The following is a 54,592-nucleotide window of genomic DNA, read 5'->3' on the forward strand; positions in this document are numbered from 1 at the left end:
GTGTCTATAGTCCCAACTATTTGGGAGGCTGAGGTAAGAGAATCACTTAAGCCCAAGAGTTGGAGGTTGCTGTGAGCTGTGACGCCAAGCCACTCTACCAATGGTGACATAGTAAGACTCTGTCTCAAACAAAGAAAATCAAGAACATAAACTTACAGTAGAATCTAGCAAATTTAGAAATATTACAGAGGTGACAGTTTTATAATCCTCAGACACTTGAATCTTAATAACAGGTGTAAAACTACTTTTATTTCAAGGGATACCACAGTCACTTGAATAATAAGTCATTTGAGTTATTCCTGTTCACACAAAGTTCTTAATCTTCCTAGAGACATAGTTAACATATAGTGTCCTGTAAACTTTTTCTTAAAACATTGTAGCATGGTTTCCAATGGGGTGAGCTTCCTGTGTGTGTTTCTTATTTCTTTCCCTCAGACAAACCACAAACATGCCACAGATAGGTTAAAAACAGGGATACAAACAGGGGCCACTCACACTACCATTTTGCCTTGTGAAGGGTTGGAGCTGGGACCCTATTTATTGTCTAAAAGATCTGGGGGATCAGGGCCAAGTAATTGAAGTTAGAGAGGATTATAAATTGGAGGGGGATTTAAGGTGGAGACAGATGGTAACTTTTGTTCTAATTCAGATTTCTGCTTGTCAGTTTGTTTTTAGGGGAGTTTTTAAGGCTAGCCACAACAGTAAAGTTTGTTTATCTTTCAATTTGATCTTCTCATAAATATAAATAAGACAATTGTTTAAGATGAGAACTCTCTTAAATTTTCTTTAACTTAAGGAGTTTTTTTCTAGTTCAAAGGATCCATCTTTTGGCCACTTAATCACAATAGTATATTTGTTCTAAGCAATTCAATCTAATGCTTTTTTATAAGGCCCAATGCCTTCTCATAGAAAAGGCCATTTCCAAGATTCCTGAAAATTCACTCTCAGAAATAGACTTATGAATAGAATAGACAATGATAAAAGGCTTCCTTCTCAGAGCTTGACATGTTTGGTACATATAGCGTGCTGCTTAGAATCTTATGTGCTCCAGACTCCTGGTCTTTCCAGACCAGCCATATGACATGTTCCTGACAAAACACACTCTCCAGATGGCAGAGACCAAGGAGAGAATTCTCGCTTAGTCACAAAGTCAAGCTCATAGATATAGAACAGTGAAAGAGGGAAACCTCATACAGTTTTTGTTTCAGGAACCTGCAACACAGTTTATCTTAAAAAGCACCAAACCAGCAGAAACCATACAACTGCTAGTATAGAAGGCCAGTGTGAACATCAGGCTTGTGGGGGGACAGCTAGGCCCGAATTCCACCCTATGGTAACCCTCTTTAGACAAAACGACACAGAAAGACAAGCAACAAAACAAAAACAAACGATAACAATAATAACAATAAAAATTATTTCTGAGATGAGATGGAATCAAACAGTGTGAATATTCATACACCACAAAGTATCTAAAAATACACCATACCAGAGTCACTAGTCATCAACAAAATGTTTCTCTTATTAATCTTAAATATGAAAGAACAAAAGATCTTTTATCATCTGCTCAACCACAGCGTACAAAGAGGAGCCCCAACTGGTAAGTAAAATATCTCACCACGTGCTGGCTGGTATCAGGGTTCCAATCTTCCTGCTGTGACTTTTGGAAGAACAGACTGGCTTTAAAATCCTGCCAACTACTATAAACTGTAGGGATTGTGGTGAAACCTGCCCTTTTCCCTTAATCTGTTTCACTGAATGATCAACTCACAATTATGGTGGATTAATAAGAGAAAGGTTTATTTCCAAATGTCATGCACATGGGGGGAACCACAAGAATGATTTCCCAAAATCTCAGTGATGGTCAGTGGCTTTTAAAGATGCCTTTTAGAAGGGAGGGGGGAGAGAAACTGGAAAGTATAGATGTAGTTAAGTGGTTACTAGGGGGGATGTGTAGATGGGTAGAAATAGATTGAATTGCAGATTAATCTGAGAGACAGGGTTCATGCTTCAGACAACCTTCGGGCCAGATCTATTTGTATGCAATAGGGAAGTCAGCAGGTTTTTTGATTCTAAATCAAGTTACTCAGGTTTTACAGAGAGGCCAGTGCTTTCTGACCAAAAATGGCCTTTTACTTTAAAATATTATTTATATCAAGGAATCATATTTTGGGGTGAAATTTCCTTAGCTCCTTTATATTTATGCAGCATATTCATATAAATATATAATTATATAACAGTAAATATGTGTGCTATATAAATATACATATCATAGTGTGAAAGTAGAAAAACTTAAACTGCATGTTTCCTCTGTTCTTGTTTTTGAGACTATACGGGGGTTTTGGCCTATTCCAGCAACTCAACTGCACAAAGATCCAATTATTGAGGCAAGGAGATTGCCAAGGAAGAAAGGGATTTTTTTTTTTAATATGAAAGAATTCTTGTCCTGAGAATAGGACAAACTGCCTCAAATCCATCTCCTTAACTAATGGAAATCATGAACTTTTTTTTTTTTTTTTTTTGTAGAGACAGAGTCTCACGGTACCGCCCTCGGGTACAGTGCCATGGCGTCACACGGCTCACAGCAACCTCTAACTCTTGGGCTTACGCGATTCTCTTGCCTCAGCCTCCTGAGCAGCTGGGACTACAGGTGCCCGCCACAACACCCGGCTATTTTTCTGTTGCAGTTTGGCCAGGGCTGGGTCCGAACCCGCCACCCTCGGCATATGGGGCGCCCTACTCACTGAGCCACAGGCGCCGCCCGGAAATCATGAACTTTTTTTTAAGTACATGCCACAGGCACTGAGGATTGTTGGGGATTATGAGTCTTGGCATCAGGAAGTCTGCCCAGAGGCCCTTAGAATCTCAACTCCTTTGTCTTGCAGAAAAGCCACCATTTCTGGGAAACAACTCAAAGCGTCATGAAATTAGTTAAAGGAGAAGACTATGTAAACCTTTAGGTATCATTAATATCTGTTCGGGGAGCCAGTTACTTTCTCACACCACAGTAATCAGCACAGAAGATTTCTGTGACCTGGCTCGGGGCCTGTAGTACAGTAGCTATGGCGTCAGCCACGTACATTGAGGCTGGTGGGCTCAAACCCGGCCTGGGCCAGTTAAACAACAATGACAACTGCAACAAAAAATAGCCAGACTTTGTGGCAAGCACCTGTAGTCCCAGGTGCTTGGGAGGTTGAGGCAAGAGAATCACTTGAGGCCAAGAGTTAGAGATTGCTGTGAGCTGTGACGCCACGGTACTCTATCAAGGGTGACATAGTGAGACTCTGTCTCAAAAAAAAAAAAAATTTTTTTTTCTGTGACCAAATGTGGGGAATTTCTCCCCACCAACCAACAAGAAACCAATTCTGCAGCAGACACCAGTTGGATGTCCTCTAATTCAATTCCAACACTACTTGGAGGTGGCATCATATCCCACAGGGGGAGGTCTCAGTCCCTAAGGATGCCTCCCTTTAGACAGCAGTCACAAGTCCAGACCTCTGGATCTTCTGACTGGCTTCAGGTTGGAGTTCCCATGATCTCCTTTTTGGGTTTGATTAATTTTCTAGAGTGGCTGGTAGAACTCAGGGAAACAATTACTACTTTATTACAAAACATATTTTAAAAGACACACATAAATAACCAGATTATATGAGGGCAAAATCTAGAAGGGTCCCAAGTGTGGGAGCTTCTGTCCCCAAAGAGGTGGGGTATGCCACACTCACAGCACAGGGATGAGTTCTTGTTCAGCTTCCTGTAAGTTTCTACATGTTCAGCTGTCCAGAAGCTCTCAGACCCTTTTGGGGGGTTTTCATGGAGGAAGAGTTTTCACTGTTTATGGCGTATTTTCAAATTATGAAACCACATACTGTGCTTATCTCCCAAAGACACGCACGCATTTTTTGAGGCCCCAGAGCGCATGCGCTGCACCACTGCGGCGCATGCGCAGAGTTTGGGCGCCAAGTCAGCCTGAGGTGTTCAGTCAGCTGAGGGCGACGCTGAGGTGAGCTCGCACCAGCACAGGGCTGGTGGGACAGAAGCGTTCGCGTGGGCAGTCCAGTCAGGGCCAGGGTGGGAGGTAGCTGGAGGGAGCGTGAGGCTGTGGGGCTGATGTGCGGGCACTCAGGGGACGGGCAGAGACCGCAGACAGCTCTGGGGGAGGGGCACCTAGGCAGGCCTTGTGGAGCCTAGTCGTGGGGAAGTGGCCAAAACACAAGGGCCCGATTGGACGGGCCAGGACGGCGCTATCCCTGTGCGATGAAAGGGGCTGAGAGACGTCCCCACGGAAGAGGGCTGTCTCTTGAGCAGATGGCTGTGAAGGCCTGAGCGCGTGTGGGCCACCTTCCTTCCGGCGTCCCCTCACCTCCAGTGCCCTCCCAGGCTGCGCCCCTCTTCCCTCTCAGCCTCCTCCTAGCCCCTCCTCCCCTCTCTTCACACCTACCCGTTGCTCTGCTCCTCCTTTACCTCAGTTCCACCCTTCTTCAGTGTGTGCCCCTCCCCCACCCCCTGCTCCTGCTTCTGTTTGTTAAGCTGCCGCTTCCACCAGCCCTGTCCTTCCTCATGCTCTTTTACCTTGGTGGTTCCCCCTTTCCTCTCTGTTCCTCTCCACCTCCTGGCTTCGGACCCCTCCATCCTTTCTGCCCCTCCTCTAGCCCCACTCTCTCCCTCTGCTGTAGCATCTTTTCCCTCCACTTACACCTCAGTCCTACTTTGTGTCCAATACCCCATTGCCAGTCCATCCTCCCTCCGACATGTTCCTCCTCCTCTCCTACTTCCCTGGCTCCATTCCTTTTCTCTGAGTTCCTTCTTCCTACCCTGTCCCTCAGTCCTGCCCCTGCATTTGGCTTCTTCCTGCTACCTCAGTCCCACTCTTGGAACTTACTTGGCCCTGCCTCTCCTCCCCAGCCTTCCCTCTCCCTGTACTTTAGTACCCCGTTTCCCCGAAAATAAGACATCCTCCAAAAATAAGACCTACTTACAGGAAAGATAAGACGTCCCCTGAAAATAAGACCTAGCGCGTCTTTGGGAACACACTGTCTTATTTTCGGGGAAGCAGGGTACTTACCTTCCTTTTGTCCCTGTTCCTCAGCCCCAACCATTCTTTATCTTTTTTAGAGACAGAGTCTCACTTTGTTGCCCATGGTAGAGTGCTGTGGCGTCATCAGCTCACAGAAACCTCTAGCTCTTGGGCTTAGGCAATTCTCTTGCCTCACTCTCCTGAGTAGCTGGGACTACAGGCACCCAACCACAAGCCTGGCTATTTTGTTGCAGTTTGGCTGGGCCGGGTTCAAACCTGCCACCCTCGCCACAGGCGCCATCCGCAAACGTCCTTTTATGTATCCCTCTCCTCTACCCAGGCCTAGTCCATTTTATCTAAGAGAAACACCTCCATCTCTTTCAGCCTAGCCCCTCGCTTGTGCTGCTACTTTTCTGCCTCAGTTCTCCCCTCTTCTCTGTATCTCTTCTCCTCTACCTTGGTCCTGCCCCTCCTTTCCTGGTCATGCCCCATTCCTGCTCCTACTTTTTGCTATTCTGTTTTTGCTTCTAATCTACCCTGGCCCTGTCCTTCTTCTCCCAATCCAGCCCTCATTCTGCCTCAACCTCACTCCCTTTCTGTTCCTCCATTCTGCCATTCCTCTCTGCCCTGTCCCCTTTCCTCCCTGCTTTCCCCACCAACTCTGTCCAGTTCTCTCCACTCTGCACCTTCTTTTCTATGTTACCCTTAATCCCTGCTCCCTCCTCCCAGCCTCTGTGGCAACCTCAGCCCTGCCTGCCCAGGGTGTCTTGGTCTCCACCTCCTCCTCACCACCCTCTCAGCTCTACTTATCTGGAACCTCTTCCCCACTCTGATATCAAAGAACCCACCACCACCCAAACCTTTTTTAGAGATTCTTATTTTTAGTTTTTCTTTTCTTTTCTTTCTTTCTTTTTTTTTTTTAGAGACAGAGTCTCAAGTTGTCACCCTCGGTAGAGTGCCATGGCATCACAGCTCACAGCAACTTCAAACTCTTGGGCTTAAGCAAATCTCTTGCCTCAGCTTCCCAAGTAACTGGGACTACAGGCACCCACCGCAATGCCAGCTAATTCTGTTGTTGTTGTCATTGTTTAGCAGACCCCGGGCTGGATTTGAACCTGCCAGCCTTGGTGTATATGGCTGGTGCCCTAACCACTGAGTAATGGGCGCCAAGCCGAGATTCTTATTTTTAAAAAGATGTTTAACTTGTTAGCTGCTTTTGTCACTGTTAACATGACTTCCCTCATGCTTCCCATGAGAATCCCTGGATGGGACATGGCATTGTCCATTAGGATATAAAGTATATCCTTCCAGGAAATTCTCTTGCTGCTCTGTTTTTTGTTTTTGCTTTTTTGTTGTTGTTGTTGTTGTTGTTGTTGCAGTTTGGCTGGGGCCAGGTTTGAACCCGCCACCCTCAGTATATGGGGCTGGCACCCTACTCACTGAGCCACAGGCGCTACCCTCTCTGTTTTGTTTTTAAGAGTTTTTGCATTAAATTACATAATACAACTGTTTTTGTCTTGCTATAAGCATTTTGCTTAATTACAGAGAAAACACTTTTGACTCCCAGGATGGTTTTCAGCTCCTGCCTTATTTAGTCCTTACAGTAGCATGGGAAAGAAGATGTTTCTTCTTTCTCCCTTTTTACAGATGAGCAAAGCTAATTCAGAGAGGTGCTACTAATACCCATGTTTGCATATCATTTGGTGGAAGTGGAGAATGTTTCAGAATTCAGAAACTTTATTTCTCATATGTCAAATTTTTAATAATTAATGTTTAAAGCAGAGATGAAGTTATATTCTTAAGAAATTTTGGTCAGTGGAGAAATCAAAAGTGCAATTATGAATTATCAAGAAAATAATGACACTAAGAATGATGACATTCTCCAACCTTTTATATATAAAAAAATTAACAGCTTTTAATAGTCAAGAAAGAATGAAAACAAATTATGCATTTGTTCCAAAGTCCCCCAAGTAAACAAACCAACAAGTGATAAACCTCTAATGAAATCAGTAGAAATCAAGAATGGAAGAAAAAATATCCAATGTACTCAGTACTATTATGAAACCAATTTATAATCACTCACACTTTCATATGAAGAATAGATCACAACTGTGGCCCAGGATGAAGGCGGGAGGAGGAGGGATGGGAGGGCAGGGGGAGGTCACATTGAGGGAGGGTGAATAGTGGGATCACACGTATGGTGCATAATGCAGGGGTACATGTCAGATTTATTAGTATAGAGTATAAACACAATAATTAAGTAAACAAGATGAGGTATATATTAACCAGTGTGATGTAAGTGTTCCTAATTTATATGGTATCAGCACATTGTACCCCATAAATGCATTAATGTATATATGATCTATGTGTTTATGACTTAATTTTTAAAAAAGAAAATATAATTAAAGAAAAAGAAAAAAGCTTTTCAGTAACTAAAACTTGATAGGGAGAAATGAAAACCTGTGATTGCAAGTCTTTTAATTTCAAATAAGCCTTTTTCAATTAATTCTTAAACCAATCCTATTAAAGTAAATTTGATAATGAACTTTGTTCTGCATTCTGGCTAATGACTATAGCCACCTCTGGAGACACAAATGGGTTTCTTTTCCTTTTTGTATAATCAAATGAATTAAATTCCATAGCATTGAAAGCAAAAGTAAATAAACATAAAAAATAAATAAATTTGTTAGGTACAAAAAAAGAAAGAAAGAAAGAAAGAAAGAAACCAGGAGTAAGTAAATAGTAAAGACAAACGAAATTAATACGTAAGAAAACAAAAACAATAGCACCAGAACTTCAACCTGGTACTTGGGAAAGGAGGGGAGAAAGTGGCAATAAAGAGACAAATGAAATTAATACATAAGAAAACAGAAACAATAGCACCAGAACTTCAACCTGGTACTTGGGAAAAGAGGGGAGAAGGTGGCATTAAAGACTGAAAACAAATAATAAGCAAAAAATAAGAACAAACTAGGAATAAATCAACATCTGAATAGAAAGGATGAAGAATTAATAGTTTGGTAAAATTATGCTCAATCATGTCAATACGTTTCAATTTAAAGCAAGTGGATGATTTTTCTGGAAAAGAATTTTTTTTTGTAGAGACAGAGTCTTGCTTTATTGCCCTTGGTAGAGTGCCATGGTGTCACACAGCTCACAGCAACCTCCAACTCCTGGGCTTAGGCGATTCTCTTGCCTCAGCCTCCTGAGTAGCTGGGACTACAAGTGCCCACTACAACGCCTGGCTATTTTTTTGTTGCAATTTGGCAGGGGCTGGGTTTGAACCTGCCACCCTTGGTATATGGGGCCAGCGCCCTACCCACTGAGCCACAGGTGCTGCCCTGGAAAAGAATTTTTAAAAATTGGATTCAAGAGGTAGAAAACCCAACTAGACCAGTGGCTACAAAAAAAGTCATGAAACAACTAACTACTTGATATTAGAAATATGTATGGACGGTTTTAGTAGTATTGACAGTTAAAAAATAGAAGTTAAGTAAAAAGATCTTAGGAAGAAAGAAAAAAGATGCCAAAAACTACCGAGGTACTGAGATTATTAAATAAAATTTGCATGATAGGGGATGTAGAAGCAGAAGATAAGGCTGAGATTCAAAAGGTAAAAATTTAAGGGAAGTAGAATTAATTTACAGAACAGAGGGAAGAGAAGGATACTGAGGGTGGTCTCTGAGGAGGCAGAGCCATGAGCTACCTTTCATTTCTTGGACCTTGCAGATGTTTGGCCATTCAAAGTCATATCCTCCCCCCTACCCCAGCAGAAAGGCTTGTGTATTGGTCTAGGGAGACAGGGTGGTAGGATTTCACAGTCATTTCTTCTACTCCCTTCTTAAGATTCTTCCCTGGAGGCTGCAGACCTAGAAATAAAATTCAAGGGCCATTAAATATTCCGAGAAGGAAAGAATAGCAAATTTAATTATTGGTGGTAGCAGAAAGGTTTTAGGAAAAATTTGTACCTTTCACACATCTTATGGCAAACTGGATAGCTAAAGAATTAAAATGAAAAGCTTAAATAATACCAGAAATATGATAGAATATTTAACTGATCTCTGGATGAATAGTGATGAATTGCATTTTTAATTATTAAAAAATTTATAAAGACTAAAGAAAAGGTGTGACAGGGATGGAAATTCTAACAAATAGGGCAAGGAATAAATATCCCTTATTTGGGGGTATTTGCACTAACCCCAACCTGTTTTGAAAGCAGACTGAGAAAACTATGTTCAGGAGTTAAAAACACATAAAGTCTGAGAATGCCTGGAGAAGGCTTACATTAACTCAGGCTGAGTAAATCAAGAAAATGCAGCCCCTCTCTGGCTTCTTCAGAAGGCTTTCATTGATTTCCAACAAAGGTGCATATGCAAAATATAAAAATACCAAAAGATGGGGTTGAAAGAATCCCAAGTCCCCAGGAAGATTGGATATAGAAAGAAGCTGGGAATCGGTAGGGGGTTGCTAACAGACCAGACAGCTGGTGCCATATTTAGAAAGGGGAAAGGAAGAAGCTAGTTCTATACCAGGTTTTCTGATCTAACTACATATCAAAAGTTCAGAGAGCTTAATCCCTCCCATTTGTTGACTTTCTTGAATGCACCAGCCTAGTCAGGCCTGTCCAGTGCCAGCTCTTTTTATCTTCTGTGGTTTTGATGAGCCCCTAGTGATTGTCAGTCTGCAAGCTTTCCCCTGGGTACCCCAGGATTGAGGCAATTCACCCCACTGAGAAGTCAACCTATCTACCTCCCACAATCCTTAATTTATGCAGCAGCTTTACTAGTCAGCAGCAGAAACACCCCAGTGGAAAAAAAGGTAATGGATATGAGCAATTTTTTTTTTTTTGAGACAGTCTCACTATGTCACCCTCAGTAGAGTGCTGTGGTGTCACAGCTCACAGCAACTTCAAATTCTTGGGCTTAAGCAATTCCCTTAGCTCAGCCTCCCAAGTAGCAGGTACTACAGGTGCCAGCCACAATGCCTGGCTATTTTTTGTTGCAGTTGTCATTGTTTAGCAGGTCCGGGCCAGGTTCAAACCCGCCAGCCCCAGCCCCTGTGTATGTGGCTAGCACCTTAACCACTGAGCTAAGGGCATCGAGCCGAGGATATGAGCAATTTTTAATTGCCAGTAAATCTTTAATAAAAAAGTAGCAAGCCCTATTATTAATTAAAATAAATGCAAAATTAAATAATAAGAAATGTTTTTAATCTAATTGGCAACAGTTTGAAGAATGATAATATTATTGGTTGGTAGAACAATTTACATAATTTGCAGGGCTTAGGGAAAAATGAATATATGGGAGCTCTTGTTCAAAAAATTGTGCAAATATCAAGATGATGACAATAAAGCATTAAACTAAGGGGTCTTACTGAGAATGGGGCTCTGCGTGACTGCACTGGTCATAAGCCCATGAAGCTGGCCCTGTTGGCTTGCAAGGTTGACTGACATATAATCTTATATTAATATATGTGTGCTTATTAAGATTGAAAGAGGAAAATGGTGGAAGACTCTGGGAGGAAAATTTAGCAGATCGTGTCAAGAACTTTTTTAAAGTTTATACTTTTTGTCTAAATAATTCCACTTTGAGGAATATATCCTAGAAGGGAAATACCAGTGATATGAACAAATACTTAGGTTCAGTGAGTTTATAATGATGGAAAATAAAAACAAAGGCCTTCAAATGGAAGAACTGTTAAATTATAGAACTACATATCTAAAAGATACAAGTTTTAGCAGGGAGGAGAAAAGAAAAAAATAATTACCCTAAATGATACATTTGTTTATCATTTCTTAGAGTGAGTGTAGCTTTTTTTTTAATTAATATTTTTAATTAAAGGCCATTTTTGTTTTTTGCAGTTTTTGGCTGGGGCTGGGTTTGAACCCACCACCTCCAGCATATGGGGCCGGTGCCCTACTCCTTTGAGCCACAGGTGCCACGCTGTGAGTGTAGCTTTTATGGAAGGAAATTATTTTTTAATTTTTCTGATTATAGGAACAATGAAGGTTTTTTGTAGGACAGTTTGAAATTAGAAAATAGTTTTAAGGGCTTGGTGCCTGTAGCTCAGCGGCTAGGGCACCAGCCACATACACTGGAGCTAGCAGGTTTGAACCCAGCCAGGACCTGCCAAACAACAATGACAACTACAACAAAAAAATAGCCGGGCATTTTGGCTGGTGCCTGGAGCCCAGCTACTTGGGAGGCTGAGGCAAGAGGATTGCTTAAGCCCAAAAGTTTGAGGTTGCTGTGAGCTGTTACGCCAGAGCACTCCACAGAGGGTGACATAGACTATCTCAAAAAAAAAAAAAAAGAAAGAAAGAAAGAAAAGAAAATAGTTTTGAGGAAGGAAGTACAAAATCAGCTGTAAAAGTCACTTACAATCTTACTGTTCATAGATAACTCTCTAGTGTAGTATTTTGATTTACCTTTCACTGTATTTTTCTGTGCTTTGTATGTTTAAGCATACATTGTATGTATAAGTTTGTTTTCTGGCTTTTCCACTTAATATTATGACCTAAATGTGTCCCTTCATCTATAATATAGCTAAAAAAAAATTTGATGAATTTTATATAAAGAAAGGGCCCAAATCACAAGTATGTAGCTCAGTTTTCGTAAAGTGAACATACTGTGTCTGCATCATGAGCTTCCAGATTAAGAAATAGAGCTTTATCAGCTTTTCAGAAGTTCAGCATGCTGCCTATTCATAGTTACTATGACTGTCCTCCCCCAGCAGTAACCACTTTCCTGACTTCTCACACCTTAGATTCATTTTACCTGTTTTTGACCTTTATATAAGTGGAATCATATAAGATGGATATTTTTTGAGGCTGGTTTGTTTCACTCAACGGCGGTCTACATCCACACTCTTATTTCTGTTTAGTGTTCCAGTGTGTATCATTCAACTGTGGCTCTGTCTCCTTCCCAACACTTAATATTGTATTGATTTCTTATTTTGAACATTAAGAGGGTGTGTAGTAATAGCTCATTGTGGTCTTAATGTATATATCTCTGATAACTAGTGAAGTTGAGCCCTGTTTTATGCTTTTTTGCCATTCAGCTATGTTCTTTTGTGTAATATCCATTCAGATATTTTAACCTTCTTGTTCTTATTTTGTCTGCCTTTTCCTTACTGATTTGTATGAGTTCTTTATACATACATAGTCATGTGCTGCATAAAATTTGGCCAATAAATGGACCAATATGTGACCGTGATCCATAAAATTGTAATGCAGCTGTAAGTTCCTATTGCCTCATGACAATGCATCTTTGGAGCAGAGCATTACCTCTTTTATGTTTAGATACAAAAATATTTAGCATTGTGTTGATTGCCTACAGTATTCCACCATACCTCTCAGTGACCAACTTCACCATGCCATATAGGTTTGTAGCCTGGGAGTAGTAGGCTATGCCACACAGCCCCAGGCTGTAGGTGACTTCATCTAGGTTTATGTAAGTACACTTTATGATGTTCACACAAAGACAAAATCGCCTAATGATGCATTTCTTAGAACATATCTTTGTTGGATAACTGCATATGAGTCCAGCCCTCAGTAGGAGGTATGTATTCTAAATATCTTTTCTCATTCTGTATATTATAGAGTTGTTTTATCACATTCAGTTTTTAAAAATGAAGATCCTTTATTTCATGGTTCATCAAATTAGTTCATTGTTGTTTGGGGTTCAAGTATTTTTTCCCTTCAGTGCCATATCAGACATACTTCTGTGTCTGGATTTTTCGGACGTTGGAGTGGGATTGAGGCAACATTTGTGTTTGTACTTGTACAAACTTTATGAATGTTCATTTAGGCATCTGTCTGAAATGAGCTAATTCCCTTTGCTTCAGATCCCTTCCACCTCACTGTCCAGTCCTCACAGCAGGCTATTCGTAAGTTTCTCTGTGTAATTTCTACAGATCCTGAGATTTCTGTATCTTTTTATCTGATACACCTCTGTCTGCCACCTTCCACAGCAGTGTGTTCTGGAGCATCCTGCCTTTGAAAGTACCTCCATCCTATAAAAGGCCACACTGTAAAGATGCTGCACACGACAGAGGTTTCGGATGTCTTAAAGAATCCCTGTGTCTCTCATGTATGCAATCAAGAAGAGAATACAGAAACTATCCCCAAAAGAAACCCAGGGGGTCTCAAAGTTTCTTGTCAAAAGTTTAGCCATTTTCAGTACCTGTCAGTGACCGGGCCTCACCAAGCTGTGAACCAAATCCAGGATCTCTGCCGGAAATGGCTGCAGCCAGACACCCACACCAAGGAGCAGATAATAGAGCGACTGGTACTGGAGCAGTTTCTGAACACCCTGCCAGAGGAGATTCAGATGTGGGTGAGGTCAAAACAGCCCAAGAACAGCAAGGAGGCAGGAACCCTCGTGGCAAACTTAATTCAGGCACGTGAGAAGAAAGGTGAGCAAGAGAGGAAGCAACTGGCTGTTTCTGTTTATTGAACATGAGCAGCATGCCTGGTATAATTAGGAGCTGAATGACTGACTGAATGAAAGAATGAATTTAAAGCATTTAGTCTAAGATGCCTAATTTCATGTGAGGTCAAAGAAAATTTGGGTTTGGTTTTTGCTTTTAATACTTATTATTTCTCTGAGAGTACCAGCTTTATTCCTCCTCCCTCCACATTTCTTATCCAGCAACACAAAATAGTATACACATACACTACAAAAAAAATGTCATGGGGTTACTTATAAAAGATTTATGGAAAATTGATCTTTAATCTTTCTGTTCAAGAACAAGAATGATTTGTTGAATGGCTAATTTTAGATACAAGAGGGCATAAACGCTTAGAAATTCCATCTCTGCCAAAATTTGGCTGGTCTCTTGGAAACTTATTATTTTAAAGGAGGGCATTTCAAGAATGAAAGAAAAAAGCCACTCGGTCTTCATAGTCCTTTGAATAAAAAATAATGCTAACTAAAAACAAAGTGTTGGCTCAGCGCCCATAGCTCAGTGGCTAGGGTGGGTTCGAACCCAGCCTGGCCTGCCAAACAACGACAACTACAACACCGAAAAAAAAAAAAATAGCCGGACATTGTGTAAATGCCTGTACATTGTGTAGGTGCCCAGCTACTTGGGAGGCTGAGGCAAGAGAATTGCTTAAGCCCAAGAGTTGGAAGTTGCTGTGACCTGTGACAGCATGATACTCTACCAGGTGCGACATAGTGAGACTCTGTCTCAAGAATAAATAAGTAACAAAGTGGTGGGTGCACACACACAAAGGGCATGGGAATGATAAATACAGGTTCGAGACTGTAGTTGCCTCTGGAGGGAAGGCTGAAGCATGGGCAAGAAAGAAGCACATAGGTAGATCTAAGGTAGATGTGTTATTAAGAATGTTCTAGATTTGGGGTTGGATAGTGAATTCACAGGCCTTAATAATACTTAAAAAATAAACAAATGAATTTAAAATAAATATGAGTGTCCCTCATGGCTCAATACTGACAGCATGTCACGAAACAAGGATTATGATTAATCTAGTTCTGTGCACCTGCATTTCTTAAAATAAGTCTTAAAATGTTAATAGCATGTTGAGCACTTACAGTGTATTTTAGGTTTTCATATGTATTAATTTATTTCTACTAACAGCTTTGCGAAATAGGTATTACCTTCGTTTTATAGACCACGAGACATGGAGGCACAAAGCAGTTAAGTAACTTCTCCATGTTTCCACAATTAGGAATTGACAGTTCCAAGCTGCTGGCATCAGCATCTGTACTCTTAATTATGGTGTTATGGTGCCTCAGGTGGACATAGTGAGAATTGTCCCAGAGAGATTTAAAAACTTGGCCAAAGGCATGTGTTTGTACTAGTACAAACTTTATGAATGTTCATTTAGGCATCTGTGTGAAATGAGCTAACTCCCTTTAGCTCATAGTGGTGGAGCTGTAGTTAAGAAGAAAAGAGAGCTCTCTAGGTTATGAGGACGAAACAACAGACTAATGAGAAATACAATCAGAAAAGAGACTACAGACCAGGAAAGCCAAGGTTCATTCAGGTGCCTGAGGAGAAGGTAGTGGTTGTCTTCTAGATCAGTGAGTGAAAAAGATGTAGGAAAGGCTCAATCAGAAGAGGTATTTAGAAAAAAATACCTACTGTGCATTTTACACAAAGCCCTTAGTCAGGGGTGTTCAACCTGCAGCCTCCACAGGCTGCTGCATGTTGATTTTGTGAGGACTTGTTTTGCTTATCTGTGGTGTCAGGTATCATGAAAAGTATTAACTTTTCTTTTCTTTCTTTCTTTTTTTTTGGCTAATCAGTTGACCCAAGTCAACTCTTACTCTTTCAATGTGTGGCAGAAAGAGACAAGGTTGGACACTCTGCCTTAAAGTTTTAGTAGTCTCCAAGGGGGACTTGAATGCCTGAAACTGTGGCTAGTACTGAACCCTATATAGACTATATTTTTTCCTTTACATGCATACCTATGATAAAGTTTAATTTATACATTAGGCACGGTAAGATATCGATAATAGCTAATAATAGAACAGTTGTAACTATGTCAGCATCACTACTATTGTGCTTGGGGCCATTATTAAGTAAAAATAAGGGTAACTTGAACACAGGCACTGTGATACCATGGCAGTCAGTCTGATAACCCAGATGGCTGTTAAGTGTCTAATGGGCAAGATGATTCCAGGTAGGGCAGAGCAAGACAGTAAGATTGCATCATGTTACTCAGACCGGCACATAACTTAAAACATATGAATTGGGTTTTTTCATGGAATTTTTAATTTAACATTTTTCAACCATGGTTAACTTAAACTGCAGAGAGAAAAACCTCAGATAAGTGATGACTATGGCATAGGATAGGTATTACTGTTGTTTCTGTCTTATAGTTGAGAACCATGATCTTGGTTGGAGAGTGAGGCTGGAAACTGCTAATAGAGAGAGAATGTTTACCTTATTTGGAAGGCAAGGGGGGGACCATTGAAGGGTTTAGAGCTAGGATGCGACCAGAGTTCTCTTTTGAAAGTTGCTATATTGAATTGAGAAATTATTTCTGTAGTCTCTTCTCTTACCATAAGAAGTTCAGGACTACTGATACTTCCATAGCAAGACAGGGAGGCATGTAGGTGTTGCCAGACAGGACTCAATTCTATGGTTTTCTCTCTCTGCCTCCTAGGTTTCTCTACTCAGGACTCTGTCCTTGTAGAAAAGAGGAACATTGGAGAGTACCAAAAGAGGAATGCAGATTTATTAGACAGTCAACCATCTGCTGGGAACCAGGTAAGTTAGGCTTGCTTCTGACTTGGTTATCATGTATAGGAACCTTACCTTCCTGATTTTTGGACTTCTTTATTTAATGAAATCACATCCACATTTTCATTATTTGTCATTTTTCTGAGTCTTTTCTCTGTCTATGGTATGTAAAATTTTCTTCTGACTATCCTCCTTCCTTCTGTTGTACTTATCACCATCTTACATACTACATATTTAATGTTTTTCTTCTGTTCTTACCTCTTGAATTGTTCTTTAGTACTCCATTTAATTCAAAACAACCTTTATGTGGTTTTCACTATTGCTATGCCCTTTTTTCTGCATGGAGGCAGAAAAGTAACTTGTTGAAGGTCACCTGGCTATTAGATAGTTTAGAAATACTGTTTTAAAACATCTGCTTCTGAAGTATTTTTCTGATCCTACTTTGTCAGGGATCCCAAGTGAATATGCTCCCAGGGACTGCTGAGGTAGTACCTGCCCCACAGCTTCTGCTGATGGTTCCTTTTAGAATGTGGGGCCAGGTTCCCTCATCTTCTGTTTTTTGTTTTTCCTAAAGAGAAGCCAAAAATCAAGTTCATAATATGAAATCTCCTAATTTTTTGGTGTTGGCGGCTAAATATGAATCTTTAAAAAAGAATAATGCAAGCCAAATAAACCCCTCTGTAGGAGCTGAGTAACCAGTGTACGACCTCTAATCTAATGTTTATTGATCTGCATAATAAGTTTTAGAAAGTGTCCATTAAAACACAAAAGATGTATGTTAATAAAATGGTTATCATAGTTTTATATCTTCTACTATCTGCCTTTTAAATTCAACCTTAGAGGGCCTGGTGCAGTGGCTCTCGCCTGTAATCCTAGCACTCTGATAGGCTGAGGCTGGTGAATTGCCTGAGCTCAGGAGTTCAAGACAAGCCTGAATAGGAGCAAGACCCTGTTTCTAAAAAATATCCAGGCATTGTGACAGGTACCTATAGTCCCAGCTACCAGGGAGGCTGCGGCAGGAGAATTGCTTTGAGCCCAAGAGTTTGAGGTGGCTGTGATGCCATAGCGCTCTACCAAGGGCAACAAAGTTTTTGTCTTAAAAAAGAAGAAAAAAGAAATTCACCCTTAAGTTACCAAGATTGTTGTGTGTAACTGTAGTTAATTCGTTTGTATTGCTGGGATATTATTCCATTGTATGACTATACCACATTTCTCTTCTACTGTTAATGGATGTTTGGGTTGTTTACAGATGTTATATGTTACAAACAGTGCTATCATAAACATGCTTATATGAGTCTCCAAGTTACATATAAGGAAGTATAGCTAAGAATAGAATTTCTGGGTCCAAAGTGGTCTACCAGTTTACATTTTTCCCTTAGCTTTAAGAGATCCTGTATATCCATGTTCTGTATAACACTTGGGATTGTCAGACTTTTTCATTTCTGTCAGTTGAATTGGCATAAAATGGTTTGTCATTTTGAATTTGTATTTCCCCAACTTCTAATAAGTTTTAATATCTTCAAATTTATAAGCTCTTTGAGTTTTATAGATGAAACACTGAGGCTTAAACTGCCTAAACTCACAATGCTCAAAAGAACTAGAACTAGAACTTAAACTCAACTCTCTGATCCTGAGACTGAAGTATACTGCTAAGGTTTTAATATTTGCCTTCTTACTTTTATCTTTATAAGGTGGTTTAGAAGGATCTTTTTCCCTAGCTCAAATCTGTAGTAATTAGCAGCAGGAACAGTCTCAGAAACTTTCCCATCTCTCTAGGCTATAAGACAGAGAAGGGGGCAATACCATGTGTCCGTGGTCCCTGCATTAGAGCACTTGGAAGCTCTCCACCAATCTGAATGGCCACTTCATGTTCAGGCATCAAGCTCCTTCTCCTCTCTTTGGGATAATTCCTGGATTTTGATCATTTAGGAGCATCTCTGGTATTTTAGGAGTTGGTGACCTTTAAGGACGTGGTTGTAGACTTCAGCCTGGAAGAATTAAGCTACCTTAGTGCTGCTCAGAGGAAGCTCTACCGGGAGGTGATGCTGGAGAATTACCGAAACCTGGTCTCTATAGGTGAGTTCCTTCTCCACGGAACTTGGTTTGTGTCCCCTAGGGCAGTGGTTCTCAACTCTTAAAAGTCCTCTCATTAGTAATCCTGGTTCACCAGGTTAATTGAGTCTCAGCTTAGAATGAGGCAATATTTTAATATAAATCTGTTAATCATAAAAGAGCCAACATTTATTGAGCACTCAATATGCACCGGGCACTGGTTTGTGTGCTTTACATGTTTTAACTTCTTTAATCCTCACACTAGTTCTGGGAGAGACAGAATTACTTCTGATTGTTGATATTATTGCCATTTTAAAAATGAGGAAACTGAGTAATGGAAAGGTTAAATTACTTGTCTAAAGCTGAGATTTTGCCCTAAGCAAATTGACTCCAAAATTTGCTTCTGTAAACTGATGTGCTACCTGACAGGGGATTGCTTTACCAGATCTCAGCACAATGGGAGGCTCAAAAAATTGATGAAAATTCTAGGAGGTTCAAAGGCCTCTACTGGCCTTGAGGTTGAAGAGTCGGAGATTGCCAATTTCTCTTCATATCCAGAGGCAGAATTATTTACCTTTTCTCACAAGCAAAAAATTTTTGTTGCCAGTGCCAGGATCCTCTTTCATAGCTCTTTTGGGGGCTTGAGGTCTCCTGGTGCGGGGTGTGGGGGTGGGGGGGGAGACAAACACTTTTCTGCTGGTGATAAGATAATGCCTTTGTGAAGTCAGAGACCTGGGGGGAAGATAGATGCTCCTTACCTCAAGCCTTAAGCCCCAGTATCTTTTCTCTGGGTAATTTTAGCTATGGCTTCTGTTGGCCACAAGGGAATTACTTTTTCAACATAGTTTACACTTTCCTCTAAGTTGCCACATTTTATGACTTAAAATAGAGGGCGGAGTATCAAGAGAGAGGAGTAGATCACTTTTAACTTTTCAGCCCTTATGCAGAGATGTGGAGGCATTTCTTTCTTGTGGTCCCTTGGCTTCCTGTAACACTGGAAGTTTAGGGTTACAGAGATCTTATTTATCACCCAGGATATTGTCTTCCCAAGTGTGGAGTGAGTACAGTGGGTTAAATAAAAGATTATTTTAGGCAGTTAATGGACAACATCATATAGTCCTTCAATCAGTGGTGAGAAAGGGATTCCTCTCCTAATTTCCTTTCAAGCTTTCTGTGAGGTAGGAGGTGTCAGTTTGGTGTTAGCATGTCTCTGTATCTTGCTGAACTTCTATCTTAGCAAAGAGAGAGAAGACCTCAAGCCCTGAACCTTAGTACTCAATAGCTAGTACTAGTACTCAATAATCTAGCTAGCTAGTACTCAATAACCTTCACTTCTGTTGTATTTATTGTGATGTTACTCTCAGGTATTTTTTTTTTTTTTTTTGCAAGTGACAGTTTTCATTTATAGGGTTGATAGAAAGTTTTCCATTTAAAATAAATGTATTTAGTTAAAAAGCAGTGAACTAAAGAAAACTATTAGATAAATACTATTATAAATGGTACATAGATATAGCCAAAATATGAGGCTTATTCACTAACTTGTTGGTGAACTCAACAATATGCCAAGTCTGATACAGGCACTGAGGTTATAATGTAGATGAAAATTTTCCTGTTCTTGTGGATGTTACGTTTGAGAGGAGAGAGACAGGCAGTGAACAAGTAGATGACAATATGGTATGCAACTGATTGAAGTTTGAGAAAGAAGGAACTAGGGGAGGGGGAGGAGCAGCATTTAAAACAGAGAATGGAGGTTATCACAGGAGGAAAGGGAACGACTGTACTGTTGGTGTTTTGAGCAGCTACATTGCAGTTCCCCTACTGAAATATAGGGCTCAGCATGCTGCTCTCAGGCCCCTTTTTATTCTCTTTAGCAGAGTTTTTTAACCTCAGCACTATGGACTTGTGGGACCAGATGATTCTCTGTTGTCCAGGCCATCCCTATCTCGTGCATTGCAGAATGCTGAGCGGCATCCCTGTGTCCACCCACTGGATGGCAGGAACATTTCCCTCTTCTCCCACAGCTGTGAGAAACAAGATAGCTCCAGATGGTGCCAGAAATCCCCTGAGGGACAAAGTCTTGGAAATAGGCTTCATTTTACTCTGGTATTTTAGGCATTGGTGACCTTCAAGGATGTGATTGTAGACTTCAGCTACACGTTCGAGTTTTCTCTTTATTTAATCCAAAGTGTTTAGGGCCCAGGGTTTGGAGTTGCTGAACTCCCAGCTTACTAGTTTTTCTTCTTCAACAGGGCAGCAATTTCCTAAACCTGACCTTATCTCACGCCTGGAAGAGGAGGAGTCATGTGCAGTGGAGGAAGACAGCAATACAGTGATTCTGCAAGGTGAGTGGCTCTTCCCGTGGAGATGGAAATCATGGGAAGGCTATACCTATACCTCTGCCCAGTTAATTGGGGGATGTTTGTCTGAGAGTGTTCCTCAAAGCCCACCTCAATCAGAGAGAAGGCTGCTGCCACCTCAGGGACTCTTTCTCCTCAGTATTTCCCTTCATCTCCTTTCCAGGGCTCATCTTTTCCTACAGCATGAATTTCTCTCCTTTCCAGCTCTCATGTTGCAATATCTCCCTTTACTCATGCCTTTCTCCTTTCATAGGTCTTTCCTTTTTAACTGGGACAAGCAAAAAACCTTGGTGTGATACCACTTCTTTTTCTCACTATCTTCCACTTTCCTTCACACCAGCTCCCCAGACTCTTTTCCTTCCCTTTCTAACACCTGCCATCTGGTTTCCATCTCACTACCTTTGCCAATACACACATATATGTACTTTTTTCTAATACTTCCCCTGAAGTCCCCACTGACATCCATATAGATCAAAGATAAGCACATTCTAGACTTTACCTTTTCCAAACTCTATGGTTACAATCTGATCGTATTTACCATCTTTGTGAAATCCTCTTCTTTGAATTGCGTTACCATTTGCAACAGCCAAGAACATTATTGTCCTTTGGTTGTAGTTAACAAAACACCCAAATCCAAATGACATAAGTGATAGAGTGTTTATTAGTTGAACTTTGGGGATGATGGGTTTAGGAGCTCCATAACATCATCAGGGACCTAATGTCATTCTTTCCTTCTACTCTACCTTCAAGTCTGACAACAAATCCTAGATGTGGATGTTTTTGTCCTGTACAAAGAAAGAGTAGAAAAGAGCTGATGTGTCCAAGAAGCAGTATCAAGAGTGAGGAAGTGTCTTTAACAGAGCCCTTAACACACCTCTTCTGATTTTTTATTGTTCCACATTGGGTCACATCCCTTTCCTGAACTAGCAGCTGTGTAATGCTAACTGACACAGCCCTCTCCCACCTTTTCCCATATTGGGGGAGAAGAGGATGTCCAAACAAAATTCAGGAAGTTACCAAAGGGGACTCTACAACCCATCTGTGTTTCCTTCATTCTCTGCTGTAGCTCATTCATTCATTCATTCGTTCATACTATAGATACTTACTAAGCTTCTACAGTGGGCTAAGCACTGTCCTTGGTTCTGTGGATATAGTAATGAACAAGACAGACAAATTCCTTCCTTCATAGAGTTTGCATTTTAATGGTGTGATAGTTGAGAAATAAATAGACAAATCATATGTCTCAGAATAAAGCAGACAGAGAATGACAGAGGGGAGGTTGTGTAGGATGGAGTAGTCAGGGAAGACCTCAGTGAGGAAAACTTGAATGAGATTAGGGTGTGACCCACATAAAAACTTGAGGAAGAGTATTACAGAAAGAGGTAACAGCAATTTTAAAATCCCTGAGGTTGGGCCAAGCTTGGGTGTTCTGGAAATAGGATGAAGGGCAGTGTGGTCTGAATACAGTGAAGGGGGATAGCAGAGAAGGTTGCAGAGATAGTCAAGGACCAGCCTTTATAAGGATCTGTAAGGAATGTGGATTTCATTATATGTGATATGCAAATGTAGTGGAAGGTTTTGAACAGGGGATGAGGTAGTGTTATTGACACCACAGAACTGTGTTGTCTAACATGGAAGACACTAGGCACATGTGGCTACTCAGATTTACTTAGTTAGAATTATATAAAATTTAAATTTTACATAATTTAATATAAATTTAGTTCCTCTATCACCAGCCACATTTCAAGTGCTTGATAGCCACCTCTGGCTAATGGCTATTGTATGGACAGCAAAAATATAGACCATTTCCATCATCTCATGGAGTTCTGTTTGTCAGCAATGTCCTAGAAAGATCCTCTAGCTGTTCTGTGGAGAATGAGATTTATGAAGACAAGTAGAGAAACTAGTTCAAGAGGCTTTGAAGTCCATCAAGCTAAAGATGATGGAGGCTGGTGTTGTGGTTGTAGGGTGGTAGAATTTGAGGTATTCTCTGAAGGTATTATTTCAGAATATGCTGAAAATGATAACAAACCCCAATCCCAGCTCTTTCTTTGATTTCCTTCCCATTGTACTCTATATGTTTCTGGCATCTTTTCAACATGCAGGTCTCTTGGATGCTCTATTTTCTGTCTTTTTCTCACTCTTCCTTACTGTCCTTTCCATGCTTTTCCCATTTTATCCTTAGGTTCCCAGAAAACTCTGAAACCTCCATAAGATCTGTTTAGTTACCCTTGGCCTCTTTCTTTTGTTTCAATTAAGTAAAAGTATCTGTATCTTTAAGTAAAGAGAGTAGAAGAAATTTTACATTTCTTTTAGATTGGGAGAAGAGATCTGAAACCAAAGAACTAACTCCAGAGCAAAACTTGTCTATAGAAAAATCATCTTTGGGGTCAGGAATGAAGGATCTGGTAGGTAACTTCCAGCATGTCTCTGTAAGAGAGTCTTCTTATGATGACCCATTGGAATCTCATCATAGCATCCAAGGGAAACTTTTAAGTACTGTAACAATGAGTGACCCCAGGACTCTTGCTCAGGAAAGTAGCTGTGGCAATGATGAATTCAAGAGAAGTTCTAATCTTACTGAACAGTCAGAGGGTCCTCTAGGAAAGGATCCCCAGGAGTGTATTACTCCTGTAGTGTGGACCTGTCCCCAGTCAGTGTCTCAGGAGAACAGACTCAACAGATGTGAAGTTTGCAAAAGAACCTTCAGTAGCCACATAGGCCTTAGGAGACATGAGCAGATCCATACTGGGAAGAAACCCTTTGAATGTAAACAATGTGGTAAAGCCTTCTATCTCATGCCACACCTCACCAGACATCAGAGGACTCCTTGTGGTGAGAAACCCTCTGGATGCAATGAAGGTGGGAAGTCTTTCATCCAGCGTGCGAATGTTGGTGGCCATGTAAGAATTCATAGTCAGGAGGATTTCTATGAATGTGTTCAGTGTGGCAAAGCTTTTATACAGGAAGTCCATCTTTTTCAACATCTCAAAGCCCATGAGGATGCAAAAGCCCTTCCAACTGGATTGTTCCAGAGCAAGACATATTTAATTCGCTATCAGCGGAAACACGACTACATTGGCGAGCGAGCCTGTGAGTGTTGTGACTGTGGCAAAGCCTTCAATCGGAGTTCACATCTCATTCAGCATTATCGAATTCATGCTCAAGAGAGGCCTTACCAGTGTCAATTGTGTGGGAAGTGTTTTAGTCGACCCTCATACCTCACTCAACATTATCAACTCCATTCTCAAGAGAAATCTGTTGAGTGCAATCCTATTGAGAAACCTTAAGTCAGAGAACACACTTTTCTCAACATTTTTGGCTTACTCCTGAAAAGTGTGCTCAGAATGTGAAAAGGCCTTTTACCAGCCCTCACAACTTGTTAAAAACTTGAAAATTTATGATAGTATGTTCTAAAAATAGGGAATGGGTATAAGAGTATAGGACAACCTCTTTGCAAGAGGGGGATTCAGCACGTTTCAGTAGTCATAAAAGGGAAAAGCTTACAAAGAATATTTTTATTGCATAGGAAAGAAGCTAATAGACTTTGCCTTTCAATGGTACTCATCAAATGGAAAACCTTGATTTTGACATCTCAAACACAAATTTATAACTGGCAGTTGGGCTCCAAACTGGCAATCTGTAGTCTGAATTTTTATAGAAGAGTTTACATGCCGTATCTCCACCATTTGGAATATATCAGCACAGTACATGTTAAAAAAGCTTTTCAAGGTCTACCTATGTTGATTCAATAAGGCTGATATAATTGATAATATATTTACATAGTACCTCATAGTTTATAAAACATTGTCATATATTATGTGATCCTTTAAGGAACACTACAAGGTACATGGTACAGATATTTATTCTGTTTTATAGATAAAGAAAAACTTGAAACTCTGAGATATCAGTTGATTTGACCAAAGTTGTATGTGATGGAGCAGGAATTGAACCCAGCTTTTATGAAATTTCTGTCATTTCCTCTCTGAGAAAAAGGTACAGTACTGTATATTGACTGCAACCATCTTTCTTTTCTATGTAGTAATCCCAGTGGTGTTTCATGTTACATTCAATGAGGATACTTGCAGGGGCGAAGAAAGCTTTCTTAGGGTGAAATTCTGATAACCTTTTCTCTCTCATGATTTAGAATTAGATGATGATGTTTTTAGACACTTATTCAGGGAAGTGTAAATTTTCTAAACAAGTTCTTTTTCTTTTTCTTTCTTTCTTTCTTTCTTTTTTTTTTGAGACAGAGCCTCACCTGGTCACCCTTGGACACCTTGCCATGGCGTCATAGCTCACAGCAACTGCAAACTCTTGGGCTCAAGTGATTCTCTTGCCTCAGCCTCCCAAGTAGCTGGGACTACAGGCACCCGCCACAGCGCCTGGCTATTTTTTGAGACAAGGTCGTGCTCTGGCTCAGGCTGGTCTCAAACCTGTGAGCTCAGGCAATCCACTCCCCTCAGCCTCCCAAGTGCTAGGATTATAGATGTGAGCCACCACTCCTGGATGTAAACACGTTCTTATAATAGTTTTTATAGATGGCAAAGCAGTTACTCATCAAATAGAATTTTTTGGAGTTTTTAGAGGGCTTGAAGTTTCTTATTCTTTTCTCCCCTTCTCCCTCCTTTTTTAAAAAATCCAGTTTAAAAACAGTAGTTCTGTTTTGGGGTTCATGTGTACTCAGCACAGCCAACTTAACCTAAAATTCTATTTCTAGGCTGGGCATGCATCACTCATGTCAAGTATAAGCCCTGAACTGAACTTAAAATCTCTTTTCATAGTATATTAGTGTAATATCAATAGCTTTCCATCACTGACTTCAATGGTGTTCAAATACAAAGACATGGTAACCAGTTGAACCTGGAGTCCCACAGCCTGATTCCTTGCCTGGAAATGGTGGGTTGTTGCTATACTTACTCACTTCCCTGCTTTTTCTTATCCAGCACTTTTTAGGTTGATCTGTAATGTGTGGCTCTAAAGTCATGAAACTTGAAACACACATGACTTGTCAGAACCTACACCAGCCAAGTGAGTGCTAGTACACAATCCCTTTCCCTTTCTACATTTTCTGAGTTCTTCCTGAAATAGTCCTCACTGGTGGGCTCCATTTTCTCACTGCAGTCCACTCTCAAACCCACTGTGACCTGGTTTCTGATCCTGCCACCACTACTAGGGGTGCATGATGTGGACATGTTTTATTGTTGCTGATGCTGACCTTGATGCCTTGATATAGATGATATCTTCCAGGCTTCTCTATTGTAAAGTTACCATTTCCCTTTCTTTCTTTCTTTCTTTCTTCTCTTTCTTCCCTTTCTTCCCTTCATTCCTTTCCCTTCTTTTGCCTTAAGCTGTCACCCTGGGTAGAGTGCTGTGGCATCATAGCTCACAGCAACCTCTAGCTCCTGGGCTTAAGCAATTCTTTTGCCTCAGCCTCCTAAGTAGCTGGGACTACAGGTACCCACCACAATGCCCACCTATATTTTGGCGGTAGTTGTCATTGTTGTTTGGTGGGCCCTGGCTGGATTCAAACCCGCCAGCTCTGGTGTATGTGGCTGGGGCCTTAGGCACTTGAGCTTCAGGCACTGAGCCGTTTATTTTTCTTCTTAAATTTTTTTTTTTTTTTTTGTGACAGTCTTTGTCACTCTGAGTAAGTGCCGTAGCATAATCATAGCAACCTCAAATTCTTGGGCTCAAGCGATCCTGCATCAGCTTCCACAGTAGCTAGGACTGCAGGCGCCTGCCACAACACCCAGCTATTTTTAAAGACAAGAGTCTTGCTCTTGCTCAGGCTGGTCTCAAATTCCTGAGCTCAAGTGATCCACCCACCTCAGCCTCTCAGAGTGCTAGGATTGTAGGTGTGAGCCACTGCACCTGGCCCTTGTTTCTCTTTTTTATTTTTAATTATTTTTTTTGTTTCAGAATAATGTGAGCGTACAAATGATTAGGTTACAATGTTAAGTAAAATCCCTCTTGTAATTGTGTCCCACACCCAGGTGTGGTGTACCATACACCCTGACATTGTGCCCATTAATTTGGAGTACACCCATGCTCCCTCCTCCCTTCTCCACCCTCCCTCTTTCCCCTCTTCCCATCTTGAATTGAATTGAGTTTTTCTCTTGTGTAGGCACGTATTAGGTCATCTACTGGCTTCAAATTAGTATTGAGTACATTGGTTACTTGCTTTTCCATTCTTGTTATACTTTACTAAGAAGAATGTGTTTCAATTCCATCCATTTAATTGATAAATGTCTTGTGGGAGAAACTTTTAAGGTCACACCAAGTACCCAGTTTGTCCTCAAAGTTTTACTCACTAAATTCTAACGTATATTAAGTGGATCTTGCTATAGCTATATTGGCCCACCTCGGCCTCCCAGAGTGCTGGGGTTACAGGCATGAGCCACTGTGCCTGGCCCTCGTAAACATTGCTTTGAAGGCTGTAATTGCTATTTCCATATGTCATGAACATCTTTCCATATCCATGAAAATGTTCCTGAGTTTTGTGTTTCAGGGCTATCTAATACTTTGTAGTATGGATGTACCCTAGTTTCCTTCTAGGATTGGAAACTTGGATTCCTTGTAATTTAAATCTTATATGCATATTGCTGCTATAGTTATGTTTTCTCCCCTTTATCTCTTGGCTTTAGGAATTTACTTATTGATTTATTCTAAAGTCTTTGCATATTGTCTTGTTTCCTAAGGGGAAATTCTCAGCAGTGGAATTTCTGGGCCAAAAGCGTGTATCTTAAAGGCTTTGTAAACACTCTTAGCCTCATTTCAGCAGGGTCTGAAAGTCGTGCTGATTTTTTTTTCTCTAGGGAAGGACTATAAACTATTCAATTCTCCCCCACAATTCCCTTCTCCTTGAAGAATTTACATGAATAGGAAATAATGAGCTCAAGTTAGGCCTAGAAAGAGCCACACATGAATTAAAGTAGTTTGTTTGAACCCTGATTTTAACATAGTTTTATTGGGTATGGTTTCTACACTAAACAAATAATATTAAAAAAATTTTGGAAAGCAAAGTCTAATAAACTTCCTAATAGTACTAGATACTCAAGTATTACAAGCCCAGGAATGTAGTTATGTTCACAGTTAGAAGACCCCCTTGGCAGAGAAGGGAGAGTGTGGGCTTTGGAGCCAGGCAGACTTGAGGTCAAACCTCAGCCCTCTCTTTAGAAGCTGATCAAACCTCATTTTCTTAGGAAACAGGATAACAGCACCTCCCCTAGAAGAAGTGTTGAAAGGCCAGAGTTCATCTATAGCAGTGGTTCTCAACCTTCCTAGTGCCATGGCCCTTTAATACAGTTCCTGTGGGTTTTGACCCACAAGTTGAGAACTGCTGATCTATACTAAGGATCCTAACAGTGACTGGTACTTAGTAGGTGTTCAATCAGTAGCTGTTATTATGGAACATTTTTGTATAAGATTGTAAAATTTTTAAGTGTTATTAGAGGGCCAGGCCCCGTGGCTCACACCTGTAATCCTGGCACTCTGGGAGGCCGGGGCGGATGGATTGCCTGAGCTCATGCGTTTGGGACCAACCTGAGCAAGAAGGAGACCCCATCTCTAAAAATAGCTGGGTGTTGTGGCGGGTATATGTACTCCCAGCTCCTTGGGAGGCTGAGGCAAGAGAAGCACTTGAGCCCAAGAGTTTGAAGTTGCTGTGAGCTATGATGTCATGACACTCTACCGAGGATGACAAAACAAAACTGTCTCAAAAAAAAAAAGTTTTATTGTGACAGAAAACTAGAGTTGTAAACAATTCTACATCATTATGTAACCATGTTTTAATCATATGGTAGCATTCTTTCTACAAATAATTTTTTCTATGTATAGAGGTTTTATTTTCTTCAGAAAATTCCATTTAATTATGTGAAGCAATATTGGACAAAGATAAGACAAACATAACATATCTACATCACAAATTTGAAGTTCTCCTTTTCTCATTTATTTTGTAGTGGCAATTTTTAATGACTCTAATTATAGAAAAGTTTTATTAAGACAGCATAAAGTACTATATTTATTGTTGTTTTCTTAGGATATATTTTTTAAAAATGATATTACTAGATGAAATGTGATGAACATTTCCATAGCTCTCAAAAGATCCTGCTGAATTGTTTCTGGAGGGGCTGTGCCATTTGCAGACCCCAGCAAAGAGAGGACTCAGGGCTATCAAATAGATGGCAAACTGTCTTCCCTTGGGAGTGCCTAACCAGTGTTGCTAACCACTTATGCTGTCTCCCATGAATTTGCTGCGGGGCTGGACTCTTTCTTAATACAGCACCCCAAGCAGACAAGATATACTAAGCAAAGTCTCTATGTGCAAATGAATGTCTTTGCCATGCACAGTATAATTAATATAAACAAACACTCTGAATCACTTTGCCAATACTGAGTGTTTATCACTTAAACAAATAAAACAAAAAAACAGGCTTGGTTCCCATAGCACAGTGATTATAGCACTGGCCACATACACTGAGGCTGGCAGGTTTGAATCCGGCCCGGGGCCAGCTAGACAACAATGACAACTGCAACAAAAAATAGCTGGGCATTGTGGCAGGCACCTGTAGTCCCAGCTACTTGGGAGGCTGAGGCAAGAGAATCGCTTAAGCCCAGGAGTTTGAGGTTGCTGTGAACTGTGACGCCACAGGACTCTACCAAGGGTGACACAGTGAAACTCTGTCTCAAAAAAAAAAAAAAAATACCAAACAATTTTGCTTTGTTTGGTAAGCAAAATAGTGTGTGTGTGTGTGGGGGAGGTTGTTGTTTTTTGTTTTTCTCTGGCTAGTGTATTTTTTCCCCACCATTTTAAGAAGTTCTTTGTGTATTATCTATCTAGGCCCCTTACTTCTTCATCTTCATCTTCTTGCTTTTTCTTACTCATCTGCATGAATTTACTTTCCTTTTCTTTTTTTTTTTTTTTTTTTTTGTAGAGACAGAGTCTCACTTTATGGCCCTCAGTAGAGTGCCGTGGCCTCACACAGCTCACAGCAACCTCCAACTCCTGGGCTTAAGCAATTCTCTTGCCTCAGCCTCCAGAGTAGCTGGGACTACAGGCGCCCACCACAACGCCCGGCTATTTTTTGGTTGCAGTTTGGTGGGGGCCGGGTTTGAACCCGTCACCCTCCGTATATGGGGCCGGTGCCTTACCAACTGAGCCACAGGCGCCACCCTACTTTCCTTTTCTTAAACTATGCATTTCAGAATGGTTAATGTTTTTCATTTGAAAGTAATATTTGGCTTATTAAAGACAACTTCTGTTTTACAGAATTGTACAAGGTCACATTCCCACTGCCTGCCCTCAAGACAGAGAAAAATATACCATGAACACTATTAGCAATTGGGTGTGTTTTCTTACAATTAAAAATTATTAACCAGATTTGTGAAGGTGGTTACCTCTGGGGAGCGGTAATGAAAAATAATCTCATTTTCATGGTCTGTGCCTGTTCACTTTGTTACCCATGTGACTGTGTTACCTATTTCAGGGTGGTCACAGATGTCGCAGAGCTGTGACCATTCCATGTGTTTAAAGCATACTTTATTTTTCCACCCAATCTTACACTTTACACAACTGCTTGCATCACTCCCTTGTATAGCTGCATGGCGTACTCAGTGCTTTGTATATGTGGTCCTTACTCTGTTGGTTGGATATTTATTTATTTACTTACTTACTGTAAGACAGAGTCTCACTTTGTCACCCTCAGGAGAGTTCCATGGTGTCATAGCTCACAGCAACACCAAACTTTCAGGCTCAAGCGATTCTCTTGCCTTAGCTTCCTAAGTAGCTGAGACTACAGGTGCCCGCCATAACACTTGGCTATTTGTAGGGATGGAGTTTCACTCTTGCTCAGACTGGTCTTTTTTTTTTTTTTTTAATCTGTAGGCTGAAGCCCAACTTGATGTTTATTCATTCATCTGCTTGTGCCAGAAACTGGCAACCCCATGGATTGACACTAGCTCCAAAGCCTGGATTTGTTTTTCTTAAGACTTCACAATATTTAAAAATCAGATTTCACATTAGTATACATTTTTGGCTTCTTTTAGCAGAAATGACCCTTCAGGGGGTACCTGTGTTCCAGTTCCCACAGCCCCCACGTTCCTTGTCTCACCCACCTGGCTTATAGGCACCTGTCTTATGGTCTTGGGGTTAGAAGCTACAGAAGGGACTGCCCACTCCCTACACTAAGGTATGGTGGCATCACACTCGCTCTCAGCAAACTCATGTTCCAGAGCTCAGTTACTCCTTATTCAGGGGAGCACAGAAGACTTGCGTTGACCCAGGTCTCTAAGGCTTCAACTCCTGAAAGCGAATCAGTTGAGCCCCACCTTGAGCAGACCTTCAGTCTCTCTTCTGTTTCTTCTTTCTGGCTCTCTGGCCACTGCTGATTCCATTTTTCTTCCTCTGGCTGCTGCTGTGCCAGAGTGTGGTCTGTTCTCTGCCTCCCTGGTCCTGTCCTTCTCACCTCTTTTATCCCTCACATCCCTCCCTCCAAGCTGCTGTGTTCTCTTCTTGCTTCCCCTGCTTCTCCTGTGTGCTCTGTCCTCTGTTTCCCTGGTCCCAGTGTCTAGAATGGTTCCCTCAACTTCATCGTCTTCTAAGTTCAAATCCTCCTGGTGCCACCTCTTCTTGCTTCTGCTGCATGGGTCAGTATGTGCTGTGTTTTCTCCCTCCTCTATCCTGACAGCACTGGTAGTCTCTTTATGTCTTCCTCCTTTATCCGAGACCCCCATTTTCTTTTCTTCATGGTGCTGCCTCTTTTTTCTCTTCTTTTTCCTGGGGGACTGATCAGTTGGCTCTCTGCTCAATTCCCTCAGCCCACCTATTCCTGTAGCCTCTTCCTCCTCATCCCCTATAGCTGTTCCCACTGTCTCGTCTAAGACCTTTTCTTCTTGGTGGTGCCTTTTCTTCTTGCTTTTCCTGACACTCTGGTCAGTGTGTTCTGGGCACTTCTCATCTGCGTTCCTTTCAGTTGCTGTAGCCTCTTCCTCCTCTTTCTTTCTTTTCTTTTTCTTCTTTTTGGGTGGCTTGCTCTCTGACTGTGGTTGAGAGGCCTGAGAGTCCTGGCCTTTGAGACGAGCCAGGAAAGCCTGTTCCTGGGCCTCTAGCTGAGCGAGTTTGGCCTTCATTGTAATCCCAAGGTGGGCAGCCTTGTGTGCTGTTCGCCCCTCACAGGCTTGGAGCAGCATCTTGTCAGTCAGAATCTTTGGGAGCTTGGGCCTCTGGTTGTCGTCATCACTGCAGCTCTCTAAGTCTCTCTCTGGATTCTCTCCCTCGGAAGTCAGGGTGGCTGTCCTCAGTGTCCAATACCTTCACAAAGTTCTGATATAACAAGTTGGGCTTGGGACGATTTTGACAGGTGGTCTCCTTAGAAAGGCGCCTTATCTGTACTCCATCCTGTCCAGTTTCCACCACCAGGTTGGCTGCAGCCTGGTTGAAAAGCTCGTTCCACCAGTGGTTTGTGAACTCCTTGGCAGGATCATGTCCCACCCCATGTGTGTCCTGCTTCAATGTCACCCTGAGGGCCTGGGTGATGCCATTTTCCTTCCGGCCCAGGCCTTTCCCTTGAGTCCATCCATGCTTTAGCAGCTGCTGCTCTGCAAACTTCATCCCATGACTCTTGACTACTGGGGTAACACTCATGGTGAGAAAAAAGTCTACGTCCTCAGACTTTCACCAGGGAAGAAGAGGTGATATCATCCCGTCACCACGGGGTCCTCTCCATTAAAACACTTGCCATACGGGACTCATGCGCTGCCATATTCCCGGAAGTACCGATGCTCAGACTGGTCTTGAACTCCAAAGCTCAAGCAATCCACCTGCCTCAGCCTCCCAGAGTGCTAGGATTACAGGTGTGAGCCGCCACATCCGGCCTCAAGCTCCTTTTGAAAACCACTTTACACCACTGCTGGTGATGTGGGAATGTGTGTTCCACCTCCCCAGCTGGCATTATGAAATATAAAAGAATTTTTACCTTTGCTAATTTAATAGGAGAAAGGACATCTCATTTTAATTGCATTTATTTGATTTTTAAGGAGGATAAACATTTTCTAGTAAGCTTCTAATTTTTATAGCTGTATATGTAATGCCTTCCATTATTATACCCTAAGGTATATATGGATATATGTGCATATTTATGTGAAAATATACATACCTTTGTTAATCCAGATGAAAATTTATTAATTAAAAACCAGTCTTTTGATTATTATTATTTTTTTTTTGTAGTTTTGGCCAGGGCTGGGCTTGAACTCACCACCCCCAGTATATGGGGCCAGTGCCCCACTCCTTGAGTAACAGGCGCCTCCCCATTTTTTTTTTTTTTTTGAGAAAGGGTTTCACTCTTTCACCCAGGAATATAGTGGCCTGATCATATCTCAGTACATCCTCAAACTCCTGTGTTCAAGTGATCCTTCTGCCTCAGCCTCCTGAGTAGCTGAGACAATAGGTGCCCACTGCTACACCTGGCTAATTTTTCTGTTTTTTGTAGAGACAGGGTCTCACTCTTGCTCAAGCTGTTCTCAAATTCCTGGCCTTAAGTGATCCTCCCACTTCAACTTTCCAAAGTTCTAGGATATGGTTTCTGCTGAAACCTACTTTCCTTCTAGAAGTCTGGAGTTTTGATACCTGTTGGGCAGAGGTTGCCTATGTGACCACCTCCCAGTAAAAACCCTGAACACCATGTCTCTAATGAGCTTCCCTGGTACACAGCATTTCACATGTGTTGTCATGTGATTTAAGACATCCTGTGACTCCCCTGGTAGAGGGCTCCAGGGAGCTTGAAAGTTTTCCTCCAAACCTTGCTGCCATGTGCCCTTTCCCTTTGCCAATTCTTTGTGTCTTTGTGCTGTGATACATCATACCTGTGCGTACCACTTATGCTGATGTGAGTCATTCTAAAGTCACCCAATCTTGGGGTGTGGTCTTAGGGATTCCTGACATATATCACCATGACTAATGAACATAATCTGAAGGTTCCATATGTATGATAAGTTTTAGTAAGAATTTTTAAGTTAGCTACCATGAAAGGATTCCTTAAACTGACTATATCTAGATTTCTCTCCAGCATGGATACTGTGATGTACTTTCAGTGATGAACTAGACTAAAGGCTTTCAGAAATTCCTTACACTCATAGGGTGTCTTGACGTGGTAGATCTGCTGCTGCTTAGTTAGGAGCAATATCTGAAAGTGTCCCAATGGAGGCTGAGGGAAGAGCTATAGCTGAAAGTCTTACCACAGTCACTACATTTGTAGGGTTTCTCTCCCATGTGGACTTTTCGATATTCCATAAGAGACAACCTGTACTGGCAGGGTTTTCTACAGCGAGGGCACTCACGAGGTTACTTGCACATATGAATTCCCCCATGGAAAGTAAAGGATGAGGCCCAGGTAAAGGCCTTTTCACACTCACTGCATTCATAAAGTTTCTCTCCAGTGTAGATCCTTTGGTGTTGACTAAAGAATGACTGTTGCTAAAAGACTTCCCATACTGATTACACCAATGTGGTTTCTTGCCAGTATGAATTCTCTGATAGGAGATGAGGGCTGAGCATTTGCTGAAGGATTTCTTATATACATCAGAGAGAAAAGGTTTCTCACTGTGGATGATCTGGTGTTGCCTGAAAGATAAGCTCCACCTAAAGGCTTTGGCACAGTCCTCACACCTGTATGGTCTCTCTCAAGAATGAATACTCTGGGTGGCGCCTGTGGCCCAGTGAGTAGGGTGCTGACCCTGTATACCAAGGGTGGTGGGTTCAAACCCGGCCCCAGTCAAACCACAACAAACAAACTTTCCTCCTGTAGTACTTGGAAGGCTGAGGCAAGAGAATCACCTAAGTTCAGGAGCTGGAGGTTGCTGTGAGCTGTGACGTCACAGCACTCTACCGAGGGTGACAAAGTGAGACTCTGTCTCAAAAAAAAAAAAAAAATGAATACTCTGATGCTGAATAAGATTCATCAGCTGAAGGCCCTTCCACACTCAGCGAATGTACAGGTTCTCTTTCCTATGTAGATTTGCTGGTGCTTAGTAAAGAAGAATTTGGAGCTGAAGGCCCTCTCTTCTTCAGGACATCTGTAGACTTTTTTGAAAAGCAGCTCCAAGATTTCACTGATATTGGTGTTTCTGAATACCTTTTACCTCCGTGGGTCTTTATGAAGTTCAAGTCCCAAGATCATTCCTGTTGGGCCCTAATTTTAGGGGGTAACTCTTAAGAGATGTTTTGCTTTGAAGGTGTTCTGTTCTGGTGTCTTAGCCTGAGAGAAAATTTTCAAAAATGCGAATTCTTTTAAGATATGATATAAGACACTGATAACAAAAAGGCTTCTCAATTAGATGGTTAGTCTTATGTGTCACATTGGTTGGGCTCTAGTGCCCAGCAATTCAAATACACACTAAACCAGGTGGTTTGGGAAAGGTATTCAGTAGGTGGTTAACATCAATGACCAAATGACGCTAAGTAAAGAAGATTATCCTTAATAATATGGATGGGCATCATCCAATCAGTCAAAAGAATTAAGAGCAAACCCCGAAGTTTCCCAAAAAGGAAGAAATTCTACCTCAAGAATCCAGAATCAACTCCTGCCTGAGTTTTCAGCCTGCTAGCCAACTACATATCCTAAACTTATCAGTCCCCACAACTGTTTGAGCCATTTTTTAAAATAAATCTGGTCATATGTAAAGTGCATTGGTTGTGTTCTCTGAAGAACCTTGACTGATATACCCCTCCATGGTAGGGCTGGACATGGGGGTACAGGCTGGGAAAGGGAAAGGCATGCAGGGATTACAAGATTTTGGAAATAAGGATTGGCCCACAGAAGAGAAAAATAATGGAGGATGACTCCAGTTTATCTTAAAGGATGAGAACTTGATGAAGGCAGACAGGAAAATGAGTTAAATGAGTAAAGCATAATATAGGGCCCAGGAAGTCCATATGTGCCAAGATGGACCCTCACTACTTCACAGCTGGGTTTCAGGAGTTGCATGAATGTTCAACTTTTGGCAGTGAGTCATGAAACCAGTTTGAAATCAGTTTCTCCACCTTGATACTACTGATATTTGGGGCAAAGTAGTCTTTTGCTGTAAGGGGGATGTCTTTGCATTGTAGGATGCTGAGCAGCATCTCTGGCTTTTACTCAATAGATGCCAATAGCAATCCTTTCATCTGTGACAACCCAAAATGTCTCCAGACATTGCAACATGTCCCCCAAGGGATAGTCACTCCTAGTTGAGACCATTGAGTAAGTTGTGATGTAATTTTTTTAAGAAATGAAATAGAATGGATTTAAACAGAAAAATATCAAGAGTACACTGCATGTAATGAGGATAACTACTGCTTTGTAAAAATTTAATTCAGTTCTTTGAGACATGGATTTACTAAATGTAGTGGGCTAGGAAGTAAAATGGACCTTTTTGTGTGTGTTTTTTTTTTGCAGTTTTTGGCTGGGGCTGGGTTTGCCCTCCGGCATATGGGGCCAGTGCCCCACTCCTTTGAGCCACAGGCGCAGCCCCAGTAAAATGGACTTTTTACCATCGCTTGTGATAGAAATAACTTTAAAGAACTCTGACATAAGGGCAGTCCACTCTATCACAGAGATGGAGACAGAATGAGAGGTAGACAAATAGAAGTAGAGAAAGAAACAAGACAGAGTTGAGCAGAGATGTCCACAGTGTGCTCTTTGTGGGCACCCCTCTTTCCTCCACCACTCGCAGCCACACAGTGATGTATCACAAGTCTTCAGAAGGTGTCAGCTACCAATAATTGGCAACTCAGGTTTGGCCAATAGAAAAGTTCCATCCCCTGGCCTCAGGGACTGGCTCAGAGAAAGAAGATCTGAGACATATGTTAGAACTGCTGGAGAGAGAGAAGCTTCTACCCTGCAGGGGCTGCTGGCTGAAAACATCCTCAAAGGCCAGAGCTACCAGAAGTAGAAAGGACTAGCTTGGGAGTAAAGCCAAGAAACAGGGCAAGAGCCTGTGAGAATGAGGATTAAGACCAGAAAGTATCACCTGAACTCCTGGATCCACCCAAGGCTGAAATCCCAGTTACCCCTTAACTTATTATTTCCATCCAGCTAGGTAGAAGCTTGAGGGGAAAAGGGTCAAAAGGCCATGGATGGGGATGGAGGGTGCATCCCATCTCAGGAAAGTGCTAATATTCCTGATACCTCTTGGCTTTTACACAGTGAGGTGGTATCTGAGTGGGCAGGAGAATCACTGCCTTTACTTAGTAAGATAAGATTCCTGTAGTTCTCCAGCATGATGTCCCAATACATAGCCTCCTAGCTAGGACTCAGTTGCCCCCACTCATATCCCAGAATGTGATCAGTTTCTGAAGTTCATGGCTATGTGGAAAGGTGGTATGGGTTGGGGAAGGAGTCAAAAAGAAAACAAGGTCGGGATGGGTTCAGGATTCACCTGATCATGGACTAGGCTGCACATAGTGGTCAAAGGGTTAGAAGAGCTCATAACCCCATGGAATCTTGTCTATATCCCACCCCCATGGGATTCTACAGAAAAATAAATGATGATGCATTCAATTTGACCAATATTTATTGAGCACTTTCTTATGCCAGGCACCTTTCTAGGCATTGGGGATACAAAAACCTCTGCCTTTTGAAGCCCACATTCTAGTAGAAGAGTGATAACAAGCAAATTAATATATAAAACATAGCATATTAGGTGGTGCTAAGGGCTACAGGGAACTAGTAGCCAGGGAATGAAGAATATGGGAAGGCAGACTAAATGCTAAATACCACTAAGTTACAATGTAATGCACGCCTCATAGGGTGTTTGGTAATGACTCAATTATTTAATATAAGTCAAGCACTTAGGACTGTTAACATTTGTGGTTCACACAGAAAATGCTCAGAAAAGGTCACTATTGTGGTGGATTTTTTTTTTTTTTTTGTGAGACAGAGTCTCGCTATGTCACCCTTGAGAAAAGTGTTCTACGTGTCACAGCTCACAGCAACCTCAAACTCTTGGGCTTAAGCAAGTCCCTTGCCTCAGCCTCCAAGTAGCTGGGACTACAGGCACCCACCACAAGGCCCGGCTATTTTTTTTTGTTGTAATTGTCATTGTTTGGCAGGCTGGGGCTAGGTTCGAACCACCAGCTCTCATGTATGTGGCTGATGCTCTAGCTGCTGAGCTTCAGGCGCCATCTTGTGGTGGTTTTAAATATAGCCACAAATTCTTTGTTTTTGTTTTTTTTTTTAATTAAATCATAGCTGTGTACATTAATGCGATCATGGGGCACCATACACTGGTTTTATATACCGTTTGACACATTGTCATCACAGTGGTTAACATAGCCTTCCTGGCATTTTCTTAGTTACTATGTTGAGACATTTATATTCTACATTTACTAAGTTTCACATGTACCCTTGTAAGATGCACCGCAGGTGTAATTCCACCAATCACGCTCCCCCTGCCCATCCTCCCCCTCCCTCCCCTCCCTCTCCTCCTTCCCCTATCTCTCCCCCTTCTGCATATTCTTAGGTTATAACTGGGTTATAGCTTTCATATGAAAGCCATAAATTAGTTTCATAGTAGGGCTGAGTACATTGGATACTTTTTCTTCCATTCTTGAGATATTTTACTAAGAAGAATATGTTCCAGCTCCATTCATATAAACATGAAAGAGGTAAAGTCTACATCTTTCTTTAAGGCTGCATAATATTCCATGCTGTACATATACCACAATTTATTAATTCATTCGTGAATCGATGGGCACTTGGGTTTTTTCCATGAATTGGGCTGCAATAAACATTCTGGTACAAATATCTTTGTTATAATGTGATTTTTGGTCTTCCGGGTATATACCTAGTAGAGGAATTATAGGATTGAATGGCAGATCTATTTTTAGATCTCTAAGTGTTCTCCAAACATCTTTTCAAAAGAAATGTATTAATTTGCATTCCCACCAGCAGTGTAGAAGTGTTCCCTTTTCTCCACATCCACACCAACATCTCTGATCTTGGGATTTTGTGATATGGGCTAATCTTACTGGAGTTAGATGATATCTCAAAGTAGTTTTGATTTGCATTTCTCCGATGATTAAGGATGATGAGCATTTTTTCATATGTCTATAGGCCATGCACCTGTCTTCTTCAGAGAAGTTTCTCTTCAAGTCCCTTGCCCAGCCTGCGATGGGATCACTTGTTCTTTTCTTGCTTATACATTTGAGTTCTCTGTGGATTCTAGTTATTAAACCTTTGTTGGAGACATAACCTGCAAATATCTTCTCCCATTCTGAGAGCTGTCTGCTTGCTTTACTTACTGTGTTCATGGCTGTGCAGAAGCTTTTTAGTTTGATCAGGTCCCAGTAGTGAATTTTTGAAGCTGCTTCAATTGGCCGGGGGGGTCCTCCTCATAAAACACTTGCCCAGACCGATTTCTTCAAGGGTTTTCCCTGCATTCTCTTCTAGTATTTTTAGTTTCATGTCTTAAGTTTAAATCTTTGATCCAGTGAGAGTCTATCTTAGTTAATGGTGAAAGGTGTGGGTCCAGTTTCAGTCTCCTACAGGTTGCCAGCCAGTTCACCCAGCACCATTTGTTAAATAGGGAATCTTTTCCCCACTGAATGTTTTTAATTGGCTTGTCAAAGATCAAATAACGATAAGTAGCTGGATTCATCTCTTGGTTCTCTATTCTGTTCCAGACATCTACTTCTCTGTTTTTGTGCCAGTACCATGCTGTTTTGATCACTATTGATTTATAGTATAGTCTGAGGTCTGGTAGCGTGATTCCTCCTGCTTTGTTTTTATTTCTGAGTAATGTCTTGGCTATTTGAGGTTTTTTCTGATTCCATATAAAACGAAGTATTATTTTTTCAAGATCTTTAAAGTATGACAGTGGAGCTTTAATAGGGATTGCATTAAAAATGTATATTGCTTTGGGTAGTATGGACATTTTAACAATGTTGATTCTTCCCAGCCATGGGCATGGTATGTTTCTCCATTTGTTAACATTTTCAGCTATTTCTTTTCTTAGAGTTTCATAGTTCTCTTTATAGAGATCTTTCACATCCTTTGTTAGATAAACTCCCAAATTTTTCATCTTCTTTGGCACTACTGTGAATGGAATAGAGTCCTTAACTGTTTTTTTCAGCTTGACTATTTTTGGTATATATAAAGGCTACCGATTTATAAATGTTGATTTTGTAACCTGAGATGCTGCTGTGTTCCTTGATCACTTCTAAGAGTTTTGTAGTAGAATCCCTGGTGTTTTCCAGATATACAATCATATCATCTGCGAAGAGTGAAAGTTTGATCTCTTCTGACCCAATATGGATACCCTGGATCGCCTTTTCTTCCCTAATTGCAATGGCTAAAACTTCCATTACAATGTTAAAGAGCAATGGAGACAATGGGCAGCCTTGTCTGGTTCCTGATCTGAGTGGAAATGATTTCAATTTAACTCCATTCAATATGATATTGGCTATGGGTTTGCTGTAGACGGCCTCTATCAGTTTAAAAAATGTCCCTTCTATACCAATTTTATTAAGTGTTCTGATCATGAAGGGATGCTGGATATTATCAAAAGCTTTTTCTGCATCAATTGAGAGAATCATATGGTCTCTGTTTTTTAATTTGTTTATGTGCTGAATTATACTTATAGATTTACGTATATTGAACCAGCCTTGAGATCCTGGGATAAAACCAACTTGGTCATGATCTATAATTTGTTTGATGTGTTGCTGGATTCTGTTGGTTAGGATCTTGTTGAATATTTTTGCATCTATATTCATTAATGATATTGGTCTATAATTTTCTTTTCTTGTTGGGTCTTTTCCTGGTTTGGGGATCAGGGTGATGTTTGCTTCATAGAACGTGTTGGGTAGTCTTTCTTCTTTTTCTACATTTTGGAACAGGTTGAGTAATATAGGTACTAGTTCCTCTTTAAAGGTTTGGTAGAATTCTGACGTGAAGCCATCTGGTCCCAGGCTTTTCTTTTTAGGGAGATTTTGTATGGTTGATGCTATTTCAGAGCTTGATATTGGCCTGTTCAACATTTCCACTTGATTCTGGCTAAGTCTTGGAAGGTGACGTGCTTCCAAGTATTGGTCAATTTCCTTCAGATTTTCATATTTCTGAGAATAATGTTTCTTATAATATTCATTAAAGATTTTTTTTAATTTCTGAGGAGTCTGTTTTTATTTCATCTTTGTTGTTTCTGATTGATGAAATTAGAGATTTTACTCTTTTATTCCTGGTTAGGTTAGCCAAAGGTTTATCTATTTTATTGACCTTTTCAAAAAACCAACTTTATGATTTATTGATCTGTTGTATAATTCTTTTGTTTTCAATTTCATTTAATTCTGCTCTAATTTTGGTTATTTCTTTTCTTCTACTGGGTTGGGGGTTGGAATGTTCTTCCTTTTCCAGTTGCTTGAAATGTCCCATTAAGTTGTTAACTTTCTCTCTTTCCATTCTCTTGAGGAAGGCTTGCAGTGGTATAAATTTCCCTCTTAGGAATGCCTTTGCAGTATCCCAGAGGTTCTGATAATTTGTGTCTTCATTGTCATTTTGTTCCAAAAATTTCCTTCTTAATCTCATCTTTGACTCAACTATCAGTCAGCATAATGTTATTTAACGTCCATGTTTTTGTATGAGTATGCAGATTCGTGTTGTTACTGAGTTCAACTTTTATTCCATGGTGTTCCGAGAAGATGCAAGGAATAATTTCAATACCTTTAAATTTACTGAGATTAGACTTGTGACCTAAGATGTGATCGATTTTGGAGTATGTTCTGTGGGCTGATGAGAAGTATGTGTATTCAGTTTTGTTGGGAGGAAATGTTCTGTAGATGTCTGTTAAATGCAAATGTTGGATGGTTAGGTTTAAATCTAAAATTTCTTTGCTCAGCTTCTTATTGGTGGATCTATCCAACCCTGCCAAAGGAGTGTTGAAATCTCTGACTATTATGGAGCTGGAGGAAATCCACAAATTCTTTGATACTCCTTTCAAGAGAAGGAGTCCAGTTCCCTCTTTTGAGTGTGAGTTATACTTAGTGATTCACTTCTAACAAACAAAATGAGGTGAAATGATAGTGTGTGACTTCAAGACTAGATTGTTTCCTTCTTGTTCTCTATTGAATCCCTCCCTTTGAGGGGAAGTCAGCTGGCATGTAAGGAGGATGTTCAAGCAGCTCTTTAGAGGCCACATGCGAGGAACTAAGACCTCCTTCCAATACCCATGGTGTCAGCCACCATGGAGTGTATCTTCCAGACCCAGTCAAGCCTTCAGATGACTGCAACATCATGAGAGACCATAAGTTAGAACCAATGACCCTGGAAATGTTGTATGACCTCTCTTTGAGCTTGTTTCCTCATTTGAAAAATAAGGATAGGAACTGAGTCCATCTGTAAAGTGCTGCGGGTAACACAAGTTAATTAATGGGATAGATGGTGTTAAAGGCCCTCCATTCTTCATGTCCCTGTATTCATGGCTTTGGCTGTGTATCTCTGCAGTGGCCTCACACTCTAGGCATGGTGTGTTTCCCCACCTCTTGACTCTGGGTTTGGACGCATGACTTGTGTTGGCCAACAGAATGAGGTGGAAGTGAGAAGCATTACACTAGTTAATTACCAAGGAAACTGAGGTATAGAGAGATTAGAAAACTTGTCTTAGGTCACACAGCTAAGAAGAGCAGAGATAGAATCAGAACCCACTTGCTCATTCCACAGTATTGACAGAATGCCTAGTGGATACATGGAACAGTTCTAGGCACTGGAGATACAACACTGAAGAAAATAGGAAAAATCCTTGCCTTCTCAGCAATTCTTTCTAGTGAGTACAGAGTATAGACTGCATCCTTGCAGCCTCCAGTTTACACTGGGCATGGGCCTGTCAGCTACACAGTCCCACACACACTCTTAGGGATCACTGAAATCTGAGATACAGCAAAACACCTGTACTAACAAAAACCTTGATCCCAAATGGTCACATATCCCCATAACCTCACATAGATACAAACACCAACAGACTCGCACACACACACATGACCAGGCACTGTCAATACTTGACAGACGAAACCCAGTGTCAAATGGCATGCAGGTACTAGTCACTGCAACAAAATTACACACACACACACAAACACCCCTTGGGAGACAACTTCAGACACATACAAAATCCTGTACATAAACCCTCACATCCCCTCTGCCACATCCCCCTTTGTAGGTAGAAGAGCACACATATTCACACACATACACAGGCCTTTCATTCACAAACAAAATCTTAAAATTTAAGATAAATGGGACAGTGACACACTCAGTTACAGACACACCTGCAGATGAACACACATTCATACACAAACTCACCTACAGAGTTTAAAAACAATGGTACAGTGCACTTCTCACACCACCCATTTCATTGTTAGCCTCACACATACATAAAACACACATGAAATAAGACACAAAATCACAACCATACATAAACTAAATGACACACACACTACATACCCTCACACCACATGAGTTTCTGCTCAATCACAGACACACCCAAACAGATAATCACACATCAAAGTCCCCTTCAGACAGTCACACAGGGACACACAAAATCACAAGCTATGCACCCTCATCACACACAAATTTCCACTCACTCATGGACACACGAAATCACACTGGGATAAAGATACACAAACACACTCAACATCACCTCTATAATCTCATGAATTAAATCATTCATATTCCCACTTAAGTTACACTGACACATAAGTTGCACTAACACTATCACACACTGACAGCAAAATACCACACTCACCCAATACCATTATGGAGCCCCACAAGTCACGTTCATGACCTACAAGCCTCAAGAGCCACTCCAGCTTGCTGCCTCCCCCACGGGTGGCCCACTCACACATCCTCCTTTACTCCATCACACCCTCTCTTTAGCAAACTTCACACCCACCTGCACACTTGCTGGAACATTCTCACGATTCCCACGTACTCGCACCTGCACGCCCTCACACCGTCCCTTGTACAACCACCCGCGCACGCTGTCACACGTGTTTACTCACACACACTCGCCCCCACACCTGCTCACTAATACAGTCACGCGCTCGCCTGTACACACACACACGCGCGCACGCACACCACCCTGCCATTCTCTGCCGGCAGACCAGCGACGCACGCATTTTCCGCGCTAACCTGAACGGAAGCGGATTGCGCTCGAGGCGCATAGGCGCCAGTCACGCTGGGCGTTGCAGTCCAGACACAGATGCGCAGGCGCACAACCTTCCGGAGTCCGGACCTGCCCTCCGGAAATTAACGTCTCAGGCGCTGCGGAATTACACGCAGTGCAGGGACTTCGAATAGTGAGTAGGCCTCTGAAAGCGAGAACGCGGGGTCTGTGGGAGGACTGGGGCGAGGGGCGAAGCCCTTAGAGAGCGGCTATAAAGGGTCTTTCCAAAGAACTTGGAGCGAAACTCGGGGTGGGGAAGAGGCTGCCCCACCCCGCCTTGCGGGTGGGGGGAAGCTGGCTGGGGAGGAGTGAGGGCGGAGACTCCGGGCCATTGGGAGGTGAGGCCGCAGAGCTGGGGATGAAGGACGCGGAGGGGATACGCTTGAGGGGCCTGCAGAGCACGGCTGTTGAAGGCCCTGCAGGGCCACGTCGGAGTCTGTTTTATTGATGGAGTATTATGGTTTAATTGACCTCATTGTAACAAAACCCGTGACTTCTGGGGAGAAGGTGGGTCTGGGGCAATAAGAGTTAAAGGAGAGCGGGGTGGCTCATGCCTGTAATCCCAGCACTCTGGGAGGCCGAGTCTGGAGGATCCCTTGAGCGCAGGAGATTTTGAGACCCCCTTGGACAACATGGCAGGAAAGATCCCATTTCTACTAAAAATAGAAAAACTAGCCAGGCGTGGTGGCGGGCACCTGCAATCCCAGCTACTGGGGAGGCTGAGAAAGGAAGATTGTTTGAGCCCAGGAGTTAGAGATTGGTGTGAGCTAGGCTGAGGCCACTGAGCTCTAGCCAGGTGACAGAGTGAGACTCTGAAAAAAAGAAAAAGTTAAGGGAGGAGGCTATCGCCATGGTTTAGGCTGGAGATGGCAGACCCAGTGCTTTGGCCCTGGGAATGGTGTGAAGTGGCTGGATTTGGAACATACATTGAGGATGACTGACAAGGCTCGTGGATACAATAGATGAAGAAGGTGGCAGTGCCTGCCCGGTTTTGGCCTTGAGCAACTGATGGATGTTAATGTTGCTGACCATTGAAAGCTGAGAAGGGCACTGGTATGGGGGAATAATAAAGAGCTGTATTTTGGAAGTGTTAATTTTGAAATACCTGCTACATATTCATTCAACATGATGCAACAACAGTTTATTCACTAAACAATCCTTTAGTCACTGCTGTGTGCAGACACAGTGGTCCTATGTGAACTGTGTGCTGGGGGAGGCCAGTATTAGCTCACAAGAGCCAATTTTCAAGTACCTAGGAATGTACAAAGTAGGTTGTTGAACTATTGGTAGCTTGACATTGGTGACTAATTGATGTTAAATTAGTGGCCTGGATAATGGTAAACAAGCAGATATAATCCCTACTGTCATCATTCTAGTGTTGGGGATAGATTTTAAACATGTAATTATACAATTAATAAAAATTGCAATGCATATTTTGAACAGCTGAGTGGTGAAAGAGAATAAAAAGGAAAATGACCTAGGTTGGCCAGCATGGGAGATCAGCAAGTGACATTTAAACTGTGGTCTGAAGGCTGAGGAGTACATTTGAACCTGGGGAATCAGGAATTTTTTTTTTTTTTTTGAGACAGAGCCTCAAGCCATCGCCCTAGGCAGAGTGCCGTGACATCACAGCTCACAGCAACCTCCAACTCCTGGGCTCAAGTGAGTCTCCTGCTTCCACCTCCCAAGTAGCTGGGACTTCAGGCTCCCACCACAAGGCCAGGCTATTTTTTTTAGTTGCAGCCATCATTGTTGTTTGGCGGGCCCAGGCTGGATTCAAACCTGCCAGCTTAGGTGTATGTGGCTGGCGCCTTAGTCGCTTGAGCTACAGGTGCCGAGCCGGGAATCAGGATGTTTTATTGATGGGGTATTATGGTTTAACTGAGTGTCTTTTTTTTTTAGTAGAAAGAAATAATAATGGGGTGTCTTTCAATCACTAGTGTTTTAGGTTTAATAATATTATTAATCTGAAAAGGGAAGGAGTGTTTGAATGAGGTTTGTAGAGGCCCTAGATCCCATGTAGGTGTTACAGAAATGATTGTGGGAAGGTTAGGAAACCACCAGGTAGTCAGGGATCCCCACCTAGTTTACACCAGAATAGCTCTGGGTTTTGTTGCTCTGCTTCACATTTGTTTGCTCAGAAAAATACATACTGAATACCTAGTATGTGCCAGACGCTACATTATGCACAGGGGACATAGCATTGAAAACAGACTCTGGTCCTCATAAGGATTATGAATAAGGATGGGTGGTTGGGGCAGAACAAAGAAACAAAATAATTTAGGTAATTTCAGAAGGGTGGTAAATGCAATGGAGTAAATAAAACAGGATGAGAGGATTGAGAGTGAGCTAAAGGGGACCTGTTCTAGGTGGGAGGACCAAGAAATGTTTCTCTGAGGAGGTGACATAGGAACTGACACCTACAACATGAGAAGGAGCAGGACACTCAGGGAGGGACTTGTGGGATATACCAAGCATTGAGTGTTTTTAATCTCGGAAAATAGGCGTCAGGGACATAGGAGCGGAGACAGCCCATCACCTTGAGGTCAAATCACACGTTCCTCCTGTGGAGGGGATTATGCAAGGCTTTGAGCATTGGTAGTCACCTTTGGGTGTGTCTGCCACACCACAGTAATCACCAAAGACTTCTCATCTAACTGGCTGGTCACATGCTCCTTTCTTCTCTCTTTGGCCAATTTATGGATCTCCCATGGGTTATGCCTTTGATCAAATGGTGTTCCCATGTACAGTGGGACTGTTCAATCCTCAAAGACATGTTGGTAGCACCACAACCAACTCCTAAAACTTCCAAAAATGTTTCAATAAGGAAAGGTTTTTTAAAGCCTTAGAGACATATAATCCAATCTCAGTCATTAAAAAATAGAATCCCGGGGCAGCACCTGTGGCTCAAAGGAGTAGGGCGCCGGCCCCAACCCAGTCCCAGCCAACAACTGAAAAAAAAAAAAATAGAATCCTGAGTAGTTCTGGAATAAAAATACCAAGTCTTTCTCAACCCTCTTAACTTTGGGTAAATTGCCTAACCTATTCCTTATCTGCAAAGTGAGAATTACAACTACCTCACTGAGGTGTTTTAAATATTAGAGATAAGGTATGCAAAGTGATAATTACATAAATTTTCAGTACCACTAAACATTAGTACAGGTGGCCTGGGGAAAAGGGAAGAATTAGAGGCATCATGGTAGTATAGAATGAAAAGATAAATAGTGGGGCTTGGTGCCCTTGGTGCCCGTAGCTCAGTGAGTAGGGTGTCAGCCACATACACTGAGGCTGATGAGTTATGAGTTCGAGCCCGGTCTAGGCCTGCTAAAGAACAATGACAACTGCAACCAAAAAGAAATAGCTGGGCATTGTGGCGGGCACCTGTAGTCCCAGCTACTTGGGAGGTTGAGGCAGTAGAATCAATTAAGCGCAAGAGTTGTGAGCTGTGACACCTCGGCACTCTACCCAGGGTGACATAGTGAGACTGGGCGGCGCCTGTGGCTCAGTGAGCAGGGCGCCGGCCCCATATACTGAGGGTGATGGGTTCAAACCCAGCCCCGGCCAAACTGCAACAAAAAAATAGCCGGGTGTTGTGGCGGGCGCCTGTAGTCCCAGCTACTCGGGAGGCTGAGGCAGGAGAATCGCCTAAGCCCAGGAGTTGGAGGTTGCTGTGAGCTGTGACGTCACAGCACTCTACCGAGGGCAATAAAGTGAAACTCTGTCTCTACAAAAAAAAAAAAAAAAAAAAAGATAAATGGTGGCTCATCAAGAGATCAGATGGGGCGTGATTAAAATTCATAAATAACATTCTCTCCTTTCTAGAATATTATCTGGGCACCCAGGTAGAGACAACATTTCCCAGCCTCCTTTGCAATTCTTGTGACTGTGTAACTAAGCTCTGGCCAATGGGGTGTTAGCACAAATAAAATAAACTACTTCCCGGTCACACACTGTTGCTTGCCCTCCATTTCCTTTATCCTTCCTGCAGCTGGATTGTGAATGAGCTGCTAGTGATGAAGCTCTTGCTACATAAATAAGGAAACATCAGGGGATGATAGAGCAAAGAGATAGAAGGAAACTAGTCTTTGGATGACTTTGTGGTATAGGAACACCCAGAATCACCTTTAGATGCAAATGTTTACACAGACAAAAACAAAAACAAAAACAAGTCTTCTTTAAGCCACTATTACTTGGTCTCTGTTAAAACATATAAATCAAAAATACAACTAATACAGTTCTTTCTGTCAGAGAAACATTATAGAAAGACAAAAGTACCCTTGGCATTCCCATAGAAAGTAGCCACATGCAGACTACAAACCATCTCTTTACAAGTCCACTATGGCCTATTTTCCATCTGGAATAGATGCTGCTGCTTCTGATGAAGTCATTGGCTTGAATTTAGGACAGATATTATGTGAAAAATTTGTACAACCAAACATTAGAATTGCACTGGACAGAATAAGTACCTCTGCTTGGGAGAGGCCCAGAAATTGAGGCAAACTGAGAGGAGGGTCTCCTGCTGGATTTGTGCTCCAGAGCATAGAGTTGTTGAATGGGCTCTTAAGTAGAATGACGCACACTATTTATTCACCCCCTCTCTTTTGATCTTCCCCTGTGTACATACAGTACTATTTGACTAAATTATGTGCACATTGAACATGTCTCCATTTTGTCTAAAGATCCATTGAGGCCATCTGCATAACTCATTGTTATCTAACTTTGTTGACAACCCTGGCTACAGGTGTGTTTCTGGTTGTTTCTGGAGGCATTAATACCTCCACTGTGATCACAGGGAAAATCCCGGGAAGGTGGATTTCTGGGTCCCTCCCACTTCCAGATGCTAGGTCCTAAGATGATATCTAAAGGTAGAGCTTCCGCAGCGCTCCCTGCATGTCCTTGTTCCTCAGGCTATAGATAAGTGGATTCAGGGTGGGTATAAGGACAGAGTAGAAGACAGCAGCCAGACGCCCTTCCAGCGAGGAGTAGTAAGTGGTGGGCCGCATGTAGGCAGAACTGCCAGTGCCATAAAACAGGAGCACTGTGGCCAGGTGGGAAGAACATGTGGAGAAGGCCTTCTGGCGGCCAGCTGTTGAACGGATCTGAAACACCGTATTGAAGATGCAGATATAGGAGAGAACAGTGAGGGCAAAGCAGCTCATGATGACGCAGCCGCTAACTGCAAATCCAGCAGCCTCGTGGGCATCCATGTTGACACATGCTAGACGCATGAGTGGGGAGATGTCACAGAAGAAGTGGTCAATCACATTGGGGCCACAGAAGGACAGGGAGAAGGTGTTGGCTGTGTGGAAGGTGGAGAAGAGGAGCCCACTGCCCCAGGCCACCACCACCAGGGAGACACAAGTCTGGGGATTCATGGCTGCCCCATACACCAGGGGCTTGTAGATGGCCATACAGCGATCATAAGCCATAGAGGTGATAAGAAAACATTCTGTGGACCCAAAGCAGACAAAAGCAAAGAGTTGGGATGCACATGCAGGGAGGGAAATCTCCCCAGAGTCCACCATGGTGGCCACCAGGGCCCGGGGCAGGGTGGTAGATATGGAACAGATATCTACCAGGGAGAGATGTTTGAGGAAGAAGTACATGGGAGTGTGCAGGTGGACATCAAGTGTCACTGCCACCACGATGGAGACGTTCCCCCAGACTGCAGCCAGGTATATGAAGAGGAAGGCACCCATGCTCAGGAGCCGTAACTCAAGGACAGCAGAGAAGCCCCGGAGGATGAATACAGATACTGCTGTGAAATTGGTCATCTTCTGTCTTTGGAAAATCTCCTGAACTAGAGAGGATGTTCAAGAAGTGGTACCAGGGGAGAATAATGCAACAATAACAATGACTTACGAGAGAAAGGTAAAAATGTAGGGTGAGCTGAGTCTGGAAAGGGTGCTCAAATAGCTCTTCAATAAACACCCATGCTTTGTCTCCCATAGGGATCTCAAGCTCAGATACTTACAGGGAATCTGGCTGTCATGCAACAGGAAATGGTGGGATGTTCTGTCCAAATGAGGCAGCTGCAGTAGGCTCTTTCCAACTATTGTTGGTGGATGAAACATTCTCTGAAATTTCTCAAAAGAAAGCAGAATTCCAGATTTTAAATGTGAAACTTCCTGACTTTCACATATTTTCAGTTAATTCAAATTTATAACACTGTACATATCAAAGGGGCTCCTAGTTTAACACTTTTGATCTCATCATCCATATTGCTATATAACTGTATAGCCTCTTACTTAGTGTGCATCTTGAGGCCTTCTTTTTTTTGCAATTTGGGGCCAGAGCAGGGTTTGAACCCGCCACCTCTGGTATATGGGGCTGGTGCCCTACTTCTTGAGTCATAGGTGCCGCCCCATCTTTAGGCCTTCTAATGATTTATTTCCAACCATGCCATGGACTGTGAGCCCTGAGTGCAGTGACCATTTCTTACTCATCTCTTTATTTCCCAGCATCTAGCATAGAAGTAGTACAGAAAAGCAATGCTTAAGAAGATTTTTGCAACTAAATGGTCTGAGTTTGGGTTATGGATAACCTTGCACAAATACCTTGATCTCGGCTCGGGGCCCATAGGTCAATCAGTGGTTAGGGTGCTGGCCACATACTGGGGCTGGCAGGTTTGAACCTGGCCTGGGCCTGCTAAAAACAATGACAACTACAACACACACAAAAAATAGCCAGGTGTTGTGGGCATCGGTAGTCCCAGCTACTTGGGAGGCTGAGGCAAAAGAATTGCTTAAGCCCAAGAGTTTGAGGTTGCTGTGAGCTGTGACACCAAGGCACTCTACAGAGGGCAACATAGTGAGACTTTGTCTCAAAAAATAAAAAACCTGATCTCTCCAAGCCTCAGTTTCCTCCTCTGAGGAAGGAAAATAGTCACATGAAGTAATGAAGGAAACATGCTTAAAAAAAGAGTAAGTATTGGTGGTGCCTTGGCTCAAAGAAGTAGGGCACCAGCCCCATATGCCAGAGGTGGTGGGTTCAAACCCAGCCGTGGCCAAAAACTGCAAAATAAATAAATAAAAATAAAAAAGAGTAAGTACATGGTAAGCTTTCATTAAAGGATTAAAGGTTAGCAATTACTGTTATATGTGTTTCCTTTGTCTCTTTCCATTATTGTCAGTAGACTGCTGGGGTTATGTAACAAAATACACATGAAAGTATATATTTTAACTTATTAATGTAAAAGTATTACTCTCTTTTTTCCCCATCACACTCCACCAGCCCCATGCCATTTTCATTTCTGTTGCTTTTGTCTGAAAAACAGAGCTGGCCCTGGGAGCTGGCCTGGCACACACAGCTGCATCTTGTTGCTCTTGGGTGGCACATAACTTCACTCTAGTAGGCAGGATAATCACCCCTCCAAAAATGGTTCACATCTTGATCTCTGAAACCTGTGAATTTGTTACCTTATATGTCAGATGTGATTAAGTTATGGTTTTAAAAACTGAGAAAATACCCCAAATTGTCAAGGTTTTATGGGATGAATTATGTTCCCCCTAAAAAGACATGTTGAAGTTTTCACCCTCAGTACTTCAGAATATAACCTTATTTTTGAAATAGGATCATTACAGATGTAATTGGTACATTAAGATGAGGTCCTGCTGTAATAGGATAGGCTCCTAAGATTATGGGTCCTATCTCCAAGTACAGTCACATTGGAGGTTAAGCTTTAACATATGAATTGGGGGTGGGGCCCAATTTTGTCCGTGACAAGAATTAACATCTCCCACGGTCCCCCAGTTTAGGTGTTCACCTTCAGCATCATCTCATCTACTGTCCCCCCACCCATAGAATGCAGTGGCCATTTGCTGTTTGTCTGCTGAGCAGCTGCTTCACTTTTCTATATTAACATCACCTTGATGTTCCTGTCAAGACCCTTATTTTCTGTTCCTGTGGAGACTCTTACTTCTTCCTATTCCTGTAGAGATTCTCACTTCCTGTTCCTGTGGTGACTCTCACTTCCTGTTCCTGCAGAGACCATCACTTTCTATACTCAGTCATGTGGTTTGCAGACAGACTGACTTTATTACCCTTGGCACCAAGAGGGGACTCACATTACTTGGGCTTGAAACATACAGAGTATACTGAATGTGATTAGTTCAGTATTCAGTGGTTAGTTTGGGGTGGACACCTGCATGGCCAGGCCAATGACATGCATTTCTTAGACTTTGGATGGTTCTATTAGGAATGTGAAGCTCTCTGTAAACTAGTTGAAGTTCATCCTGGAGCTTATGGAGATCATCTTGACACAACATGGCTAACAAACAGTGCCAACACAGAGATGCGCAGAAGCAACAAAAGGAAAGAGACAAATGCCTGATGACATCAAGATAGCAACTGGCTCCAGCATTGTCTGAAGTTTTACGTATCATCAGTGGAACTTCCTTGATTTGAGATAAATTTAACTTGGATTTCTGTTCCCATAACCAAAAGGATCCTGACTAACCATCCACAGACCCAGAAAATCTCCACCTTCAGGTCGACAATCATACGTTTTTCTCTGTTCCACAATGAAGCGGCCAAAATCAACTGAAAGAAAATCACATCGCTGGGGAGGTAAGAGCTGTGACTTTAAATTCCAACTTGCCAGCCATTAACACACAATTGGGGGTGTGCATGTCAACTTCTGTAAACAAAGCCTTATTCATTTAAAACAGTACATAAATGACCTCATTCATCTGGAATCAGGAAGGAGTAAGATGTTTTTCACAGAAAAAAATTAAATTTAACTGAAGACTTGGAATTTATATTTTAATAGATATTACACATGGTTTCCTCTATTTTTTTAGTAAACTTTATGGCTTGGTGCCTGTAGCTCAAGCGGCTAGGGTGCCAGCCGCATACACTGGAGCTGGTGGGTTCAAATCCAGCCCAGGCCTGCCAAACAACAATAATAACTACAGCCAAATAATAGCTGGGCACTGTGGCGAGCGCCTGTAGCTGGGCTGAGACAAGAAAATCACTTAAGCCCAAGAGTTTGAGGTTGCTATGAGTTGTGAGGTGGCAGCACTCTACCCAGGGTGACAGCTTGACATTCTGTCTCAAGATAAATAAATAAATGTAAACTTTAAATGGAAGCATAAACTAAAGAGAAAGGAACATGTTGTAAATGGCTCTTGATTTAAATTATTTTCATATCCTGTATGTGATCCCATTGAGAGGTGGGACTTATTTCCCCTTCTCTTGAATCACTGCTGGCTCTGGAGCTGGCTTTGACTAATAGGACATAGCAAAAATGATGTTCTGGGACTTCTATGTCCATTTCTTAAGGGGATTGGAAGCTTCTATTTTCTGCTTATTGAAACCCACCTATCATGTTCTAAGAAGCGCAAGCCACAGTAGAGAGGCTATGTGGAGGAGACCTGAGCTGCCCTGGTGTGTTGCTCCAGCTGAAACTCCCAGCCAACTGACTACTTCTGAAAGAAAATATTACCATGAGAATGTGACCACTTCTCGCTCCCTACCATAGGAATGTGACCTTTTGTAACTGTTCCAGGAGATAGCCCCAGGAGCTGCAGCAAATGTTTACTATTAAGCAAATATTTGACTGTTAGTCTTGTCTTAAGACAGTTGAATTAACCAGAGTTCTTCTTATCTGGTTACAGCCCCAGCTGTGTCTATACCCTCTTACTTTATTGTTAGAGTCCCCGGCATGTCTGTATTCCCGCCTACTTTGTAGTTTTTGCCTTTATAAGCTTGTAAAAAACTGCTGTGCGGGGCTTGACTTCTCGGCTCCTAAAAGAGTTGTGAGTCAAGTCCCAGCATGCTGGAATAAAAATCCTCTTGCGTTTTTGCATCAAGCGATGTCTCTTGTGGTTGATTGGGGTGGTCAGAGCTCCGGGCAGAGTGGGGGGTTCTGCCCCAAGTCTTTCATTTCCACTACCATCCATCTTCATACTCCATCTTGGACATTTCAGCCTGATAGAGTCTTCAACTCTGGCTGGCATCTTGTGAAGTCAAAGAATAACCACAATGATCCCAGCCAATCAAAGAATTGTGAAATATAATGATATAGCCTTTTAAAAATTACCATAGTTATCATTTTTAACTGTACAATTCAGTGGTGTTAAATGTATTCACATTGTTGTGTAACCATCACTACCATCCATCTCCAGGACTTTCTCAGAAAACTGAAAACTCTGCACCCCTTAAACTCTCCATTCCTACTCCCCCAGACTTTGACACTTACCATCCTACTTTGTCTCTATGTATTTGACTACTCCAGGTACCTCGTTTAAGTGAAATTATGCAGTATTTTTCTTTTTGTGACTTGCTTATTTAACTTGGCATACTGTCTTCAGAGCTTACTGAAAGGACCAAGCTAACTTCATTTTGTTAAAACTAACTCCAATTTGTCTCACAGCCTTCACTGGCCCCACTTTGCCTCACAGCCTTCAATTTACAGCTGCATACCAAAGGTGATAGGCAACCTGCTTCCACCCCCACTCTGGGCTCCAGTGTGTCTGCCCCCAGCGATAACGGCCCCCATCCTCGGCCCCAGTAGTAGTAAATCTTTCCCCTAAGTAATCAGCCCAACTCAAACATTGTTTAGGTCCTTAAGCCCATATTCCCCCCCTTTTTTCTTTTCTGTATCCTTAAAACTGCTCTTCCCTCTGCGGTAGGGGCTTCTCTGCCCTCCTGCTGTGCCAGGAATGAGAAGCCCAGATTCGAGTCTGTGAATAAATGGCTCTATTGCTTTTGCATCGGACTCGGCTCCTTAGTGGTCTTTGTGGGGGATTTTAAGATCTGGGCACAACATTTGGTG

The 54,592-nt window shown here is 42.0% G+C and overlaps 1 protein-coding gene across 1 annotated transcript; it reads right to left on the reverse strand.

Moving 5' to 3' along the window:
* Nucleotides 1–30,551: 30,551 nt before the first annotated feature.
* LOC128596722 (G patch domain-containing protein 4-like) lies at nt 30,552–32,295 on the reverse strand. Its single transcript, XM_053606377.1, is given in 2 exon segments — nt 30,552–31,926; nt 31,928–32,295. Coding segments are annotated over 2 exon segments (1,329 nt in total). The 5' UTR covers nt 32,279–32,295; the 3' UTR covers nt 30,552–30,948.
* Between the last annotated feature and the right edge of the window lie 22,297 nt (nt 32,296–54,592).

The sequence above is a fragment of the Nycticebus coucang genome, chromosome 10 (assembly GCF_027406575.1).
Source record: "Nycticebus coucang isolate mNycCou1 chromosome 10, mNycCou1.pri, whole genome shotgun sequence".
Taxonomy (NCBI): Eukaryota; Metazoa; Chordata; class Mammalia; order Primates; family Lorisidae; genus Nycticebus; species Nycticebus coucang.